This window comes from Paralichthys olivaceus, chromosome 5 (genome assembly GCF_024713975.1).
Source record: "Paralichthys olivaceus isolate ysfri-2021 chromosome 5, ASM2471397v2, whole genome shotgun sequence".
NCBI classification, from domain to species: Eukaryota; Metazoa; Chordata; class Actinopteri; order Pleuronectiformes; family Paralichthyidae; genus Paralichthys; species Paralichthys olivaceus.
Window position 1 is genome coordinate 19700986 of NC_091097.1, and position 70074 is coordinate 19771059.

Sequence of the window (70074 nt, forward strand, 5' to 3'; positions counted from 1 at the left end):
GTGTGTGTGTGTGTGTGTGTGTGTGTGTGTGTGTGTGTGATTATCAGAGCTCTGCATTAAATAAAACACCTCCTCTGTGTTGCGATGGCGTTCCCTGCAGCCCTGGAGCGGAGCAGGCGGCGTGACTTTCAACAAACTGTGGTTTGGTGCAGATCAAACGTTCAACTCGTTTTTGAATTCATCACTGCAGCAAACCCACCCTCATTAGTCAATGGCACTCAGCAAGTTGTAGCGTCTAATTCTGCGGGGGCCGCCCAAACTTATCACCCTTCATTTCAACATGGTGGGCTGCCCCGACGCTGGAACCCTCTCAAGCTTTTCCAGACATCTGACAACAGCCACATTTATTTATTGACTTCATTTCGCTTGCGGGGCGGCTTTTACTGCTCCCCCGAGTGATACAGAGTTAATGTAGAACTTCTCATTGCTCGTGAGTGTTTTTTCACTCCTCCTTCTCCTCCTCCTCCTCCTCCTCCTCCTCTCCCTCCTTTTTTAAACTGTTCTTAAGTGTTTAAACACTCGGGTAATGATGTGCTGTTGTGGAAGCGAAAAACCATGTGGGATAAAAAAGGAAAACATCCATGTGGGCTTCCCCCCCGAAGAGAGAGCGAACCACCGAGGATGGGATGAGAGTGTGAAGGGGCCTGTTAATCAAAATGAAAGAGCACCTCTCAGGGCCCTGGTGTTGACGAGGCCACAGAGGAGCTGTGGGAACATGGTCCTCTGGGTGCAGAGACCCAGACGCCCTCCAGCGCACAGCGAGCAGCGACTGTCTGCAGGCCCCGAAACTGAAGTCACCCTCAGGTCAGAATAACTGAAAACATTATGAGAGTTTTATTTTAGTTTTGATTTCAGTTATTCCCATCGTGTGCTACATTCGACCACAGCTGTATCAGATACTGAATAACTGCGGCGCGATCGGAGGGAAGAGCCAAAGTCTGCATAACTATTAGTTGTTCATTAGGTTGGAAACCAAAGTGGAGCCGAGCACGGAAGCTTGAGGAACTCCACTAGTTTGAACGGAAGCTGAGAAACTCTGCGTTTTAGTTTTAAAACTCCGGGGCTGCATATTAGTCTGGACGAGTGTTTGACGTATAGACGCTCATTTCGGTCGTGACGTAGTCTTCGCTGGTTCGTCAGGCTCTTATCACATGACGGAAGAAAAAACAGCTTTAGCCTCAAATAACAAAACGTGGATAATTCATTTTAAGCGTTACCGACCTTGCTGCAGTTAAATTCTGCATTTTACAGTAAATACAATGTTTACATGTGGAGGAGACGAGACGATCCCATCGGTTTGATATACGAAGGTTTGTTAGAATGGACGGGGATTAAAACTGATTCAAAAGCAATACGGACAGAGCTCGTTTTGTTTGGCAAATGAAAAGTGTGGATGCGGCCTGAGTCTGGGAGATAATTGTTAAACCAGCTTTCTCTTTATTTTGACTCGAGGAATATGTTTTTTTTTTCTTGTCAGAGTCAGCTGAGAGTTTTTATCTCGGAGAAACTAAAGTCAGATGAAATATGAGCCACATGATTCTGGCCTGAACACTCTGATTAGAAGTGTTTCACGCTAACGGCTCAATCGAAAATCATATTAACTTGGAAAAGCAGAGGAGACATAATCGCAGTAATTTCATTAAAACAGCCACAATTATTAGTGGCTGAGTCTCACGTTACCCAACAGTTATTATTACATCACAGCCCTCTGCCTTTTGAGGCTCATCATGTTTTGCTGTTTTTCCTTTTCAACTGATTGAATGGAGGCCACCCTGCTCCCTCTCTGTTCTCCCTACTGTTGCTGCTGCTGCTGCCTCTCACAGAACGCCTTCAACTCAGCAGCTTTTTCAAATTTGGGGCTTGCGACACTCAGCCAAAAGCCGCAAATTACCCCCCTCTAGCAGCAGCGAATTAGGAACAATTTTGTGTTAGCTATAAAAAAAAAGAGCGAGAGAGAGAGAGGGAGAAGTGAGGGGAAAATATAGCTTACACCAGGGACCACCAACAGAGGCAACATGGGGATGAACGGCTCGTTGGCCGACAGTTTGGGTGGCAGGGCGGTGCTAGAAAGCAGCCTCGGCGTTCCTCAGAGCAATCAATCCTATCATATCACATCTACATAGTACGGCACAACATCCATTACCAAACACAAAGGCCTGAATTAGTGGATTTATGTTGCTGTTGCAGGATGTTTGCAGGCCCATGAATTGGCTTTACAGTTCCCTGAGCACACAGACCTGCAGGAGCGATAACAGAAACCACGGCCTGTCCTCTGACACCGGCGGCCTCAGTCGTGTTCACTCTGGTGACACCGGAGAGGAAACAATTTTCCTTCGTATGAGGTGACAATTCACCGTCTGGAATTTTCATCCTCTCTTTTTCCAAGAGGGTGGGATTTTTGATTTCCCCCCACGATGCGGTTGGTCCTTAACTCCGGGCACTAATGTAAAAAGGGGTCTTTTTCTTGTTTCTTACAAAGCGTGAGGTTTGGCATGCCCACTTATTCTGCTCCCATTGAGCCAATCCATGTTTTTCCCATTCTGGCACCCTCTCTCTACTCCCTTCTAAAATCCATTTCCAAGTTGTAATGTGCCACTGCAGACGTTATTGAGGGGAGAAAACCAAATGTAATGGGGGAGAGAGGTGGAGAGGGAGAGTGCAGACAGACAGAGAGAGAGAGAGAGAGAGAGAGAGACAAGGAGGGTGAGTAAATGGAGAGAGAGAGAGAGAGGCAGCGAGGGAGGTTTCCAACTATTAACTGGCTGCTTTTCAAACATCCTCCGCTTCATGGCGATGCCTGGTGTGGAAGGCGGACCACTTTGTCTTCCTCAGAGATCAGTGGGAGCGGGCGGCCCACGGCCAGGCTGGGGTTACTGCTCTCATTAGGCCGCGCATCGACCGCCGGGGCCTCGGACGCTACAAGAGCTGGGGTGACCCCTCGCTGACACATCTCGGCCCAGATGTTAATTATACTTCCTGCTCCCCTTATGATTAAATGACAGCGTTTAAAGTCTTTGTTTGTGCGGCTAATGGCTCTCATTTAGTGCAATAAGTGTTTTAGGGGCTGCTGTGGGTGACATCACGCTGCCGCCGCCTTTCATGTCGGCCCTGCAAAGGGTGAGCACCTCTCTTGGTGTTCGGAGACCTTGTACCTGCAGCGGATACCGCACACGCTGACGCACACGCACGCAGACATGTGGGGATATGCAGAAACCTGGCGGGGGGAACGGTGCGGCGATGCCAAGCACCATGGACAGCGTGAGGGCATGAGGTCGCCAGCTGGGGAACAGTACCGGCACCAGGGAGGTTGAAAATAGAGTGAAACAAGGGGGGGGGGTGTCAAGACCAAGTGTTTGCCAGTTACTTACAGATTGGCTGCTTCACAAGCTTTTTGGAGAAACAGATGTGGAATGGAGGAGGATCTATCTGCAGTAAAACCTTAAATGCAACTGTGGATTTTAAGAGGCCTAATGGAGCAGTGCACTCTCTGCAGACCGTCCGAGGGCGAGGACGGAATACGTAAGAAGTCGTCGGGACAAAATGTTTAAGTTCAGCAAAGTCATTTAAAGTATTTATAGACGTCTCGGTCATTTCTGGGTTCATTAGATCATCCGCTGTTTGTTTTCAGTCGCTGGTGTTTGCTTTTTTTTCTTCTTCTTTCTACCTTTTTATTTCTCAGTCCTTCATCCTCTCCTAAACATTTCCCCCTTCATCTTGATTTTATTGTCCCCCCCCCCCCCCCAGCTGCAGATCTCTCTATTTTCTCCCACCCCACTCTGAGCGCGTGGCTGAGGTGTGAGATCATTCTCCTTCTGGGTGGCTTTCCTGCTATATGTCACTGTCATCTGTTGGCACTGGGGCTAGAGGGGGGGTCCCTTTTCCAAAAACACACCGCACTCCGCCTCACCACCCTGAGCATAATAAATTCTTGGGCACGAGACTGGAGAGGGGTGCACCAACGGAGCAGTGTGTTTTACTGGGCTTGGCAGGGCAACACATAGACCGGTGAGAGAGGGAAGGCAGGGGTGTGTGTGTGTGTGTGTGTGTGTATATATGTGTGTGTGTGGGTTACTGCTGCAAGGAGGGTGGAAGATTTATAATTGAATAACTCCCTGAAGCAGGGCAGAGGGGATTGGCCCTGCCAGGAAAAGCAAACGCCAAAGAACGAGTGAGGCCTGTGGAAGTCAGCCATTAAAGTGAGAGGAGAGAAAAGCTCAGCTGTGATCTGCCTCAGCAGAAAGGTGCGAGATTTACAAATGATAACTGAAAAACCACAACTCCTATTCTGCCTTTCCATTCCACAAACTCCGATTCTACCAGTTGCTTTGTTTATAATGTTATTTTTTTAATTTCTCATCCGAAAATATGATTATTTTGACGCAGCGTTAAACATAAGAAACTGTCACAGATTCATTTTCAGTCGTTTAAATCCACGTGGATGAGACCTCCACTACTGTTTGCTGGGTAAACATGTTATTAAATCAGATACAACAGTTCACAACTCTACTATGTTTTAGTTTGGGTGTTAAATTACAATAATATAAGATATAACTAACACTGACTTGAAGTTTTGAACTAAATGAAACGTTAAAACTTGAGCGAGGGCAGAAATTCACCCGGGACAAAGGATTATAATGACGTGAAAACTCAAAATAGATATATTGTACTGTTATATTATACTTATTAATACTGATAAAAACATTATCACTAACACTGGATCAACAAGGAAACAATAACGTGTTGCTTCGGTGCTCAATTATAACCCAGTGATTTTTGCTTGACACACTCTGGGTTGAAGATAAGATGTAGAACACTGACACTGAGTCAGATCCTGAATTGGTGAACTTTCTGATCTTTGTGAATTTTTACGCTTGCTCCAAATTAGAAAAGAAAAAAAGAAAAAAACCCATCATGCTGCAAGACAGGAAAAATATTTGAGGGGAATTTAGTCCAAATGATGCATTTCAAATTCTTCTGGAAAAAACACACATGGCCTCATTGATTTTTCTTTTCCTAAACTGAACTTGCAGGGGTTACATCCCAGAATGCACCGCTCTGCGGGCCTTTGGAAGCAGGAGCAGTGGAGTTGGAGTTTATCTTGCCTGTTTGGTTTGGCCTTTGTGAGTGGAGAGTGAAAGCATGGCAGAGCGGCACTGTCAGGCATGAATGCAGATCTGACTCAACCGTCTCGCTCTTCCCAGAGAGACGACGTCCACATCAGAGCTGCGATAAGTCGGAGCTGATCATCCACGTGGAAGTGAAATGCTGCAACATGGCGTGCACCACTGACAGGTTGTCACATAAACCTACATTCATGACTTCCACTCCGGCCATGAATCTTCTTAATACGACACCGAGTAAAGTTCTCTGGTGACAAATTCAATTTGAAACACAATGCCCTTGTTTCAGATTCTGAGTGACTTTGCAGATTACATTAAATTTTACAGTTTGAGACGTCTCAAAAATGAAAAAAGGGCCATAAAGTAAGGAAGGAAAAAAAAAGAAAAAGTTAAAAAACAGGAAAATCTTGCTGCTGATCATTAAAAAGAGGCTTTGCCTTTTTAATACCGGCGAAGATTTAATAAACCGTGTCACACTCAATGACGCACAAAGGGGGAAAAAAGGGAAAAAGTCAAAAGAGTTTCGGCGGCGCAACTGGCAACTTTTACCTCCTTCAGGATGGAAAACTGATGTGCAGTCATAGCCCCACACACACACACACACACACACACACACACACACACACACACACACACACACACACACACACACACACACAGAGTCTGGAGTGTCTGACTTGCTTATTTTATCAGGTGCACCAGCTTCCCAACACCCCCCTCCAAAGAAAAGACAGCCCCCCCCCCCCCCCCTCGGCTGCTGATCAGCTGCTGCAACTGCTTCACTTTCTCTTCTCTTAGTTTCTCGCTGAGAAAACAGGCTCATTATAATGAAAGATTACAATGACGAAAGATTCAGTCACACTTTGCTTTACCTCTGAATATGTTGAGGCGGAGATCTCACTGACTAAACAACATATTCAAAGGGAAAAAGACAGAGAAGAAACAAGAGGAAAAGCAAAAGCCTGAGGAATAAATACAGAACATTTAATTTTAAGCAGATGAATCATCTCACACAAGAAGAGTGGGAGGTGAATTAAGGTGAGATTAAAAACTTTAAACGCAGGGAAAGATGAAAATGAGTCGAGCTTTAGATTTTTGGGAGTTGTTGCATGTTGCAGGTGCACGAGGAGAACAACTGGAGCTCAGTAAAAACAGAGGTTCCAGTGTATTTCAGGGATCTGAGTGTGTTTGATGCAGGAGGTTAAAAGGCAGCAGTGAGGAGAAGCACCGCAGCTCAACACCACGCTGGGATTGTGTGCAGAAGGTGCATCAATGACTTGCAGACACAAGACCTGAACTTCTTGTTATCTTGTTAAATCAGATGAGTTCTAATAGCAGAAATACTGTGGTGTGTGTGATATGAATCTCATTTCAACCACAGCTCGTGCCGCACTGTTTAAGATCCGCAGTGCAAATATTAGACATTTGGCTACGGGGAAATAAAAAAAAAAGGGAGAAAACCTCAAAACAGATTGGATTAAATCTAACCATCAAAAAAAAAAGGGGCCAGTTTGTGAAGATGTCTCTGAATGGAGCAAAACAAAGAAAAGAGGAGGCTGAGTGAGAGAAGGAGAGAATGAGAGGGAGCTCTTCTTTCTCTCTCTCTCTTTCAGGAGTGGGCAACTTCACAGCTCAGCATCAGGTAACAATCTTTTTATTTGTTTCAGTGTCTCCCTGTGCCAAAGTCTCTGAAGCACTGAGCGTGTGGTGGGATCCATCAGCTCCGTCCAACAGCTCCAGCGTGGTAATCCATCTAAACCAGACTCAGAATAGAATTAAATAAATACTTCCATGCTCGGAAACCTAGAATTATTTTACTACTGTCATCCTCGGTGCAGAGCAGGCGCTGCTTTCGCTTAAGTGAAGAAGAAAGGAAAAATAAATCAGTTAATGTGAATTAGTGACATGGAGGCCCGTGGGTGGAGGAGCTTCATCTCACCACGTCTGTTAGTTTCAGTTTGTTATAGATTATGATGATGATGAGTTAATCATGTTGACTTTGATTCCACCAGCTCAGTTTTCACCTTTTATAGAGACAAGAAAGAAAAAAAAACCTGTAAGAGGTCAAACTGTGAAAAGTCACTGAACAGGAAGAAGTCAACTTTTATGATGGTGAAAATTAACTGATGGATTATTATTTTAGAAGAAGAATAAACTAAATTCTAATTAAATCAACCACAATGAGAATAAAATATATTTTGAAAGTTATCATTTCTCACGTAAGATTTTATTAAAATTATGAATTCATCTATTTATTTTAGGAACATATTTAATGTGCTCAAATTAAATGATGAAGACATATTTTCATCTTCCTCATAATAAACGATCAGACAGCAACACACACACACACACACACACACACACACACACACACACACACACACACACACACACACACACACACACACACACACACACTGGCCTGTGCTCTTATCTTTGGTGTGAAGATCATCAGCTGCTGATTAACACTCCACTTCCTCCTGTTTGATTATAACTGCACGACAACTGTATAATATAAAATCATTATACAACATTAAAATAATGTTATTGTAATAATTTAAAAGTTAATCCTGAAGTTTCCAAACTGACTTTGACGCTGACGCACCAGGATTTTATCCAACGTGGTGCAAAAGGTCACTTTACTAATTTAATATTTTACAATATAAATATTGTTTTACAAGCTGCACTGCAGTTTTATTTTATTTTTTTATCATCACATTATAATAAATAACTCCCTGTGATTTATAATTACGCAACTGATCTGTGATTGATTGTGTGAGGCCTCATGGACCTGCAGCTCATTTAAACGGAAGGTTTATATATTTGCATTAATACATTTTCTTTAACTGCCAATGCAACACTTGAATAACTTTTCAATAAAAAATAGTTACTTTAAATATTCGAGAATCGTTTGTTTGAATATCAGAATCACGAGTTTGATCCAAGTGTTAATTCAGCTCAGCAAGAAAACACGAGAGGAATAAAACACATCTTCAAACCTGAAAGTGAGTAAATAATTAAACATGAGCGCGCGGATCTGCACAAAATACAACTGAACGCAAAGTTTAAATATTCACTTTTTTTATTTCCAGAAAAAAAACGTAAAGGAAACTCGTCATTTAAATATTTTTTTGTTTTTGTTTTTAAAAGAAGAAGATAATTAAAGATCAAATAAAAAAAACGGGTTTATCCAAAAAAGAGGAAGAATTAAGGGAAGAGTTGTTTTTTTTTTTTTATCTACAACATTCTTTAAAAACAGATCATCCATCTTCATCGCTGCAGAAACTCGGAGCTTCTTAAATTGTCTGTTTTACCTGAGGAAACACGAGCGGCCTGAACGTGATCACTCATTATTACTGTTGATGTGTTTGACCAGGGCCACGGTGCCTGCGCGCTGAGTCTGTAGTTTCTGGTACTCCTGCTGTAAACTGAGGAAGTGTGGAGCCGCCGCCGGGTGGAACAGCGCCGGGGAGCCGTACGCAGCGCCGGAGGTCAGAGGGGAGGAGTAGGCAGGACACTGGGCCGGGGAGAAGGCTTCGATGCCCGGCTGCGACTGGAGGAACGCCTTGGCTGTGAGCGCGCTGCGGGAGAAGAAGCTGGACAGAGCCGGCAGGATGCTGCTGACAGGTGGGATGCTGGCGGCGGCGGCGGCGCACGTCGAGGGCGCGTGGTGATGGAGGTAGGGGTAGATCTCCAGGCTGGGCAGCTGCAGAGCCGCCGTGCCGAGGCCGTACGCGCCCGGGAAGCCGTGCAGTCCGCTGGGCTCCAGGTGCTGCTCCTTCAGCGGGTCGAAGCGAAAGTGCTGCCGCTTGAAGCGCTTCCTCCGCCGCAGGAAACTCCCGTTCTCGAACATGTCCGAGGAGTTAGGGTCCAGGGTCCAGTAGTTGCCCTTCCCGGGGTTCCCGGGCTCCCGGGGCATCTTTACAAAGCAGTCGTTAAGAGACAGATTGTGCCGGATCGAGTTCTGCCACGCGGGGAATTTCTCCCGGTAATAAACGAAGCGGTGGCTGATGAAGTCGCAGATCTCGCTGAGGGTGAGTCTCTTCTTCGGACTCTGCAGGATGGCCATGGTAATCAGAGCGATGTACGAGTATGGAGGCTTCACCGACGTGGGACCTTTGGTTTTAGCGGGAGCCCCACACACCGGAACGGGGCTGTACGTGTCCCGGTCTTTGCTCGGGCTGCTGGAGGAAGTCTCCGTGTCTTGCTCCTTCTCATCCAGAGGTTCCGGCTGCTCCTCTCCGTTATCTTTGAGTCCTTCCCCTACTACGTCGATAACAATATCCTCCATGACTTCCGAACCCAATGTCATAGTAGATTTCCGCGGGTGAAGCCGACACCACCTGCCAACAGGTGGGAGAGTGACAGCTCTTCTCCTGAACCGGGAAGGTTTTTACGCACGACTCATCTCCATTCACAAAAAAAAAGAAGCAACGGTGAAAATCCGAATTCACTCCTCCCCCTACTTCTCCGGGACCGGATTCTCCAAACCGCAACACATCGGTGCTGATTTCCTTTATTTTGGTGCCTCAAAGAGCGAAAGTGCAGTCGGCGAGTGATTGTGCGTAACGCGTAAAAGTGCGTTCGTTCTCCGAGGTGTCCAACATCATCTGTAACCTCCGCTGCTTTCCTGCGGGTCGGGTGGATGTGATGTCACGTCGAGGCACGAGGAAAAGAATCCTGACCAATGGAAACGACGCAAATGGTACCAAGGAGGCCGATATACCAGCCTCCGAGCGCACTCTCATCATCATCATCATCCGCGCATCAGTGCCAAGTGGACGCGGGCGATGGAAAACCAGCCACTAAAAACATCCGCATGAACAACGACCCAAAGCAGGAATTTTATCTGGAGAGGAATAAAACTATTTTCAGAGTCGTGATGAAATGTTCAGTTTGATCAACCTGAGTAAAAAAAAAAGAAGCTTCTGGTCAATATGATCCACGGCTTTTATGGAGCTTTAACTTTTAAGTAAGTTTTATTTTTAGAAGTCTCAAGAGTCAAACACACAAATAAAGTTCAGTGAAATATGTTTTCTTTGTTGAAAACTACTTTAAAGTGTATTTTAAAAGAAGAAGGGGACCAAAACAAAAAAAACTCTGCGTCAGGGAAAATAAAAGAGACTATTTGAGGACATCAGATCACCGTCACGAATTTTAACACCGAGGGGGGAAATCCCCAAACACTTCTCCACGTGAGGCAGGGACTTAAACCTTAATCCGCCCTGGAAGCCTCCTGCAGCCGCACTTTACGCACACACTTGACGCACAATTACACGTTTTCAGACGTTCAACAGAGGATAAAACTGCAATGACTGATTTTGTGCTGCTGCGAAAATAATAATTTGTCGCCTGCAGCTCTGCATCGCGGCGTCTTTGCGTAAACTGTGAAGAGGTTTCACTCACACCTCGGCTCCGCTTCAGACGCAGACTGAAAATAAACCCCCCCCATGTGTGAAATGGAGAAGGGATAATATTTAATCTGCATAACCTGAGATTTCTGAGGCTGAGACTTCTGCGCACTCTGTTTTCCATTTTGGGCTCAGACCTAAAAATCCGCAATAACCCCCTGAGATTATCTTCTTTAATAATGGGCAGCCGAGAGCAGGACGCTGATGTGGGGATGAAAGTAATAGATTTTCACTTGCGCAGACATAAAAGAGGAGAGAGGAGAGGAGGGCGCTCTTGGTATTGTTGGGAGGCCTCTGGTTGTTTGTGTTTAATGATGGAGCCCTTTGTTGGGGATTCCCACATTTCCTGCCTCTAATCGTATTGATACCCCGGGGCAGAAGTGGGACTGGGTCCGGACTGGGTGGGCTCCACGGTACCAGGCAAAGCTGCAGATGATTTCCCAAATTCATCACGCATGTCCTCAGATTGGAAACAGGCCCGTGTGCGCGTTGTGTGGTTCCAAAGAGGTCCGACGCGGAGCAGGGGGGCGTCAGATCACCGCGAGGAGCTGAAGGTAAATGTGGCGAGGGGTTCGACCGTGTGGTGCCACGTGCTGGAGTCATTTCTGGGGACGAACGATGACTGACGACGCGTTTTTTTTTTTTTTCCTTTTCTCCAGATAAATGAGATAGAAAAACCCTCCATGCGCGCACGAGCAGCTGGTACTGAATGTTTCCTGATGTTGCACATTTTGCAGATATGGCCTCCAATTTTTTTTTTATTCCTGGTAATTTTATAGGACCCCCCCCCCCCCCCCCCCCCCCTCTCTCTCCCGTGACAAAAAGAACCCACGAAGCATTAGGTTCAGTTTAAGGTGTTTTTCTTCTCGAGGCCCCCTTTTACGCGCACGTTTTACCAATAAATAAATCCACTATCTCACAAGAAGCACCATTGTTAGCGGCTCGTATTTGTTTTGTATCGCAGATGAATGAGTGGGAGGCCGAGCAGCAGCCACCAGGGGCTCGGTGTAATAACATCATCTGGCAGGAACTAAACAGGCCCCGGGGATCTCGCCGGATCATTGTGGATAAATGAACCTACATCCGCGCAGGTCAGACACCGGCGCTGGATGAAGCCGCAACTGGCTCCTTCAGTTAGAACTGTTTTCTTATCTCAGTGAAAACCTGAAGCCGCTCGCGTGATTCACAGGCTGATAATACGAAGAGTGTTTCTCATCGGGAGAGTTTGAAACTGCTTCAAAGAGCTGAGGTTGTTTTCACATCATGCTCCCTCCTCCTCCTCCTCCTCCTCCTCCTCCACCTCCTCCTCCCTCATCTTGATTCCCTTACAGTCTTGGCAGCGCACTGGACAATAATATAACGTGTAATTTAAGGTATCGTGAATCATAACTGCAAGAAACAAAAGTCAGACAAACGCAGAGGAGCCAGACGCACATGTGAGACACTCAGGGACGTAAAACACTGACATCACGTTTACGAGCTGATAAACTGAGCCTGTCACGTGCACGCGGATACAACCTGTTCACTGTGTGTGTGTGTGTGTGTGTGTGTGTGTGTGTGTGTGTGTGTGTGTGTGTGTGTGTGTGTGTGTGTGAGTCTTTTATGAGCAGTGACGGAAGCAGAAGATCTGAGGACCTGTCAATCACGGGAGAGTGGTAATCTGACCGTTTGGCGACATCTGGTGGTTGTCGGTGAGCGGTGCCGGGGCCCTGAATGAAGTGCAGATCACAACAAATAAAAAAAACACACATTAAATAAAGAAAACAACACAACAGGGAGCAATAAAACACAACAGCATATTAACAAGTGAATAAAGAGCACAATAAAGAACATGACGGCAAATAACAAAACACATTTTGTCAAACTCATCAACTCTCTGAAGGAGGATTTTATTGTGGAGCCGTTGTTTTAGAAGCTTATTGGTCAATAATCAGCCTGTAAACATTAAACTGAGGATTTCATTGTTTAAAAATCGAAAGTATTGTGTAATTATTCAAACTCCTCGATCAGGTTATAATCTGAATATTAGTGACGATGTAAACATAATCAAAAAGAATATAGATTTGATTCTAATGATCTTTTTGTTTATAAACTATCGATCGTAAACAAAACAATAAATAAGCAAACTAACATTGACCTGGTTAGATTTGTGTGAAAACTATTTATTTGGAATAAAGATGAATTCAACAGCAAATAAAAGAGAGAATTATAATTTTATCTGGTAAAACATGAAGTTAGCTCAACCTGTCAGAATGAAACAGCTCCTGAATGTGACAACACTCACCAACACATCTAACTGGATCAGTTGGTAAAAATTATTAACAGAGTATAAAAAGCTGATGTCAGACACAAACGTAGACCGGACTACGAGCTGTTCTTTCACTGAGCAGATATTTCCGAGCAGGTTGTTCTGTGCTTCTCCTGAAAGAACAAAACAAACGTCTGCTGAGAGAAAATTGTTGGGACGCACACACGAGAGGAAAGTTCGAATCAGAAGGAGTGAGGCCCTCGTCGGTTAAGATTTAAGTAATTCAGAGTTTAAACTATAACATGAACTATTCACACTGAACATTTTGCCTTTTTAATGTTTTTGAAAAATCAAATGAATATGTTGAACAATGAGCTGATCATTATTTTTTAATGTGAGAGTAAAAAACAATTAACACCAGGAAAATAATCTATCAGTTGATGTAACAGGAAACGATTTAAAACTTATAATTAGTAAAGTTTTCTGAACTTAGCTCGACTAAATATCTCAGGGACGTGGATAGCTCCTTCACTCGTCCAGCAGGTGGCGCTCCCACATTAAATATACCGTCCTGCTTTCCAAAGAAACTTTCAGTGACTTTTATTTCTTGCTTTTGAAACACTAGATTTCACGCAGACACATTTATCCGCCCTCGGTACTTCAAGGTCTCCAGTCCTGGAGACGTTGCTCCTCTCAGACATCATCCTGCTGTCAGACCATAGAGTGTTTGACATGTGAGACACAGAAACACAGAACACAGCGCTGAGCTCACTGAGGATTTTCCTGTGTGCTGAAAACTTTCTGCCCTGAGCCAAACGCCTTTGGAACGCACGGCACAGATTTCCAGCGTTACTTTATATTAGGACTGACAGCGGCGGTTTGTCTACAGTGTCGTGTTCACCCCTGGAGCTGCTGTCGGATGAGGCCCGAGGATGGAAGGAATGCACTTGAAGTGTTTTAGAGCCCAGTCAGGGGTCAGGGTGCTGGCTGCGGCAACCGGTGAGCTAATGAGCCAGAGAGAGTGACGAGAGGTCACGGAGGAGGCCTCGGTTTTCTCAGGTGACGGAGGTGGATGGAGGTGGATTCAATGACACGAGTTGTTGTTGGCGTAATAACAACTGGTCCTGTTAAAAGTTGTTTCCCTTCACTGTCACCCAGTGTCGGATAAATGAGGGTTTCTCTGTGATCTTGTGTATCTTGAACTCAAAATAGCAGAAAGGTTCAAATCCTGGTTTTGGAGAAAGAGGCCGAGAGGGACCAGTGTTTATGTGTGTGTGTAATTTAGATAAATGCATCTATAAAACCAGTCCTGCATGATTTATCCAGCAGCTTACATCCTGTGTTAGTGCGTAAATACATTTATAAGAACATTACAGAGGAATCTAAAATGAATTAATCTCAAAAGGAGGTTCATGCCTCGGTTGAGTTCACTGAAATCTAAAAGGTTTAAATGTGAGAGTAGATGGTTGACGTGCTGGCGACTGGTCCAGCGATTCTCCACCTGCTGCCTCCGATGGGATCGTGTATTAAAAAACGTGTGTGGTGCTGATGACATCATGTTCAGACGAGGATCTGAGAAAAGGAAAAGATCTGAGAGTCGTGGGCGATGCTGCTCCTGAAGCCGGCAGAGCTGCAGCCACACACTTTCTTTCATGAGGCTTCTGCCGAGTTTGGATGTAAGAAATGTCAGAGGTCTGAGGGAAGAGACCACCTGGTTTCAGTCAAAACTTCACTTCAAGATGGTTTTTCTTCAGCTGGAAATCCAAACGTCTCCACTCACGGAGCAGAATCTTCTCACAGCTGCAGAATCTTCCAAGTTTAAACTCTGAGTCTCACACACACACACACACAGAATCTTTCTCAAGGTGCCGGAACATTTGTCAGAACTGTTGCCGTGGCACAAAGAGGCCGCAGTAAATTATCCCCCGACGTCTGAAGCAAGTGGTTGGGTCACATGCTCCGACTCCGCCGCTCTCTCATGAGTGGAGAGGGGCCACACAGCAACTGGTCCCAGGACGCCCCCCCCCAGGGGTCACGACCTCTGGGGGCTGCAGTGTGTTTTTAGAGGTCAGGCTGCTACAGCGAGGGCCCGGTGTCCCTTCATCATCCAGCAGCAGCAGCACCCGACCGACACACACACACACACAAATGTGCACGAGGGGATTCTTTTTATTTTGTTTATATTATTTTATTGCCTCCGTCTTGTTTTCAGTTGAGTTGTTTCAGCAGGATGACGCAGAAACGACTTGACGGAAACTTGTTCAGGGACAAACCCGTTAAACGTCGGTGCAGATCTGAATCCAGGGGTCGGATCCACATATTTATGAGTTTGAAATAGAATTACAGATCTGTTACACATTACGTCTATTTTATTTCTGTTTCTAACTGCGAAGCTCTTGTTGTTTTTCTTGTTCATGGTCTGGTTCTAATATTCTGGTTATTTGGGATTTGTGTTAATGTTGTTTGAAGAATCTCAGACATATTATCATGATCTTCATGTATGGTCACACGTGTACTTTCTTTTATATTTTTAATTTATTTAGAAATTTAAAACAATTATTCAAAGATTTGACATTGTACTAATGTCTTTATATCTGCATGTGCAGTTTGCATGTTAACACACACACACACACACACACACACTCAGGCCTGCAGGACACTCGAGCTCACACCGGTCGTGCTCGGCCACCTGATCCCTGACGCCCTCAGCTGTGATTCTAAACACATTCCAGGGGTGATTCCCACCGGACAAGTTCAACGCTGACAGATACATTCCTGCACTGACACGGCATCCACTCACCCACCTGGTGCCTTTAAGCTGCCACATGCTCCGGGGGCCTCCACCGTCCCCGCTCTCCGCCGCCACCGCTTGACCTCTCTGACCTCGTCCGTCAGCAGAGGCACAGCCGCTGAAACACAGTCGCACAGCGGAATTGATTTAGACACATAATAGATTGGCTTCATTTGTGGTGGACGTTGTGCCCTCACCGCTGGTTTTTCCATTGCTAATATCTGGAGAATGTATTTTTGTTGGAACGATGGCTGTTTTCTCTGGAAGCGCGTGGAGCCGTGCAGGATGACAGACGGGTTCCAGTTTTTCATTCCTGCTCTGCGGCACAAACCCACATGTACAGCGCTGCACCAAACTCACCCTCTGCGGCAGGATGTGCAGACCATTTGGACAGAGTGAGACGTAAATCGTGCTCACTGCTCCAGGACCAGGTGTTCACTTCTCACAGAAGGGAAACGGCTCCTCAGTTACTTGTAAATGTCAGGGTCACAAAGTAATTCTGTACTTAAAGTCGTCAAAACTCAATTAACGTCACTACACACTTCAGATCACACAGACACACAGAGGGGACGTCTACACACGTCTACTCTGGAGTCTTAGACGAGCTAAAAGTTTGGAAATGCAGCTGGTTCCGTATTGAAAACTCCAAAGCTGTGTTTGAGTCTGGACGAGCAGAAACTGAGCTGTTAGGAAACGGTGACACTCACAACTGCTGCTGACGAAGTTGTGAGTGTCACCGGCATCATCCTCGGCCTCATGTGTAGAATACAACCTGCATGACTAATTACAAGCGGTTCTGACTCAGCTGCTCTTGCTAACGACTGTTGGGCAGCCAATTTCCGTATGTGCATGAACACAACATGTTCACGATGTGTCGTTGGTTGAGTTCCTCTGACTGGAAGTCACAGGTGGATCCACCCGTCATTCTGATGTCATGATCTCAAAAAGTGACAAAGGGCGGGCAGGTTCTGACAAGTTCTGACATGTTGGTTTGAGGAGGAACGGTTCATCGGAGAAAATGATTAATGATCAGAATATTGACGACTGCGTTAGTGCTGACGTGGGAAAAGTGCCGAACTTGGCGATGGTGAGGACCAAAGAAATGACGAAGCACACTTCCCAAAGGGCTCCAGTGTCCGAGCTTATCGTTGCTCATCCGCTCGACCGACTGGCCAAAGAAAACAGGAACAAAAGAGACGACTTCCTGTCCGATCTGCCTCCTGGCATCAGAGCTGATGATTAAATGATTCAATCTTTATCGCGATGACTTGACAGTTTCACAGTCGAGCACCAGGAGGGAAAGCGAGGGTGAAATATAACGAGCTGTGTGAGGCGTCGGTCTAAAAAGGAGAAGTGATGTTTCTTCTTATAACTCAATAAGGTAAATGTTCACAACTTTAAAACAAACGCAGACTCAGATTAAACCTGTGAACCAATGAAGGTGTATCGGAAAGGTTTATTTATAAATGTGTATTTAACGCACTTTAAAAAATCCTGTCTGCCACATAAGTCTGTGCGTCATTAGTTCCAGAGAAAGTGTCTTTTGAAAAATGCAGAATTTATAAAACAAAGACAAACAGCTCATCAGACTCATTTTCAGGAACAGATGAAAAGCACATTTTGTAGTATTTGGCAGTACTATCTTGAATAATATTAGTATTTCAGATTTTATGACCACAAACCTGCAACACTTTCAACATTCTCACCACTCGCAGTTGTACTTTGTCCTAAAATAAGATCACGAGCTGCGTGTTGAGTCAACACTCCTCTGACAGCTGTGTGATTAAAAGCCTCATGATATTTATCACACAGCTGCTGCACTAAAACACACAGTGTGTACACAACCGATATCACATCCGCACATGTGTGTTTTGTGAGTTATTTATGACGAGAGAGACACAATAATCTGAACAATTATTCAAAATAGTCAGAAATATTTCATGTATCTGAGTAAACGTTGATCAAAACAGATAATATAAATCCTGCGTCTGTGACGTTGGAGACTAAAACCATCAAAATGCTGAAATCCATCTTTTGATTCTTCTTTCTTTGTTCTGTTGTGTTGCAGGTGCTCTGCAGACCTTCATGTGTCTGCTTTGCCCTTCTAATCCCTTTACAGAGAGGATTGAGTGTCGCCCCCTGTGTTCCTCCCTTCACCCGGTACCACGTACGGAACACGTGTTCTCAGAACAATGAAGACATTGAGCGGAGCCATCATCCCCCTGCACCCCTGCTACCCGTAAATCTTCCCCGAGGTTCAGAGGAGAAAATTCCTGAGGATGCACTGGACCTCACTCTCGTCTGACCTGACCGTGTTGGACGCACACACACACACACACACACACAATCATTTGTCATCCTCAGGCGTATAAACTATTCTGTTTGTTTGTCAGATCACAGGATTTCTAATAAAATCCTTAGGTTTCCTAAAATGTCTCAAAACTTGTCATCACCTAAATCATCCGAATATCAGGACTCCAATAAGATTTTGACGAGTTGACAAGTCTCCTCTCATCAAACACAATATTTATTTCTAGAAGTAATAAATTAAAACTGTTACTGAGTAAATACAGAGTCTCACACACCAGGTTTGTTCTATTCAGAAATGTCCAGCATCAATAAAACCTCAACCTGACCACAATCCACATCTGACGTCCAACCTTCACCAGAAATGAAAATTGTGTTTTATTGTAACTATGATTTTTTTCACGATGATATCTTTGGAAATTTGATCCAAGAAAAAAACCAGATGTTTGACCAGATGTTTGACGATAAAGACGTCAGACGGGAGCTGAGACAAATGATGATGTCCACAGTGTGTGAAGCTGTCCACTTCGCTCAAATGGTCACGGAGGAAAAAGGGATTTCACAGAGCAAGTGGTGAAAGTCACAAATCAACCCAGACTACACACACACACACACACACACACACACACACACACACACACACACACACACACACACACACACACACACACACACACACACACACACACACACACACACACACACACACCTCTCTTGGCAACAAAGCTTCAATCACACGATGCAGAAATCCTCCACGAGCTGAACTGAATTCTTTCTTTTGTGCGTCCGAGCTTTGTGAAAAACCAGCGGCTCTTTGTTTCTGTCTTTTTAAGCAGAGTCATGTGAAAGGGAAGTTAAACGGGCTTCAAGTTCAAATAAACCAAATCTGCTTGAAGTCTATAAATCACCTGCAGTTTGTCGCTGCACAATATTTTCTCGTTTATAAATCCCGGTCGTCTCTTTTTCAAGGTCGACACTGTCGAGATAAATCATCCGAACAAAAGAAAATGAGTTGGAGTCTGAGTTAGCCTCAGTGTTCCCAACTCTTCCCGTTTTACAGGGAACAAACTGTAAGTGAATGAGCTGCACATGTTGTGTGTCATTGTGTGAGTCTGCACAGTACATGCTTCTTTTTGTCCATATGCGATGAGGCGGCTGTGATTAGAGGGTGGCACTGCACTGTTCCCTTCAGGCCACTTCGCCCTGTTATTTTCCCCTCATCAAGCCCGTGCTCTCAACAGGGAGGGTGGGTCCATGACCTCCCTCCCACGCACAACCACGGGAGAGGGAGGCGCCCGCTTCACACAACTCTCTCAAGTGACCACAGGAGGGTTCACAGGACCCCCCACCCCCCCCCCCCCCAGGCCTCCGCAGCCCCCAGCAGAACTCCAGAGAGCTCGTAAAGCTTATCACAGATCTGAACCCTCCACTCTCTGCTCCGCACAGTGAACACACTGCAGCTCAGTCTGGACTCATGCAGGTCGACGTGACACATGAGGCAGTCACGTCAAACTTTGAAGGATTTGTGAGTCGGATCTGCACCATAGCTCCGCTGCACCAAGACGTGCACGTCCCCAAAAAGGTTGCTATGCGTCGAGGTAAACAAACGTCCGGCCTCCTCACCTGAACGCTCCAGAGATGTTGTTTTCTACATGTTCTGCATGAAAGGCAAACTGGACTGACTTCATGTCTGAACTAACGTCGTGATACGTCTTGAGATCTTTCTTTGGCGACCTCGCTTCCGCTTGTTCCCACTTTTTTGTCTCTTCCTGCTTCCCACCCACAGAAACGCTGAAAGGAAGGCCCCACCACAGAGCCGCATTTAGCCCGGGTCGCTCTGTAAAGACTCAGGGAACCGTCTCACAGAGGGAGATAAAATAAAAAAAGAGGCCTTTGTGATGCACTCAGTTTAAGGTTTGGGTTCGTTAAGCTTTGAAAGGAGACAGAAGAATAAACTGCACAGTGGAGGGACTCAAGCTTCAACAGCAGCACAATGACGAGGCGTGAGTCTGGAGCTCTGCTGACTGCACTTGGCGGTCTGATGCCTCCTGCAGAACAAACGCTCCCCGACTACCAACGCTCTTTTGAATGGAACTAGAACTAGAACCACCGAGTCAGGACGGAACAAAACAGTCGACAGAGCTGACGAGGACATTATGAAGATTTAAACAGATACAGAACTTTATCATACCAAGAATCTAAGAGATGATATTAAAACACAAAACATATTCATCGCTTCTGTTCATCAATGTTCTCAAAGTGTAGCAGACACAGTGTTGATAAAGTTGCTTCCCAGTTCTGTACAAACAACATGTAGAAGAAATAAAACTCTCTTGTAGCATCATTGGAATAATAACAACCTTTTCCATCACTTCATCTTAAAACTACATATTTTAATAAAGGAGAAGGTTTTTCCACTTCAATCTAAATGTGTTCTAGGAAAGTATGACCCACTTTTTTATTTCTGTAAAGTGATAAAAACCGAGTCAGCTCCGGTTCCATCCAACATGGATTCAAACGTGGACCCCACAGGCCGACCGCACATTCCTGCCCCAGCAGTTCCCAGACTCCCTCTGCAGCAGAACTGTTAAACATCATAGAAAAGTCAAGTATGCGATCCAGAAAACTCCAACACTTGAAAAAATGATCTTCCCACTCGTCCGTCTGGGGGAGACAGCAAACGAGCTAATGAGGAAATGAGGATGACACATGAGAATGTTTATTCTTTCAAAGAGGCGTCCTGCTTGAAGCCTGACGTCTGGTAGATACAGTATCTGAGGCCGGCTCTGATGCAGACAAAGAAAAAAAACCAAAGACCATAAAAATGAAACGCACATAAGAGCAAAAACAATCAGGCTCCCACCTTCAAATCCAAACCACAGGGTGAAATGGCACACTCTGCGTCTGCTGCCTCTGAGACATGTGGCTGAAAGTTTGTATGTGACTGAGACAAAAACAGTAATCTGGGTCAAACCTCATCCCCCCGTGTCGCTCGGGCCTCCACGGTGTCTGCAAACAACTTTCAGACGTGCACTGAACTCCGCGGATGCTCCGTGTTTTCTCCGGAGGGGGTGCTCGTGTGAACAGGAATCACAGACTTTCTCCACCTGGAACTCAGAGAATGATATCAGCAGAAATCCAGGAGAATCCTGCAGCCAGCGGCTCATGACGCACCCCCGACGAGGTTGAACTTGAGGTATTTATGGGCAGTTTTTTTTTTTTTAAAGGAGGAAACATGAGGCCTGTTAACGTCAAGAGCAGAGACGACGGGAAACCAAACACAGTTACATCACTTCAACAGAGAAGAACTTCAGAGAGCCAGTGAGCACATTTCATGTTTTGACGCCATTCAGACCCGTGTTCTGTTTCTCGTCCCACATGTTGCCTCATTGTTCCTTCTTATAAAGACGTCCCCCCCCCCCCCACCGTAACCTCGGAGTGTTTAACTCAGTATTAATCAAGCTCAGCTTATTTAAAAAGAACATGAGGAGGAGGGGGGGGGTGCTCCTCCTGCCGTGTTATACAAGCCGTGATTAACTGTGACATAAGACAGAAGACGTGATAGCGGGGGGGGGGCAGAGGCTCTGTTCACGAGGAGAAACACGACTTGTTTGTAGTTGGATGACTTTATCTTATCAGGAATCTCCTGCTCTGTTCCAGTGTCTCCTTCAAGAGATGCAGAGAGCAGGTTTACAGTCTACAGTCCCACAGGTCTGCGCGCTCATTCCTCTTTGCTCTAATGGGATCTTAACACGGCGATTCCCCAATCTGAGGGGCCTCAGGGGCCCCGAGGAGAGATCGATGAGGTGCGCAGTTTGAAAGAGCAACGAGTGAAAGTGTTTGTTGTCGTTTCTTTGAACCGAGATATTTTGTCAAAACTTTTTAAAACTGCAGAGGTCAAGGCCTCAAAGAGGAAACGACTTAAATAAACTTCAGTGTGAAAGGTGTCGTTAATAATAAGTAACACATAGTAATGGTTATAGAACGATGACAGCATTAGTGTCTGAGCCTCCGTTTCACTCTGTCACTCTGGGTAACGAATATCCTGGGAACATGATGCACAAAGGAAACACGTCTACAGTGAAACCGAAACCGAAAGAGGTGAACGCTTGGTTTTCCCTGGTAGATATTCGTAACACCCTCCAGGTAATGGAAACTATTGAGCGTCTGAGGTTCGATCATACAAACACACACATCTGTGGCCGAAACATCAGCCTGAAGAAAGTAGATCAGTGAAATAGCTTCTGACGTCACTGAGCTGAGACCCACAGGCACCGCAGGCACAGGGTGTGTGGATCAAGCACTGAATGATGAAGCAAAAGTAATAATATATTTCCTTTAGCAGGAGGTTTTACATAACGAGACTTAGTTATATCTTTAAATCTAAATTAGTTAATCAGAATATTCTTGGTCAGACAATAATCAGGTCAATATCAGAATATCAATGTCCATGAAAACATTTTTTTTGGACCAGGCTACGAGAGACCAATCGGAGCCGTGATGAGGGATTCCTCGGGGCTCGAACTCCGGAGGTGAACAAGGACACGTTTCATAATTTTCTTGATAAAGCCGAGCGGCCAGAGCGACGGTCCAGGGGACAAAGGAAAGTCAGCCAGGGCCAGTGAAAGTACAGTCTGTACAAGAGGAGAGTTGCGGCCTCTTGTTCCGTCTCCATGGTGCTGCGGTGTTTTCACCGGACTTGGCCCCGCGCCTACACAAACACCCCCGACTGTGACTCCCCATGACCCACTCAACCCTTCCACTAACCCCCAGATGTCACACAGGGCCGCAGCTGCATCCCAGAATCCGAGAGGAAAGAGAGGGCGAAGGCCGAGGAGGGCACATCTTCCACGTTTAGATAAATGAGAGGATCTTCAGAATTATTATTTTGCCTTTGACTGCAGTGTTTCTGCCTTATCGCCCTTTTTTTTCCCTCAATCTCCTGGAGTTTGTATCTGCAGCTGGGAGGTCGGCTTCCCTCTGGGACAATGTGAGGATATGAGTGTTTGATGAAAGCTTCTGATAAGGAGCTCTATGTGCGTTGTGTGTGCGGGGGGGGGGGATGTGTGTTGGGCACAAGGGCAGCCAATCTTTCTTTTACTCTCAAGACCGCTGCCACCGTCTTTAAGGCCTTGGAATCTCATTCACACTGTGCGTGTGGAGGACATCTTTCTTCTGTTCAGTCAGAATCAGTGAATCATCTATTATCCATGTATCCAGACTAGTTTTAATTATTTTATTGCTTGAGCGTCACAAGATGAGATAAAATAAAATACAATCCTTTATCGGTCCCACTACGACGGGATAGTAAGAATAGAAACACAAATAAAATTAATAAATGAGTAAAAATAGAATATAATAATAATATAATAAACAATTTAAATATAGACAGTAACAGGATCGCACATAAGATATTGAATGCGTAGATGTTCATGTCACCAGTCATGAATGTGCACACATTTTTCAAGGACGAGTCCCGTGAGTCAAAGCTGAACCAGGAAGTCGTTGTGTACAATGAGAAGGTGAGTTTACAGTTTGTCTATGTTTCCTCTGTTGCTCCACAGGATGGATTAGGTCTCTGTTATGTTTTGGGCTTTCAGCGATTACAGGGATGAACACTGTTTTACCAGAAACACACTGATGATGCGGCTTGAAACACGTCACAGTCCCAGCAGGATCCTGCGTGACCCTCCGAGGAGTCACGGCTAAAAAAAAAAAAAAAAAAATCCCCAGATCTGTAGTTTTCCTTTAAACTGCTGCTGATCAGTTCAGTTAACCAGAGCCTGGTGGATCCTGGTCTGCCACACTGACCTTCAGGGTCAGAGGTAACAACGAGAGACAGAAATAGCTCAGGCTGCACAGCTGAACGTGAGAGAATAAACCGTATCCTGTTTTTGTTGAGCTTGTTTTCTTTGTGCCTCTCTCTCACATTGCGAACGACGCCCCTCCCTCACCGTGGTGACGAGGATCCCGCTCGTCCAACGGGACTCAGAGTGGACCGGACTGCGTCATACAAATGAGCAGATGTCTTTCCCAGTCACAGCACAGTCTGTTGTTTGGACACAAAGTGAAAATAAAGCCGTACACTGGCAGTTAGAGGGAGTTTTTCCCCTGTGAGGACGGCTCTTTCTCCTGGTTGACCTCAGCCCACAGAGGTTTGCAAACTCACTGCATGTGTGGTTTTCTACACCCAAACGCCATGAATCCAAAGTCGGGCGCATCGCTGCCACGACTGTTATTCAATCTGCAGGGACGACCCGCTTCCCGTGCAATCGCAGGAAGGGAAGAGGACTCATCCGTGGTCAGCGAGGCCATGTGTTTCCTGAACCCACTTTCAATAATTAGCCAAACAAGTATCCTCCTGCAGGCATTTATCTGCTCCCCGAGCCCACATCAAGGCCTCGGACTGTCCTCCGAACAATGGGCTCAGGAATCCCTCTCTCCGCTCTACAAGTCATTTAGATAGCTGTATCTCTCTGTCTAGACACACAAGACACGTCGCTGGTATCACTCGTTGAAACAATGCAGTGTTAATTGCTATTAGAGTGACTCTGGGCAACACAACAAACGCCGAGCAGAGACGGGGGAACTCTAACACTGTCTAAGAGAATTTGCAGATTGAACCTCTGATTACTGGTGTTTGCACGCAGATCAGATCCCACGCATGTTTGTCGGAGGTAGAGCATTTACAACAAACACAATTCTTGAGGCCAGGTTCTGTCATAAGGGGATTTTTTTTTTGGGGGGGTGATACTTGTATCAGCATCAGAATCTGGCGGTTCAAGAGACACCCACGACATTCCAGACCTTCACAGTCAGAGCGAAACTAGTAAGTAATGACTTCCTGGGAAAAATGCATCGCAAGAACTGTTACCACTTCCCTTCATTTCCCGTCTCATCTTTCATGTTGGACTCTGGAGAATCCCAGAGGACAATGTGCAAAGTCTCAGGCCGATCAGCGGTTTTTTTTCTGTCACGATCGGTCGAACACTTTGGCGCGAGGAGAAGAGAGGGAGGCAGGAAAAGGAGTGGAGAGGTTTCAAAGTGGGCCCTCTGTGAGGAGTGGTTACTTTCCAGTCGTGTTGTGCAGGGTGGGTAATTCTAATGTCCTGTGCTTTACTATAATCTTTTGCAAAGTGAGAACCCTCATGTGGTTAACCACCCATTACGTCCACTGCTGCTGCTCTTGACACAAACCAGCTGATAGAACAGGGAAGGAAAAGTGTGGAATTTAGGCAAAAGTTCACATTTTCCTCATTTGGATTTGTTTTTTTTATAACATTTAGTAAAATGTAAAAATGTTGTGCTGCAGTGGAACGATGTGCAAAGATACGGTGAAGTTTGAAGTTCTTTGCATTCACCCACTAATCCCACAAACGTCTGCATGTGTGTGGAACGGATATCCCAAGAAACCGTTTTCATCTTATCGACCTTCGCTCTTGGAATGCGACTTCATTGCAGATGAACCGGGCAGGATGAACGCAGAGTTTTCTAACTTCACTCTGAGCTCAGCACGCAAACGATGAGAGGAAGGTATGATTCTGAAGAACTGCGGAGCATCAACACAGGTTCAGAATGTGCACCGCACTAGTTGGCATTACAAGAGGAAATTCCCTGCAGCGAAAAACAAAAACTTCAACCGCCCAGCAGGCCTCCACTGGAATTCTATATTTACTGTCATGCCTCCTACACAATAAATGTTACGCCTATCAACGAGAAAATGTAGATTTCCATCAGTCACTCACATGCTATATATAGTCGTGGAGAGCAGCCACATTTCCTTTGTGATGCAACGTGTTGTCCACATGCGAAAACAGTGAAGTCATGGGAAACAAAACACACCCACCTCAGACAGCAGCGGAGCGATGGCAGAGCGGTCCCTCTGGAGACGTCTCGGGCGGCCTCCGCTGGAAAATGGAAACAGACGAGACAAGGTGTTTACTGATTCTTTAATTTCTATTACATGTGCATCGAAGCATCATCAAGGAATTAAAGAAAAGTGTCCTCTGATTAGAGACGTGATCGATTAGTGACTCTGCATCGACTTTGACTGTTCACATCTCAGGTTCTTTCACATGAGCACAGTCATTATTTCCAGCTGAGATCTCTGGAGCAGCAGGACTGAAGTGGTTCTGATGGAATAACAGCGTAATATGATATCTGTGTTTATCACATGAAGCACACACACACACACACATACAACCAAGATAAAAGGAGGAACTGTCAACTGGTGAATCTGTATTTGAGCATCACAGACACACGAAAAGACTGTTTTTACTTTTTATCATCGTTCGATCTGTTTTGTTTCTAGAGAAACCGGAGGAGCCGCATGGTGAAATGTAACCCTGACACTTTTCCACTGGTCAAAAAAACCCACTAACATCCACAAACATCTGGATTCTGTCTGCGATGGGAACGGATTCGATCATCGACGTGACAAGAGCGTCTCATTGGCGACTTCGATCACGATGCAAAAGAAAGAAAAGCAAACTGGAAGAGAGTGAAAACAAGAGCAGTGATGCAGTCCCTGTTCCCGAAGACAAAACAGCTGAACTGGGAACATTCAGTCCATTTACCGCTGAACTGCAGGAAACTGGTTTTCATGCGAAAAAGCTCTGAACATGATGGACAGAGAGGAAGTACACAAAAAAACAGGAAACCTTGACGTGATTGAGTGTTTAGTGACCCGAACACATCAAGATTCACAGGTCAGGACGGATTTGATATCATCTCATCTGACGTGAGACATAAAACCATCCGGAGGGAAAAGTGGTTGTTTTGCACTTTTTGAAAAGTTCTCACAGCTCAAAGTTCCACGAGTTCTTCTTCTCTGAACTCGCTCTCACGGATTACGTAGGGAAACTTCCAAACTCTCAAACACCAGTAACTCAAAAATGAAAGCTGCATTTTATTAGACCATGTCTTTGTCTGCTGTTCCCCCGAGCGATGCAGGAAAAAGATGTTCACACATTTTCAGAAGCACGAGTGAGGAGTGAGAAGTGAGAAGTCAAGTGCAGGACGAAGTGTGAGGTTTTATCAAACACCTGCTCCACCCAGAAACTCCGGGCTCAGCATTTAGCAGAAAGCATCACGTCATGCACACACAACACAGACTGTCGTAACGTGTGTACGACAAAATGAGGAGAAATCAACACAAACAGAACAGACGCTGCACTAGTTTTAAAGTTCTATGAAGAATGAGTTGAGTTTTGTCGACCTGCTCCGTTGACATGATGACTAATGTCTTTTTTTTTTTCCTGTTCTGCTCTGTGTGAACCATTCAGGGACCGGAATCTTAATTTAGTGCTACGAGGGAAGTGAGGTCGTTGTATCTGACCCGGAGTCTGACACAGATCTCCTTCTCAGCGGAACCGAAACATTATTGCAGCAGAAGAGGCGTCATCTTCGGGCCTGTTCTGCTCCGCACCGGTGAGCGTGGCCTGGCCAGACGCAGCTGCACAGTGCAAATATTTCACCCGTCATCAAAATACTGTCCTCGTCTTTATGACTGGCACAAAGACGAGCTGGAAAAAAAACAAAACAAATCCTCTCTTTGTCTCTTGTCAGTGGCCCGGTTCGCTTTGCTCTCAGCCTTTTCATTTCACAGGTGTGGCTCCGTCAGACAGTCCAATATTTGTCACTGGGCTGTTTGTGACTCAGCTACAATTAGTCCGTCTGGGGCATGTGTGTGTGTGTGTGTGTGCAATTAGTTGTTGTTCAGAACATGGGAAAGAAATGGAATATGTAATCATATGTGGTGTTCCTGCTGAAGGTGTGAAAGCGCTCTAATTTTTCTGTGAGAAAGTGATTCAATATGTGGAAACCAGCCAACTTTCTTTTTTCTTCTTTCTGTTAAACCTGTGGTGCATCGACATTCTCAGCATTTCCTGCCATTTCCAACAAACCACAAGGCGACCACCCTCACACTCTTTGCCACAGCTTCCTCAGGAAATACTTACAGACTGAAATCTGAAAAACTGCCCAACATGCGACACAGGTCTGAGACCAGAAGGTTCCCGGCTTCCTCATGGCATCACATCACATTACCTCGTTTTGATTTCCTGGAGAAATTACTCCGACTTCACCCATGGTTATAATAAAAAAGCCATAAAGTTTACAGTTAATGGCTAAAGGGAACAAACAAGTCTTTAACCAGAATATAAACTCAGTGAAGTTTATTAGGGTTACTTGATTAATTAGTGTACTTGATGTAGGATTACAGCAACTCTGAACTACGTACACATGTAACCTGAGTTTAACTTTCAGGTTTATATTTAGATCAGAACTTGTGCTGTGAACAGACGGAAGATATTTAAAGATTTATAAATGAATTCAGCTCCTGCCTCACCTACACTCACTCAGTGATTTATGGATTTAACGACTCCTTCAACAAGCCGCAGCGTACAACATTAATTACCAAGCTGCTGACCGCATTCACCGAGTGACATCTTGTCTTGCGAAGTTAATGGATCAGATACCTATATAGCTGGAGGGAGAAGAGGAGATCAGGGGAACAGATACGGGAGAATCCTGACTTGCTCAGATAGAGAGGGAGAGTTTTCTCCAGGAGACGCAACATGTGCCGTGCAGACGCCCTCGGAAGAGTTAAATCCTAACAACACACACATGGCGGCCGGGCCTCTGACTGACTGAGATAGCTGGAGGCAGGATCATCTCGTTAAAACCGCTGGTATCCAAACAAGAGCTAAAAACCCACTCATGCCCAATCATCTCCCTCACGAGCTCTCCAATAAAACCTGAAACAAAACCTTCCCATCCCACCTCAGAACCGCACTCGACTTGCAACGCTGCAATGGTCCGTTTGTAGTGATTAGGCCTCAGATCCGGCTCTGAACCTGGTGCGGGAACAATGGATAAACATGTGACTCAGAGCGAGGACAGTGGGGAAGCGATCGGGGGGATAATTGGTTTGAATTGATACAAGACGAGGACGGTGGAGCTGTTTCCAACGGAGATCAGACCAAAGACGGTTTGGATCTCAAAGGCTAATCATGGTCATAGTAACAGCAACCATGTGTTTAAATAAATTACCTTCTGCGGTGATGACACAGCTCTCCTTTCACTTTATACATCTCATCATAATAAACAGAGAAGCGGCAGGAGACTGTCGGTTTCCAAGCAATATCAAAAAACACACACGATCGCTCGGAGCCGCGAGTCTTTCCTTGTGAAAGTGTCCAGATGAGACGGATTTGTGTCTCGTCTCTGGGAACAGAGAGTGGCTGGCATCCTTGAGAGAGGGTTCTCAGCCCGGAGGGTCAGACGTGAGGCCGGAGAGAATAAACACATTGTTTCCTGGTCCAGGTTTTTTTACAGTGGAATACTTCACATAACTCCACAGCTCACTGTAACACAGCTGGGACTCAGACCAGCGGGGGGGGGGGGGGGGGGGGGGGGGCGACCACATGGGGCCAGAGGAACCCGTCATTGATACCGGCCGGAGTCACAGAGACAACCATCAATCACAGCAGCAAGGAACCCACAACTGTCTCTTTCTTATCAGAAGACACATTCACATGGACACAGATGATTCAATTTGAAGACTTTTGAGACAAATGTCTGATTTAGACACGTTAACAGTATTTCCTGATTGATGTATTGTGTATTATTATGATTCGGCGGAACACAAATAGAATTGAATTGAATTGAATTAGACCTTGTGTCTCATCAACACGTCCACTCGCTCGCTCTGAATTTTCTGGACACTTTCCTGCTGGATTCTAAAATGGACTTGGACATTTCACTTCTGCGACTGACTCTGACTTTCACGTTCTCACCTCCAGCCCCTCGGGACACTGTCAGCAGATCAGAGCACGTCTTTATAAATATTATCAGATCTGCACCGTTGACATCACATCGCGTGTATCTAAGTCAAACACATCATGAGCATTGTGTTATGTTTCCTTTTCCTACAAATTACTGAGAAATGACATGAGATCACATGTGTGTGTGTGTGTGTGTGTGTGTGTGTGTGTGATGTAACTTGTGTGCAGTGAAGATAAAAGTGTAAAAGTACATCTGTGTGTTGAACTAACTCACTCCGAGGTTTGACTCGAGCGTGCAGCCTGCAGACGAGTTCAAAAACCTGAGTTTCACACAGGGTGTGTCTAGGTGTGTGTGTGTGTGTGTGTGTGTGTACAGTATGTGTGATAATCACACACTCTGAATAACGTGTGCGTGCTCACACACAATAACAAAGTAACTGTGTGTGCACGCAAGCTTCATAATTACGTGCGACTGTGTGTGCGCGCCTGCCGAGCTGGTTTTAATAGGTTCCAGAGGTTGAACTGTGTCAGCCAATAAAAACACAAGAACCCACAAAATGTTGTGCAATCCACTTCCTGCAGCAAAAGGTTTATGGGCACAACGAGTGCCAGAGAGAGAGAGATGACCTGTTCTGTGAGTAACGTGCACGGGCATATTGCGAATATACACACACACACACACACCTCGCTCCAGCCACAGGGTCTGGAAAGAGAGTCAGAGCAACAGAACACACACAACGAAGGCCACATGCAGACTGTTATGATTTTGTTTTAAAAATGCGTTCACTCTACTCCGGAGAGAAACGAAGACGTTTGGAAACGCTGCTGTTCCCGTTTTAGTTCGAAAACTGTGGGACAAGGTTTTACTCTGTCGGGACCAACGCAGATGAAACAAAGACGTAGACGCTCGCAGCCGGTTGTTGATTTGGTCTTTTCACAAAGAAGCCTCCACTGATCCGTCAGGCTCCTATGACACGACGCCCTCCTGGGAAAAGAACACAACTGGCTTTAGCTGCAGCTCCGAGTGTCGAACACAACATGGATGAATAATCACACGTGTTATTGACCCTGTTGCGCAGTCACATTCTGTATTTTCCAATAATAAGTAAGTGTTTACATCTGGAGGAGACGAGCTATTATTTGGGCAATTTGCAACAATTCCCGTGACGACTGGGACGTTTCATTCCCAAGTTACGTGACTGGTTTTCAGATGTGTTCAGGACGGTTGTGGATTAAAACGCTGGTGTGGACAGAGACCATGGTTCAATCTAAAGACTGCAGCCGTGCGGATGTAGAATAAAAAAACTATCCCTGATGTAAAACCCTTTAAACCAGAGAGAGCTCATCTACTACCCTGTAATTTCCGAACAATCAGCCTTATCTTCTGCTCACTCCAGTGATTCCTCTGATGGAACACGCTCCACACGCTTGAAGTGAAAGTCTGACGCCCACAGACGTTTAAAATCCATCCCCAGTGCCTCCCTTTCTCTCAGGCTTTTTTTATGACAGACTCACATGAAACCAGAGAGGGAATAACAATACTTTTGGTGTCAGTTAAGTACAGGATCAGTGAAACGTACCCGGGCCTGGCCTCTGATGGTCTGGGTGAGCCAAAGAGCCTGGTTTCCCCTGCATGGGCTCACACCGCACTCACAGAGCATCGCTCGTAATGAAGGGTTTCTGCTCGGCTTTTTTTGGAGCCGCTACAGGAACAATGTACAGATTACATCTACTCCAGAAAACGTGTCCCAGTATAAAGCAGAGCGACACGGAGGAGGGGAGACGTTCGGACGTCATAGTGTCTGCGCGGATCCAGGAAGTTTGTTTGTTTTCGTGACATCACAGAATGTCTTTTGGTTTTATTTAGTCAGAATAAATACGTTCCACAGGTTTACCGTGTCCTAATAAAACTGTTTATCTGCACTGTAATTTAAAGATGTACATCATAATCCTCCTCACAAGTTTTAGCTGCAGCAGCAAGTAAAACAAATATAATCTCAATTATTGAGGTTCATATTATCTGTGTTCATCCACGGGGTTGAACTGTGAAGAATCTCAGCTATGTTGTATAAAAAGCCGCAGGAATTAATTCCACAGAATCCAGCGAGAAGCCAGATTGAATACAAACACATGGAAAGACGCTGTGACTCTCATATAAACGAGCCGGTGGTCTGAGCCAGGAGCAGCAAATCCATCCTGCATCACTCCAGGATGAGGGAAGATCAGCTGACCGCTCGCTGACCTCCGCTCGCCCTCGGTTGCCGTTGCCCAAACTTTCGGTTCAAGTACAAGTCGGAATAAACAAACCAGTGATGACTGATCAAAACTGGAGGATTTAAGATTGTTTGCAACACTGTTCATCCAGACGTTTTAATGCACCGCGATCATTATTTCAATCTGTAGACGAATACAACCTGAGAAAACAAGGAAAAATAAAAAAAGCATTGTTTTAAGAGGTCACGAGCCAAAAGATTCGGGAAGCCATTGTATTCGAGAAAAGATAATGAACGTAATCAGTCTAGGCAGAACAATCGACCCAACACAGTCACACATTTCTCTTCATCAGCCTCCTCTCACAGAAAAATCCTTCTTGACTGGAAGTTTACCTCCTGACTCAGCTTTTTACTTCCTAATTTTTATTAGGAACTAAAAAGCTCCTACAACAGAAATGTGTGTCGTGTTGAGGTAGTTATCGAACAATGGAGTGTTGTCATGTGGTATTTTTTTCACCATCATGCTAAGCACCATAAAAATGCCTTCTACCTCATTTACCGTGGCAGTGATAGACTTCATTTATTATCCTTCGGTTTGGCTTCTATGTGACGTTTCCTGAAAAGATATTGGTTTAGCTATTGTGTTGCTAATCTGCTGCAAACCTGTTTGCAGCCCTGGTTTCCTTCATATACAAATATCCAGGTTATTAACCACGGACTCAAACCCTGGTGGAAGTAACTCGTCACTCTCTCCTGGGAAAAGCTGCGAATGAAACCCAGTGAATGAGGGTTTTGGTGTCTCACTGAACATCTACAGACACACACAGGACCTCTTGAGCACCCAAAACAGTTCCCTGAAAGCGATGTTGGATTTTCCCCGACATCGTCATCGTATAAAAGAAGTATGCAGCGTGCCCCCGCTCCCCCTCTTCCCAGAATCTGACCCCTGGCGGAGCGCTGGTGGGCTGTTGGCGCGTCTGTAATTGAAGAAGTTTGAATAAATCTCACAGAGGCCGGGTACTAATTCTCATGACTCACCCCCACCACGCAGCCCGTCATGCATCCCACCCCCGCCCACTCCCGCTGCTCTCCCCCCCCCCCCCCCCCCCCCCCCCTTTCCCGTCTCCCATGTGGGAATGCTCTCTCTCGCTCTTTTCTTCCACTCTGTCCTCCAAGATGAACTCATCCCAAACCACAGCTTCACGAACAAAACCAGCTTTCATAAAACTGCCCATTCACATCTCGACCTCACTCAGAGCAAAACGTGGAAAAAAATATACATATGTATTCAGTCATGAGCGACCGCTGCACGAGAGCCAGAGAATAGTAAACGACAAACCTGGTGAAGGATCTCTCAAAACTTAGGACTGAATGTTTTCAGATGATTGTACATTTGTGGCTTTTCCAGTTTAGATAAAGATTAATTTAAAACCAACAAAACTGGAGTCGGAAAGTTTCTCCTCTCACAAAGACGCCCTATTAGGGGAGAAAGCTTCTTTATCACACCCGACCCTGTGCCTCTTCTGGGGGCTTATCAGAGAATGCGGGGCAGGGAGAGGGTTAGGGGGTGGAGGGTTAAATGTTAAAATGTGGGAATGAGGGAAAAACCATGAAGGGAAACAAAGCCTTCCATGGTTTGTAGAGGAAAACAGGAGCATGGTTGAAAGGAATAGTTAAAGATTTTACCCACTGACTCATTTTTTTTGCTGAGCGCGAGATGAGGGGATTGATTCCGCTCTCGTGTCACGTACATTAAATGCTGTTGGCGGAGCCAAGCACGGAGACTGGAAACACCGGGAAACAGCCTGGCTCTGGGTGAGGGGTCATAAAACACACCTCTAGATTTATGGAAAGGTTGCTGTGGACTTGGCTGAGGCCAGTCGTGTTTTTTTTGGGGGGGGGTCTCCACAGACAACCTCATCTTTAACTTCGTTGGAAAGCGTTAAGATTAGAAAGTCTGTACCACTTGTAAAGCTGCTTTTCAGACACGCACTGAACTCTGGAGATTCTCCGCACTTTCTCCGGAAGGACGTGCAGAAGCAGAGCGACGCACGTGACGTTTCCCACACACGACGGACACAAAGTTCAAACTGGAGAAGACAGATATCTCAGGAGACGTTGACGCCAATGTGCTTTTGGTGATAAGGGTCGTCACCGATGTGGACGCTCCGTAAACAAAACAAAAACTTAATTACAGACTTCATACGTCATCTCCGGCCTCCTGCCGCTCCTCTACCCAGGCTCCGCCCCTCGCCTGAATGTTCCCAACATTTTCCTGTTGTTGGGAACGAGTCGGCCTCGAACAATCTCCTGCTGCTTATGAGAAACTCCAGTTTTCTGGACGTTTTCCCAGAGTTCACGTCTCCAGTGAGCTTCACGTGTGTTCGCAGATTGTATTTCTAACTTCAGGCGGCGCCTTCTCTTTATCATGAGCTTATCTAAACGGCTGCTGGCTTCATATTTACTTAATTAAAGGGTGATCATAATCTCCTCGTGAAAAAAAAAAAAAAAAAAAAGAGAGAATGTGTATTTCCAAGAATTTTAAACTTTAGAAAAGAGAAGCTGCTGGAGGCCTTTTGAAAAAAGAAACACAAATACAAAGACACTTCATCCCACTGAATGTGACCACAGCTAATTCAAACAGGAGAACCAGTGGCTTTATGACTAATGGGTCAAACACTCGGTGTCAACTCCGCTCACTGAGCTCTCTTCCTTTAATAATAAATACCATGTTGATTTCCTCTCTTTCCGGGCCAAAGAATCTTGGCGCTCGGACGTAAAACGCAGCTCGGCCGAGTTGTGGGATTCAGTTTGAGCGATGCCACGGTGGATTTTAATAAACACAGCTGTAAAGTGAGCTGAGACAAATTCATGAATAAGCAGAAAATGACCAGACAATCATTTCGGTGCCGTTTTGGAAAGAGCCCGAGCCGCAGCGTGCCAGCTCGTGAGGGTGAGAACCGGTGGAGGTTTACGTAGGAAATGAGGATGTTTGTGTTTGCATATAGACACAACTCACATTCACATATACTGGGTGGACGTCTGATTAAGTTTGTCCTGAGTGGCAGCTTCTTCCTGTGTTTATTTGTACCAGAAAATCCCCTCCGACTTTAGCAGCTTCGACCAACAAATCTCCATCCGCCTCAAGACTAAAACATCTACTTGGGAATAGATTTTGGAAAAAAAAAAAAAAAAAAAAACTACTTCAGAAAATAAATGATGGTATTTTTACTGCTCTCTGGCTCCGACACAAAAGAAAAACCTCCGAGTGTGTGTTTAGCTTGTAAAACATGAGGCCTGGATCCGAGCTGAACACTATTAGAGGGACAGCTCTGTTGAAAGGGTCGACACATTCCACACGACCGCTGCATAAAGCAAAGTATGTAAATGTCACTTTTTACTGCCGTCAGAGGCCGGTTTGAAAGATTTGCATCTGATTGCATGACAGATTCAAATTCAAATTCAGATTCAAATGTGTTTATATATCACTGGATCACAACAAAGATTTGTCTCAGGGTCTCAAGTCCAAGATCTTAAAAAAAAAAGACAAGATCCAACTTGTTCCACACCGAGCAAATGAAGAATGAGCAAACGGTCCGTGCCGTGGCCACGCTCGGGTTTTGTGACATGCAATATGCAACAAACAGGTACGGCGGCCTGGACGCAAAGAGAGCAGCTCCACAACATTTACACATGTTCTTCTCATTTCCGCTGAACTAGAAGCTGAGAGCGAGGTTGCTGCCCTGCACAGCTGCATGAGAAACACTGAGGCAGAGAAGCTGGACTTTGACAAAGGGGAGTTATTTCTGGGATTCCCATAAATCTGTGGCAGCCGCTGTCGCACTGGACGCTACGTTAGTTTTTTATGCAGTACAAGGTTTTCTCTGTTTTCTTGCTGAGCGCTGTCGTAGCAAACAGGGCAAACGAATGACCGAACTTAACGGTTATTGTCAAGAGAGACGTCTCCTGTGCTTAATAAAGCTGCTTCCAGACATGCGCCGAGCTCTGGAGGTAATGTATGTGAGAGTGTGACTCTTCGAGTGAGAGGCTCCGGACATTCTCTGGAGTTTCTCTCCCCGGTAAAATCTCCGGAGAATGTCCGGAACCTCTTAAAATTGTGGTGTGAAGTGAAAATTCACGTCAAGATCGGACCCCTGCTACATACTGAACCACTACACGCTACATACAACGCACACACGTGATGGTGTTGATCTCTAATATGTGACCAGTGTGAGTCAGAAGCGGTTTGGAGGTTTGGAAGCCGGATTTTCAAAATAAAAGCCGTAGACTGCAGCAGCTAGGAGAGCACGGAGGGGGAGGTTGGACATTCACAATAAAAGCACGTCAAAATAAATACAGATTGAATAAATACAGATTAGCAGCCACCAACACAAATAAATCCTGAAGCCAGAAATCACTTTCTCCAGAAATGTAATACAAACATACGAGATGTCAGTGGTTGGATTTCACTTCTGATCGAGGAAGAAAATAAACATTGTAGTTCTCCAAAGGCGAATTATTCATTTGACACAAAGACAATCGACTCGGCTCGGAGGCGTGTGACTCTACACTCTGCACACAGAGTCCAAAAACAACTGGTCGTCTGAGTAGAAAAGGTGAGAATACAGTTCTAGTGTGTGGAGGCCGCGTGTGATTTTTAACTGTTAGCAAAAGGTGAGAATGAAGGATTGAGGTGTGATGTCAGCAGCGTGTGGGGGCCTCGACTAACACCCCAGAATGCAACAGGTTTCAGGCAACATTCACACTACTAGTTTTTTTTTTTTTTGAAAACACAAACTCTGCCAGAAAGAAACCGAGAGGTTTGGAAACGATGAGGTAAACACTCACGCTCTGGCTGATTGGGTCGTTCTTCTGTCGTAGCCTTCGTTGATTGGTCGGGCTCCCGTCACATGACGTCCGTCTGGAGGAAAACAAACGGTGGTCGGTGTAGAACACGACACAGATAATCAAATACAAGCGTTTCTGACCCCGTCGTCTTTGCTAACACCCGGAGGAGACGCATGTCCAGTGGAGAGGTCACATGACGTGTGTTCTCAGGCGTGTTAGAATGAAACGTCACTGTCATACTGAAACATAAACATGGATGAAGCCTGAGTGTGATGAAATGATTTGAAAGAGAGGTGTTTGGACGTTTATATGGATTTATATTCCCAAACATTATCATCACACCTCATCCGTCACTGACAAACAGCCGCCAGACGAAAACAAGGACAACACAAACAAGAGTCGATCTACAGGCGGCTAACGGCAGCAGCAGAGCCACTGACTTCCTTTCTGTCGCCACATTAACGTCACAGGAAAATAAAATAAAAAATCACCCTGAGCCAGAGGGGAGTGTTGGACTGAACATACACAGAGACCCACCCTCCCCCCCTCCCCCGATTGGGTGGGTCCAGACTGGTCTCGGTGTTGCTCGCGGCCTGAGGGGGAAGGAGCAGTGACGGAGCAGATCCTTACAGGGGCAGGGGGGGGGGGGGAGAAGAGTCCTGCTGTCATGTCTTTGTGTGTTAACTAATCAGAGGCTGCACACTGAGAACTTGTCACTGTGTCACTGCGGGGGGGGGACAGAGAGAAGAGCAGTCCGACCTGGGGTGTCGCTTGGGTGGGCGTCAGGGAGGAGAGGGAGGACGGAGCGCGGTGAGTCAGGGGACGCTGGAGCTGAGACGCCAACTGGAAATCACTTAGTGAAACAGGACAAAGGGAGAAACACTGACCCCAGAGCAGCAGGTGTGGAGAGAGGAGCTAAAATAAGACCAAATCTGTTGACGTTAGGAGAAAGAAATAAACTTCAAACGTTCAACCTGCAGGACGCGAGACACCGAGACCTCACAAGAACCAGTGTCTCCATAAAACAACTGCAGGCCATTAGAACAAGGTGTGGAAATGAGTAAGACGTGCAACCAAAAGCTAAATTCAAATTCTTTCGCCTGTGTCGACTCAGTTTTCCTTCATACGTGTGTGGCAATTTCTGACCGATGACTTCATCTGTGTTTTTCTCAAGGATATCCCTCTCCTCTCGAGGCACAATGAGGCAGCTTCCTGTTTAGAGAAGGCCGCGTCCAGGCTTCGCTCACTCGCCCTCGCCTTCACGTCATTTCCCCGTTTGTTCTGCCCCAGAAACGTCACCTGGACGGCTCGAGATGATCCCTGTCGTGGTGAAAGTCGTCATTGTTTCAGGAGAAAAGCACGGACAAGTTTCTACTTGAGTAAAAGAAACTGAACTGAATAAAAGGAAAGTTTGTGTCATTTATCGGTAACAGGTAACAGGAAACAACTTTAACCGTGGGGCCTTACGGGTAAAGGTTTAATCTTCCCACCATATTTTTAAAGCCAGATTTTGTTTTCAGATAGCGTGTTGTCAGATAGAAATCTTGATTTACAAGTTTTAACTCGCCAAGGAGATTGTTTCCAGCAGCGTTTGTTTGATTGTTAGTTTTTAGGATTATGCAAAAACAGCTGGACGAACTATTGCGAAACATGACCGACGGATGAGGCAGGAACATATTTAAAGTTTGGTGTAGTTTTTTCTCTCTTTCCTTGATTTCTCAGAGAATAATTCATGGATCTAGATTTTAAAAAAACAACTTAAAAATCTGCATCTGTTGATTAACCAACAAAATGTCTCAGAGAATAATCGGTAAAAGTTATTGGGAGGTTTAAATGATGAGACTCTTGCTGTGATCTGGATCTCTCCCTCCAGTTCTGTTTGCTAATGAGATCGTGTATTAGAGTGAGATGTCGTTAAACTCATTAACATGAGTTATAACATTAGTTATCCTAACTTCTTTAACACCTTTCACCACCCGCATACAAAACAAATCCAGGACGAAGAGGAGAAGCATCATCATCGTCAAAGTTTCCCTTTGAAATGTGACCTTTTGTTACCGTACATGTTGTAATTCTTACTAATTGAAAAACTCCTCCGAGAAAACATAGTTGAATAAATTCTGTCTGCAAAAAAAAAAAAAAGAAAAAGAAAAGTTTTTTTTGCTGTTTTCATGTTGGAGCTTTAAGATAATTACAGATGAGGTCTATAGGAGTGAAGCTATTTTCTGAAATGTGGGGCTTCTAGTTCTGTGCGACAGGCCCGACCACACCAAACACTCACAAATTACTATTTTTCCACTGGCAAATTAACTTGTGGCTTTTAGTTTTGAGCTCAGTTCTGCTGGTGTGAGGTTTTCTCTCATATTAACATGGTTGGGAAAGAGAGATTCCACATAATCATGACAAACCTGATCAACAGCATGGAGCTGCCATGATCAGCTGCTGTGTTCAGCCTTCACTGCCATATTTAAGAAACACGAAGCAATGGAGGATCGAGCGCCTGAGGGGAAAACTGATAAGGTGACGATCTCACTTTCTTCCTCAGAAACAAAACATAATCTCAATCTCGATCTGTCATGGAGCTGCAGTTCCTCCTGAGGCCAGATCTCGGGTGGTGAAGGAGGGAGGGAGGGAGGGAGGGAGGTAGGGGGGGCACAGTGTTTGAAGGGTCATGCAGGAGAAGGAGGGAGAAAATCGTTGAAGGGCACAATCATTAAAGACCAACCCTCTGCGTGTCGAGTCCTGCCCTGCTCCACTCGCACACCACACTGTCGCTGCGGTGCGCACTGATCCACGGAGCCCGCGTCCTCCTCTCTCCTCCTCCGCTGCTGCGAAGTCTCACTGGATATTTACAAAGTTTTACAGGTGCGTGCTGAAGTTCTTTCCTAACGTGTTGGTCCGGTAATATCCGGACAGGGTCGTGAAGTGTGGCGGTGCCGCTCGCAGATTCAGTTAAAGGGATTTCACAGAGAGCCAGTGGCGATTGTTTTACGCACGAGCACGGATGGATAATTGTGATGTTTTACTTCATAGTCACACATTTACTGAAACGTTTCACGGTTTCCTGTGAGTAATTCAAAAATGGACTTAAATATAAAGAAAGTATTCGGTAAGGTCTGTCGCTTATGAAATGGAATTACCGGTTTGGATGCGCAATGCGTATTTACGCATAATTACGCATGAATGATAATTAATAAGCTGCGGGTTGATTTCTTGTTTATTTGTAAAAAAAAAGAAAAAAAAAGGGTGTTTGAGTCTTAAGTGGGAGGAAAACACTAAAGTCTAAAGATTGATGAAAAAGTTCGATTTAAACTTTGGCTCAGATTTTAAACTTTCTTCGTTTTACACTTGATGTTTGAACATTCTGGCTTAAATGTTGAACATTTGTCCTCGTGCAAGAAAAGTTCTGGGAGTCGCCATTTCCCTTATCAGAGGGTTCCCCCCCTCATTATTCAAATTGATAAGATCGCAATTATGTGTTAATTATCTCTTTACTCTCCGGCTGTTGGAGACCGTTGCTACTTCTTTTCAATTCTCCCCTGACGTGTTTATTTCCTGCCACTAACTTTCTTCTCCTCTGGTTTTACGCAGACTGGCTCTCATCGCCTCCTAGTGCTTCTGCCCCGGCATCGAAAAAAGTGTTTTTTTTTTTTTTTTTTTTAAGGAGGACAATTTTAAAACCACAGGAAATCCTATTTTACAGCTTCAAAAGGAACTTTTCTGTGTGAGTCTGTTTTGAAACTTTCACATCAAAAGAAAGAAGAAATAATGCACAACCTGAGGACTGGATGACAAACTATCTGTGGATCTGATTTGAGAAACAGGAAGAGAAGGAAAAAAAAAAAAAGCACTGACTTGTGGGAAATACTTAATATGACAGAGTCCTCCCATGCTGCCTACGCTGCTGTGGCCCCGTCTGCGATCACAGCGTCCCCCTCCTCAGGATACCTGATGACGATGTTTCACGCGTACCAGAGCAACAAGGTCATCTTGGACCACTACAACTACACGGGCAAGCTGAAGGAGAACAAGTACAAGGACGGACTCAAACCAGAGGCCATCGTGTTCCTGCTGGTCTGCTTGCTCATCGTTGTAGAAAATGCTGTGGTGCTAATCGCCATCTGGAAGAACAAGAAATTCCATGTGCCCATGTACTACTTACTGGGCAACTTGACCCTCTCCGACCTGCTCGCAGGTTTCACCTACATGGTGAACCTCATAACATCAGGGGCCAAAACGCTACAGATGACCCCCGTGCTGTGGTTCCTGAGGGAGGGGGGTGTGTTCATCATGTTGGCCGCCTCGGTCATCAGCCTGCTGGCCATCGCCATCGAGCGCCACGTCACCATGGTGAGGATGAAGCCGTACCAGGGGGACAAGCAGGGGCGCATGTTTGCTCTGATTGGAGCGAGCTGGGTGTTGTCCGTGTTCCTGGGGGTCCTGCCCGTCCTGGGCTGGAACTGTATGGGACAGCTGGACCAGTGCTCCACGGTCCTGCCGCTCTACGCCAAAAGCTACATCCTCTTCTGCATCACCGTCTTCAGCGCCATCCTCATGTCCATCGTGGTGCTCTACGTCCGCATCTTCCGCATTGTCAAGTCCAACACTCAGCGCCTGGCTTCGGTTCCCCAGCGCAAAGGCCTCTACCGCAAGTCCCAGAAGTACATGGCGCTGCTGAAGACGGTCACCATCGTCCTGGGAGTCTTCATCGCATGTTGGCTGCCCCTCTTCATCTTCCTGCTGCTCGACTTCTGCTGTCCGGCCAAAAGCTGCGACGTGCTCTTCAAGGCCGACTACTTCCTGGGCATCGCCATGTTCAACTCCCTCCTCAACCCCATCATCTACACGCTGACCAGCAAGGACATGAGGAAGGCCATCATCAGGCTGCTCTGCCGACCCTGCCTCCTGACAAAAGACGGACAAGTGAAGAAGATCGGGATTCCTTTCCTGGAGTGCAGCACCAGTAAGACCGACGCGGCCTCTCACAGGCTGGAGGGGCTGGAGACGACGGTGTCCTCCGGTAACTTGACACCCTCAACGATCAAAGCCATCTATCCCAGGATGAGCAAGACATGACACACGGCTTCGCCCTGAGAGCAAACAGTCAGACTAAAAACTGGGCCACTCACGTGCTCCGGTGGAGCAGACCTGAGAAGGGCTGAAGCGTTATGTTGCACTGCGTCACAGTTTCGGTTATTTTTGGTCTTCACGAGGAACATAAGCTAGACGTGTGTGATAAATGTCCACATTGGGAGAAAGAGTAACTTTAAAAAAAAAAACATTTTCTTTGCATGTTCTCTGTTATTGTATGATCATGAAAAACATTAATCTCGTGAAAAACTAGTATTAAATTTGTCTCTTTGGACAAAACAGGGCCAGTATTTGTCAGAGGAAGTTCCATCTGGCAAAAATGTCATTTCACTTTATGAAGTTAAAGAACCGTGTGTGGATAAATGCAGCCCACCACGCTGAACATCTGATAGACGAGGGCCGGAGCCATTTATCCTTATCTCTGCTCCCTGTGCAGCGTATAATCACACGTGGTTACAAACACGGAGCATCCACACCCAAACTCTGCAGCCATGTAATTTCTACCATGTGAGCGTTGGTCAGCGCGGATGCTGGGGAGAGGTCCTCCCCCACCGACATCAGAGGCTCCGTGGGCTGGAGACGCTCTGAAGACGTCATATTGGCGAGCTGGCTCTGGGTGGTTTGCAGCTCTGGAGGTCCCCTGACATGTGTAGCGACACATGATGAATGAGTAAAAGCAATAAAGGCCGACAGTGGAGGTTTGCTGACGCCTTTTTGGTTTAACAAACTGCAATATCACAGTTACATGCTCGAGTCTCCAGAGCTTTGTAGTTGGGATAAACTTCACCTCACCACGAAGTGATGTGATTCACCTATTTTTAGGACGAGACATGAGGATAAATATAATCTCGTCTTTCAGATCAGTGGGAGACTGATTTCATGACTGTATATAAATGTAAAGAAATAAAATATATTTTCACTGAGTTTTTTTTTTTTTTTTTTAAAACACACTTTGTAAATATCTGTACCTTTGTTTGAGCTGCATTAATGTAAAAAAAAAGAAAAAAAGAATCATTTTAAGTTATGTCTGTTTTATATGTGCACTGAATAAACATATGTGAATTATGTTTAACTCGAGGTTTGTTTCATGTCTCGCTGGACGACTCTCCTTACAGAAAAATAAAAAATATTAATGTAAACATCATAAACAGCAGAAGAAACCTCAATGTCAATAACAGGAAAAACATTAAGTCCTTGTTCTTCACACATTAAGATAAAGTGACTACATTTCATTTGGTATATTGACTTATTACATTTTTTAGAACATATTAAAGATATTAAAAAAAAGTCCAAACAAGCCTCAGTTGCAAAGGAAACAGAGCCGTAAGGCGCTTGATTCTAAATAACAAACCCGCCGCCTCAGTGTAAACCACCTGTTAAACCACTAGACATTGACGCGTTGAGGAACCGACGAATTTGCAGGAAAAAAAAAACCCGATGCCTCGATGCTGTTTATCGTAAGGAAACCACTCGTGGGTGTGCGGTTCTTACAAGTTATGGTACGTGTGACTATGAGCCTCTCTGACACAGTCATCCCGCCCACCGTGCACCGAGCTGCAGAGGTGCAGCCGTGGCTTCTGAAGAGGGCGCAAAAGTTTCACACCTCAGTAGAGAGGGGGGCAAATCATAACAGATCCAATCAAGTGCTTTGCATTGCAGACAAAGTTTGTGGACATTATCTAGATATGAAGTCGTATCAGAGAATCGCTGTCTCATTACTGATATAAGGTTTCATGCTCACTTCTATTATGCCTCCGTAGAGAGGGTCCCCTCGATGTAAATATAAAGTATTTTAATATAAAGGGTCTTTTCTGGGGGTGAAGAAAACTACAATTCATATAATTTAGATTAAATGAACCAGTGAAAACATCATGAGGATTATTCTACATTAAGTTTCTGCCAATAGTTCCCGTTCACCTAAATCCTACACACTGGACCTTGAAGTCACAGTGAGGAGGTTGAACACATGATCGATCCACCTCAGATTTATAAAACGTGTTTTAAAACCACAACCTTCTCTCAGGAGCAATAATCAGTCTTTAAACGTAAGATAAATAATAACGTGACATTTACTGATAATTCGCTGAATCAATAAACTGCCGGAATAAAAACAGAATAAATAATAAACCAAAAGTAAATGTTTAAATAGTTTGTTATAAAGGAGATGGATAAAAAGATGAAGTATAAGTGAGGAACATTCAGGTAAAAATATATTAGTTATAATAGTAAACCTCTGCCTGTAGTAGTAAAATTGTAAAGGTCACTGAGTGAAGAAAGATATTGTAAATCAGTCCATGAGTTATCTGTTCCACTTCTACTTTGAGGGTCTCGTGGGGCTGAAGCCAATCTCAGATGATTATTAAAGCTAATATTACTATTAGTATTATTGCAAAGACATCAACTGTAATATAATTAGTCGAGATCATTTAAAATGTAGTAATAAGAAGACATCTGGTACACGACTGGTGATGATGATGAAGTGAAGAAAAGGTTCTGAAGACTAAAGCCTCTAAAACCCTCACAGAGCTTTCATCTCTCTGCCTTCAGCTCGAGTCATGTGAGTTTGTGTTGCTCTGAGGAAACCATGTTGGCATTTAAACATATTTACATGATCGCACTTCAGCCCTGAATAGCTCTGCAGCGCCACCTAGTGACCGACCTGCACTCGGCCTTGTCTGACAGCAGGTTTCAACAATTTAACTTCAAGACTTTTAAAGACTATAACGAATGAATGGATAGATAGATATCAATAGAAACTACTGAACCATTGGTCTGAAAGATTTAATCTTTTAGAACAATATACATGTTATACTGACAATAAGAATTCAACAAACACACAAACACATAGTGTACACAACGTGCCTGACCACACCACCATCCTCCGTCTACCATTTAGTGCTGACAAAGCCCCACAACCGGTCGCTTACGTTACTCCGAGACTGCGCTGACGTGTCAATGTTGATGGGGGTTGCCAGGTCTGCGCCATAGTGCACTGCAAGAAGAGACAACGCACAAAGTGAAGCCCCATTGTTGGACACAACACACAAGATACTGTGAATACATGCACAACCACACAGAGTAAGACCATACCTCCTTTTAACGTGTTGGGTGGGGCATCATATTCCCACTTGATCTTGGTTATTAGGTAGTACACCTGAGCCACATACCTGCAGCAGATGGTATGTAGAAAATACATCAAACAATACTTTAACGGATATCGAGGTAGCTTCAGGTGCAAAGCTGATTCGCCCGTTACTACGAGACGCTTCAAACTGAAATAAAAACTAAAGCCTCTGTTTTTTTATTAGAAGATGATCCACACAGTTAAACATTCCACACGGTTATGAATAAACAATTCCCGATTCTGCCTCCTTCAATTTCTGTTCGCAGTATCTCAAACGAAAAGACGGAAAGGACACAAGTACTCACACTGCTGAAGGGATAACCTCGGTGGTGTCTTCGTCCACTTCGCTCTGAAGAGACTCAAGCTGGTGTTCAGTGTTTCTCACGCTCTCCAGCTCTCCCTTCAGAAACCTGGAGGCGGGTTAAGGACGCTAACACAGAAAACAGCGAATGCAGCCAGACAGAATTTATAAATCACACTTTAAAAGAGACTCTTAACATTCCAAACACAAAAAAAAAAGATACTGCAATTCCGAGTCAGTGATCTGGCTCTTGGCGATGCACTGCCTCAGCTGTTCCTCCAGACTGTCCAGCTCCCTGTCTCTCTGCTGCTTCTCCTCCTCCATGTCCAGCAGCCTCTGACTCACACTCTCCTCGATCTGAGCCTCTTCTGTGGGTGAAGGAAAGCGATGAGACGGATGTCAACGTCGTAAAGCGAGACAGACAAATCTGGAGGTGAACAATATAATGTGGTGCAACAGATGCTGCGCTGCACTGTGACAACAATGACAGCTCAACAGAACCAAGAGTGTCTGAACACTCGCCTTTTAGAATCTGCGTCACAATCCTCTTCGTGTCCACGTGCTGGTCAAACAGGGACTGATGTCCAGCTTTCAGCCGCTTCAGTCTGTCAGCCTGGCTGGAGCTGATGTACTCCAACAACGTCTCCCCCATCTCCTCCAGGTCTTGAAACTTCTGAGCCTTCGCCATCGTGGGGGACGCCGGGAGCCAACGAAGACGCTGAAGGGAAAATATCACATCAGTAAAAACACACAAGTGCTGATACTTCGATGAGATAACTATAAATATACGAACCGGATCCATTCAGTGTTAAACCTCCTCACACAACACACACTCATGATATTGAAGTACATTAATAAAGTGGTAGCAGTAGAGTAGAGTACTTAATACTCAAAGTATTTAAAAACAGAGAGATAACAGAAGACAAAGTAAAAAGAATAAAACAGACCTGGTACATAAATCAGCTGATTAAAAACTGTTTTCACGAACATGGTTGTTTACTGAACTAGAGAAGTATTAGAGGTTTTACTTCATTACTCGTTATTCTGAATTGTACCTTTCTGCATGACGAGTACTTCTACTTCAGTTGTATTTTGTTAATGCTCGTACTTTAATACTCACTTCTGCTGTTGGCGTCGCTGTGTTTCCTCACGTCGTTCACGGAAACAACACGAAGCTGCTGCGGTGAAATCAAACGAGTCGCGTGTTAAACTTGAAACTTCACGATCTTCGCTCCGCAAACATTCGAACAAAGTTCACGTGAGAATCAAACGTTTTGTTGACAAAGTGAAAAACAGCACGACCGGTTACCGAGCAGCCACTTCCGGGATTCAAACGTCAGACCGGTGCGCGCCTATTTTTTGCTCTGTCTCTTCTTCTTTGGTGAATTCACAGCAGCCTCCGGCGTTACACCGCCCCCTGCTGTTATGTACGGGAAGTGACCTAATAATAGTCTGTGGATCTAATGTGATCTATGATAATAATAATTATATTAATATTAATAATAATAATAATGATTGTGTTTGTATGGAATTTATCTAAACGAAGTTACAAAGTGCTTCACAGGAAAAATAAAACAATCCATGTCCAGAAGAATGAATGATGATAAAAAGGTTTTCAAGTCGGTGGAATGTTTTCGGCCACGGAGCAGTTTAACCATCAGACTGGTCGTTGCAGTGACAATAATAACTTCAGCTGTACCTTGGTGTCGTCGAGTGTTTCAGCCCATTAATCACAATAACGTGAGAGAAGCTAAAAGTAAATTTGATGTAACCTGACGTTTTCTGTGTTTAAATAAATTCACTTTCTTTTTTTTCCTCTTCGTCCTCAACTCGTTAAACGGGGGTGAGAACATGACATGTTCTTTAACAGGCTGGAGCTGGTATGTTTGATATTCGTTTATTTTTTTTAATGTTTTCTTTTGCTTGTCTTATTGTGCTTTGTTTTCTCTCTCTCGTGCTGTCGTATTGTTCTGAGTGCCTCAAACTGTTTGACTGTTCATTATTTACAAGAGCTATCGTTTTGTTAACGTCAGTTTCACTAAAAATTTGAGAAAACTACTAATTTAATAAATATGCAACATATTTTATTAGTGTTGTCAGTTGGCACACAAGGTTAAATTATTAATTTAAAGTGAACAACTGAATAATAAATAAGAGAATTAATGTATTTGTGTAATTATCTTTAAATGTAAATTGGACCAAACCAAAAGAAAGTAAATATCTTATATTGTAAAACCACAAAATAAAGTGTGAGGCAGAACACACACTACAGGGATCAATCATCACTCCACTCTAAACCACACAATGGGAGTGTGACCTTATTTTATTGCTTTCATCCATCAGGTTCAAACCACGAGCACAAGCATGTTTTGATATTACCAATACACACCAGGTCTAAATCACACTTCACCTGCAAGATAACCACAGATGATGAAATATAAACGTTCACACTATGAAAGCAACTGGCTGAACTCACCACTGGTCCCAGAATGTGCAGGAATTTTCAACAGTAAATGTTGCAGGTAAAAATATGTGTTGAAATCTAAAGGTCCATGTGAGGTGATCACACAAGTGACGTGAACCAAAATGTATTTATCTCTTTAATCATAAAAACGAGTGTGTCAGCAGGAGCCGTTATCACTCTTTGTTCTTCTGCTTCTCTCTCTTCTCCCTTTCTTTCCGTCTTTGTCTGCCGAGCTGTCTGAAGTGCAGTCTCTTGGGGTTCAGACCGTAAGCCTTCAGTCTCTGTCGACTGAACTCCCGGCCGCCGATCGTCACCCTGCAGCGCCCGGATATGAGGCGTCCACCCGGGCGCTTGTGCTTCTTCTTGGACCAGTTTGGCTTCTCGGTCGTGTTTTTCACCTCGTCGACTTGATCTGCAGCAGCAGCCTGTGGTTCCTCTTCCTGTTTCGTCTTTTTCTTGGGGATCAGGAACTCTTCCTCCTCCTCCTCTTCTCCTTCCATGCTGTCGCCCTCTCCAAGAGCCTGAGCAAGTGTCTCGTCAGCTGAGTCCACGGCGGAGCCTGCCTCACCGTCCTCAGCTGATGTACTTTGCTTCTCAGCGTTCTTCAGACGATCTCTCCTCTTCTTCCCGACCTTAGTTTTAGCGTCTGCCGACTCCTCATCTTCCCTGTAGGTTAAATTCACACAATTATTACAGAGCAGGTGAATTTATTATTGGTTAGTTGGTTTAATTGTGTTTTACTCACTCAGCATAAACGGAGCTCAGGATTTCTTTCCTCTTCTTTTCATTCTGGGCCTTGATTTTATAGTTTTTCAAATCACTTGCCTCCTCTCGGTCAGTCCTGACAGAGGAAGGAAAGGATTCACGTGCGGTAAATGACATGAGAACAGAAACAAGTTGTAAAACCTTCTAGGACGTTGGCAGTACCTGAACATGCAGGTCTTCTTCAGAGAGCACCATCGGTTCAGCTCCGTGTCGTTTGCATGTAAAATCTGAAGAAAGAACCACGTTTATTAAAAGTACGGATCATTTACGTCTCTCTGAAACACATTTGGTCAGAATGTTTAGAGACTGTTCTTGTGGCTTTATCTCATCAGCGTGTGTCCTGCTCAGAGAGAAGATTAAAAGTGAGATCATTCCCTGGTCAGAGCTTTTCCCCGGAGGGAAGCAATACCAGTTCATTCACCTCAAGACTCATCACTGCAGCATTCACCAACATCCATTCTCTCCACATTCTACACAAAACACCCGACTGCTCGCAAATCCCTTGAAAATGCTGCTGCTGCTCTCACCTCCTCTGTGGAGAGACCGAAGTCGTTGGCGAGGACCTGTCTGTAGCGAAACCTGCAGGGGAGGTCGTCTATAATGTCCTCATAGTCCAGCTTGTAGTACTCATCCAGGTACTGCTCAAAGCTCTTCTCCTCTGAAATACAAGCAGCCGTAAGTGAGGTAACAACCACAGCACGCATTCTACCTGGCAGGAGACACGGGACACTTACGAGGATCAAACACAGGCTTGTTTTGGGTGATGACCTCGGCAAAGTGAGACTTCTTCCTCTTTTTGCCCATCTGTGGCATATCCTCTTTCTTCATCTTCTTCCTCTCCTTTTTCTTCTTCTTCTTGGAGGCAGTCTGCTGACTCGGGTCGAAGTCTGCGTCCATCTATTGCGACAGGATGAACTCTGAGTGAGTGATCGTGGCAGCGGAGCGGAGGATGAAAAAAAAAAAAAAAAAGCTTTTCAGAAAGACTCACAATGAAGTCATCATCGTCGCAGTGTGGCCCAGAGGCAGCATGTTGCTGCCCATCTTCCTCTTCACCGTAGACGTCTTCTTGTCCCTCTCCTGTCCACGTGTCCCAGTTCCAGTGCTCTGAACACACAAGACGCCACAGTTCACCTCGACACGTTCATACAACTCGAACATTTACCACAACAGATTGTTTGCAAATGTTTAAATCTCCAGCTCCCCCTCGAACGGAACCCGAGTCCTCATTCAAAGCTCGACAATGCTGCACAAACCAGTGTGAAGAAAACACAAGGCCTACCTTCATCATCGTCATCATCAAACTGAGGCTTTTCTTCTTCTTCTCCTCCGTAATATTCATCTCCGAAGAATTTCTGCGAGGAAAAGGAGAAAGGTTTGGGAGCGCTCTCTTGATGAGGAGCAGTGTGGTGATCGGCAGCAGTCAGGCTTTAACACCGTGACCTCGAAAATTAGGAAGCAGCTGCTCGTGCACTCAGCCAACGACACAGTGCACCTGTGTGAGCTAGGTAGCACACACCTGTGTTTAATTACTCCCATGATGCATCTGTGTCACCTCAGAGGGAGGTTATCTGAGCGGAGGATCAAAACAAACACATTAGACACTTTTACATTAATATTCTGATGAAAACATCTAAAACAAATTACATCATCTTACGGAGTTTTCAACGTTTTGCGACATCGACACACAACAGTTCCCGACTGCTTGACGACACATGTTGACGTAGACGAGAGTCAGGACGAGGGGCTGCTAATGCCCGAGTGTGTGCGTACACCCACCTGCATGAGCTGGTCGTGTTGCTGTGGGTTGAAGTCTCCCTCCAGGTCGACCTGACTGAAGGCCAGCTGCTCGTTGCCCGTCAGCTCCTGAAGCTTCTTCAGCTTCTCCACTATCTCGTTGCGCTTCAAGTTCTTCAGCTGCTTCAGCTGCTGCTGCTTCTGCTCCTTTTCCTGAAATAGTTGAGAGACAGAGGTTAGCGATAACCGAGGGCGGCTGAGAAGCAGAAAAGGTTTATATATAGAGATCAAGAGCTTGATTAGATGTGAAACCTTTTGCTTTCTTTCTTTCACTTCCTCCCTTTTGCGTTTTCTCCGGTCGTCTTTGGAACGCACGGACGTGGCGATGGTGCGGGGGTAGGTCTTGATCTGCGTGGCGTCAGGCTCTTCGAAGCGGAAGTTGTAGCTTCTCTCAAAGTCTTCCTGCCGCTGCAAGAACGTCTCCCCTTCCTCCTCAGAATCATCCAGATCATCCTGGACCACCTCGTCGTAAGTTGGGATCCTGAACGTACCAGGAGGATTTAAACACACACCTTCAAGTCACAGGCCGAGAAAGCAAACGCAGATCCACGCGGAGACGTACCGATCATCCCCGTCCTCCCCATCCTCCAGGTAGCCCTTGTTAAGCATGTAGTCTCTCAGGAAGCACTCCTTCTCATCCAGCTCCGGGTCATTCCAGTAGTCCCTCAGGTATTTCTGTCCCAACACAAACCAGCGATAAAATGTTTATTTGTTCCAACAGGAAGTTCTTTCGCTCTCTCGTCTACACGCAGACACTCACCATGTCCTTCACCTCCTCAGGACCGTCCAACTCAGCCTGACCTTTCAGCCATTCCACGTAGTCGGCCTCTTCTTCATCCTACAAACAGACACGAACACGTTTAACCTGAGCTGTGATGCTTTTGTATTATTTTCAAGAGGAGCAGCCAGTTCCAGCGTCTGACCTTCTCCTCCTGTGTTTTGATCCTCCTCGTCAGCAGCTGGGATCTTTCGTCCCCCTCGACGGCCTCGTCCTCCTCATCACTGTCCTGGATGAACTTCCGGAAGCTGGCGAGAGGTGTAAGTTTCTGTAAATAGCCCGTGAGCGATACTGCAGCACACTTTCTAGATGGTCTGAGCCTCACCTTTCCTTCAGGTGCTTCTGTTCTTGGATGTAGCTCGGAGAGGCTGCTCTCTGTCGAGGAAAAAACATTTTGAACTATCTGACGCGCGCAAAGATCGAGAGGCAGCGAAATGACCAAATGAAAAACGTATAGGTTTGTCTACCTCTCTTCTCATGGCGGCCTCCTCGTCGTCGCTGTCGTCATCGTCTTCATATTTTCTGTAAAATAACAATAAGATGTTTTTTCAAGACGCAAAATTTCCAAATCTCCTGAATATCAACACAGATCAGAAAGATTTCATGCGATTAAAAAGTTGCTGGAACTCCTGAAGATCGGACAGATTTTATATATCGGACCCGTCTGGTTGTGCTCCTGACGAACGCTGTAAATGATGGAGCTCGCTCACCCTTCTCTTTCCAGTATGACTTTCCGTTCGTAGTCCTTCAGATACATGGGCTTCGCTGCTCTCTGTGAAGTCGAGGGCTTCTCGTCACTGGTGGACGCTCCTGAAACCGAGAGATTGTTTCTCATCATCTCTTCACCAGAAATAAAAAAAAACGTCCCACACACCGTGAAGGCAACGCCACCGACTGTCCGTTACCTTCGGAGTAGAACGTGGCATCTTTCTCGTAGATCTTCGGATCTTTCTTCTTCAGCAGTGACAACGTTCTGTAAAAGTCTCTTTCGACTGCGGGGTCGAGCTCCTGAGAGAAGGGGGGGGGAGGGGCAGATAACAGTCAGACAACATCAGTGAGAAAGTTTTGTCCACAAACAGACGGAGGAAGAATCGATGCCGACCACTTCACTGTCATCAGAGCTGGACTCAGACGTCTCAGAGTCACTGTCGTCCCCTCGGTCTCCGTATCTGTCCTTCACTGCAGGACACAGAAAGATGACGTCAACAAGTTACACACCGTTCTCTTTTCTTTCTCTCTTCATTCTTTGCTGAATTTGTTTTCATTTCTTTTTCCTTTGTTTCCTTCTTTTTGTGCCAAACACTGATCGTCTGACGGAAACCGACTGTGCAGCCTCTTAAGTTAATACTTCAGGTTTGAGTAAATGATAAATAATGAAAGTCGTGTTTGCAGCGTGGAGCGTATCTAAGGTTTGACAGTTAAAAACAATAATACTGCTTCCTGTGTGCAGCCCAAGCTTGTGTTTAATTTCCTTTTCATATTTGGAGGCTTGACAGAAATCAACAGGGGATTTATGAGATAAGATAAAATAAGATGATCCTTTACTGGTCCCACAGTGCGGAGATTTGACTGATTTTAAAAATGTGAATTTAGAAGGGGATGTAACAAAATATAGAGTATAAATTATAAAAGGCTGAAAAGGAGCGACAGCTGCTGTGACTATTTATTGTCATAAGAATAATGATCTCATCTCATCTTTAAAATGTCAACACAATAATAAATGAACATGTGAACATGTGAGGAGCTGTGATCGGTTTGTTTTCAAATCTAAATGAATAAATAAGATGACATTAGCGCACAATGGCTGAGCAGAGCTGTGATCGCTCACTTCTAATGTGAATTCAACGTCATGTGTTTGTTATTGTGTCTTTAACTTTGAGCTACTTCACGAGAATGAAGTGAAACTCTATCTCCTGACTCCGTTTGTTTAGATCTAACACCAGATCGTCACGTTCTTCACCGGGTTTTATTAAAAACTACAGATTTAAACAACTGAAGCTAACGACGCTTCCCCCCCACGTTGCTAAGGTTAGCTTCCCCGTTAGCATCGACACACTTACGCCGCTGTAATTCTTCTCTCTGTCGGTATTTCTCGTATTTCTGCGCAAACTGCGAGTTGATTTTCAGCTCAGACTTCCCCGACATGTCGGAACCCGGAGGAGAGAAACACGCGAAGCAACGAAAACGAGGCTAGAGACGAGGAGACATCTCAGGAACACACGTGGGAGGAGGAACACACGTGGCTTCCGGTGAGCGCGCTGCACACGACGACCTGTAGGGGGCGCGATGACGACAGTTTCATTTCCTCCAGAGAAATAAAGATTTAGATTTTTTATTTTAAGAAGTAATAACAGTAAATAAATAAAGATGTTATTTGTGTTATAATAAATATTTACAAATGACATATACAAATATAGAAGAAGAATAGAATAGTATATATTTATAAACTATATAATACTGTGTAAATATAAGGCTGATATATATAAGATAAAGTTATTTAAATAAAATATATAAACACAATGTGATGTAGAGGATTCACAGAGAACAACTGTTTGTCTACAGGCGTCTATCAACATGAAGACGTTGCTTTTAAAAGTAATAACAGCAAATAAATAAAGATTTTATTTCTCATTGTATAATCACGTTGTGCCTATGATAAATATTTACAAAGAAAATACACAAATATAGAAAATAAGCTATACTGCACTATAGTATAATATGGTATATGTTTATAAACTGTATAATACTGTGTACGTATAAGGATGATATGTATAAAATAGTTATTTAAATAAAATATAAACACAATGCGACGTAGAGGAGGATTCACAGAGAACAACTGTTTGTCACCTGTGTTATATTGACTTCACGTTTACATTCAGGACATTTCAGTAAAAGGACTTTAATATAATACCAGGTTAATTCTGACACTGATCGAGGGTCAGTGAGTTGATCGGTGAACCACCTCCTCTGGTAAACAACATATTCCACTGAAGCTGAATGTCACCAGGGATCGGAACAGTGAGTGTTTGCACAATCATGTCTAGTGATGAGGATGTTTACTGTGAGGAATTTCTTGTGTCCCATCGGAGCAGTTTTTCCAGAAAAAAACCTGACATGACTCAGCATCAATGTGGGTCAAAAACATGGAGCATGTCCGCTGGAGTAGAACGATAATCATCTCAGCAGGTAAACACAAACCCTCGACCTGATTCTGGGACGTCAGTGAGGTGGCGCAGACGTATGACACCGAATATTGATCACAGACGCACAACTCACACAAGTGGCACAGAATGAAAAACAGTAAGGTTCAACGTGGTTGTAGTGAGAATTTCTTTTTAAGGGAAATATTAAAGACACCAGTTCTGAGTATCAAGTGTATAAATCAGTAATTACTCATATCTGAGAGGCTAAAACCAACGAAAACCTACTGACTTGATCTTAGCTGCTCGTCAGGAACACAACAAGAATAATAATGATGATGAGAATTATAATTTAAAAGAAAGACACACTTAAAAATCTCTCTCTGGATGCAAGCAGTATATATTTTCGTGCTATGATCCTTTGGGAGAAACAAATAAAAACCATCATCACGGTTTCAGTTCTTAACTTTGTTGCATGTTGTTTCCCATCTCTCTCTGAAACCTAAAGACAAATAAAAGAATCTTATTCTCTCTGAACAAGTTGGATAAAATGTGATCAGAGGAATCGTTGGTCAAGCTGCAGAGGCGTGTTTGCTTCTCTCACTCTCTCTCTCCAGCAAAACAAGGCCTGAGCAAAGGTCAGAGATTATCCAGGGACGGAGCATCCAGCTGGGTGTATTTGTTTATGTAGGCCACTTCCACCCAGAGAGAGAACATGTCTCAATATCTGGTGACATTCACTGGAACCTGCACAGAAATGTAAACGTGTTCGAGTGTTTGTGATGAACCTGAGATAAAAAAAACATTAAATGTAGAAGTAGAAAACCGTCGGTGACCTCAGCTGTGTTTATTCCATTCACAAGTCAAACCTGGAAAGATCCTGACGGTCACGCTTGACCTTCTGCGTTTAAATGAACGATCAATGACGTCAAAAGATTCGGGTTAAACCTTTCTTCGAAAAAAAGACTTTTTCTGTCGGATGAGCAAACAAAAACATATCGTATCCAGTTCTTGATTTGGCAACAAGTGCTGAGAGTCCCAGGATGAGTTGTGTTAATGTTTGTCTACAGTTTATGTTTCACTGGAGAGTATGGATTGAAAGTCAGCATCAACTGGTTTGTTTCTTATCTGCGTGTTGTGAGTCTGTGGATGCGTCACTGCTCTTTTCCGTGACTTGCATCAGCTCATCACTTCCACTCAAAACCTTGAGCTTTGCACACGAGGAGTCCAGAGATGCAGATGTTTGGGGTCACACAGATGTTTGCTTCCACAGTTCTCTTCTGCGGTAGCTGCTGCTGTCAAGTCGTCCTAAAGCGCAAAATAAATGCATCACAAACGCATCACGAACGTGTCCACAGACCGCTCGTCCTGCTTGTGCAAACACAAATCAGTTCAATAAACTGCTCTGTTGGCTCAGAAAGACCTCGACCATGTTTGTGAAGTTGAAACTGCTCCTTGAAAATCACATTAATGGTGAAAAAGTAAATCACCAAAGGATTCATGCGTCCAGACTTTGTTCCACGTCATCAAATCTTTTGATTTCAAGAGGGGAAAGTTAAAAATGAACTGGAGAGACTTTCCCACAAGTAGTGATGTTATTTTTCCGACACATGATCTCACAGCGTTGGAGGATTCTAAGAAACCGTGTCTCTTCTTCACTGTGACGTCTGGACTTTCCAGGAAAGTCTCGCATTCCACAAAAAGAAAAAAAAAAAAAAAAAACTACACAAAAACACCAGCAGGCCCCCCAAGAGAAAGAGGGAGGGGAGCACAGGGAAGAAATAAAGGCCTCCCTCCGTGTTCTCCGCCATGTGTGCATACCAGAGCCATTAAACAGTCAAACGTTCACATTTTTCAAAACTTCTCCTCTGCCACGTACCTCAAGTTCGGTTCGGCAACAACACGGGGATGGAAAGTAAAGTGGAGAAGATCGTACAGTGTAAAAGATTTTACACCAGGAGAGAAAACAGGAGGAAGTGACTACATCAAGGAGAAATAGAAAAGTTCATGTTGTGGACGACCGTCGTACAGGAAGTGATTCCCAAACACAGACAGTAAAAATAACTCAACTCCAATGGATAAACAATTGAAATAAACTAAAACTGGTTTATGAACAGTTGAAACCGTTTGATAGAGATAATATATAAAATAGTTTTGAGTATCCATTGCTTTTTAGTTTGTGGAAATTTATCAAATAAACCGCTGAAAGAAACTGGTGGATAAACAACTGAAGCTATCGGATAAATCTAATATAAACTGCTGAAAATGTTCAACGAACTTAAACAGATGATTCAATAAAAAATAGCTAAGAATTAATAAATTGTTAAAATTGCAAAAACTAATGTTACAACTGATGTTACTACTAAAACAGATAAACACAATATGGAGCCGCAAGATGAATAAAGAAGTTAAGAGATGAAGTTGTTTGTATTCATATTCATGTTTTGTTTATATATATTTAATATTTTCTACTGGATCCCATGAAGGGAGAAGTGAAAAAGGTGAAATGGCTTCTAATGCATCCATGAACATTCAGGCACAAAAAAAAACAACTCGGAGAAAAGTGATTCTATAATAAATAGAAGCATTTATTTATGTACAGCTGATGTTGAAAGTTCACAACGAAGACTAAACCGCTGACATTCTTACCAAAAACATATCGCACGAGAGATATTTACATTTATGAACATGATATTTACACAGTTGATCTGCTCGTCGGTCAGTGGATTTGATTTTTGTGAATTATTTCTCCGAGGGCCCCCCGGGCCCACATCACAACGACATCTTTGTTGGGTGCACGTTAACGCTGCCACTTCCCTCGCACAGTCCTTTGTAAACAGGCAGACACATTGATTGTACGCACATCCACAACAAATAAAGAAATTTAAAAAGGCACACGTTTATCAAAAAAAACATATAAATCAGCTCAAAAAAATAGAAAAAGCCACGATGGGGCCCCTGGCTCTGTTTCCGTCAGGAATGCTGGAATAAGGCAAACGGAGGTTCTGGTTTTTTTTTTTAAGGCAGGATGTAAATATACACACACGTGGCCTGGTGCAGGGCACGAGGCGAGGCCCCGGCGGTCACACGTGACTGCATCAAAAGCTCCTCCGACTTTGAGGAATGCTCTGGTCCTCCTGAGAGGGAGAGGGAATTTAAAGACGTCTCTCCTGTGGATAGACGGTCGACCACAAATCATTAGAACGGAGCAGGAGCAGTGTGAAATCACAGACAGCTGCTAACGGTCAGTAAATTAAAGTGAGGGTACAGTATTCAAGGTGTGGAGGTTTCTGTGAGGTTACCTACAGCAGTGACTTCAATAACAATAACATGAACAATGTCTTGGGATTAAAAACCAGTTTCCAGTCAAACAATAAAAGTTTGAGACGTTATATTAGAAGATTGTGCATAAAGGCCATTATCAGGCGACCCGGCTCTGTCCTAATATTAAAATACAAATCAAAAAAATCTGCCTTTCACCAACTCGAAAGCTTAATTATGAACAATTTCATCATTTAATCTGTACAACAGTAAAAATGACTTGGTTCTGCAGGTTCTGTGTCCAGACTCCTCAGATGCATGTTGGCGGCTTTTCAAACTTGCGGACAGAGCCACGTTTGCAGTTTCCTCGTGCTAAACCGAGCTGAACGCTGCAGGTGGAGGTGCCTTCATTCTGAGCCGAGGAAGCGAATCCGCACAATTCACCCCAAGTGTTCGACTGATGCTTTAAACTATAAATAGTTCAAGATGTGATAAAGTTTCATCGGCGGCGGAATACAAAAATAATAATATGTGATATTTACAAACACTCATCTGTGAAATCTATGTAACATGAGTTAGAGGGTTGTGTCCGGTTGGGTTCAGTCAAACTGACGCAGTGATGTGGCTGCAACGATCACAGTTCTCCAGGTGACTCATCACAGTTCGGATAAGAAAGTTTCTCCGCTGCGGAGCGCCGGTTCATCTGTGAGGATTTAGTGGTTCAAGCTTGTCTGGAACTGGCTTTGACTTCCATATAGTTGTGCTGAGTGAGGTAAAAAAAACAGAAATACACTAAAAAAGGGACGTCCAGGGTTAGCTTATCGTCGACGTCTTCTCTCCACGTCGCTCAGTTTTCCGTGAAGGCTGGATTGTCTGCCTCTTCGTCCAAACTCACAACTTGTCTCTGATGGGAGAGCAAATGAAAACAAAACATTTAAAAATCTGTGTTTTAACACCTTCGGGTTTTAGTCCGGTTAAAATCGCACTGTGGTTTGTTTTGCTCTGGATCGGCTGCACCCAAGAACCAAACCCCTGGAAAAAACCGTTTGTTGTGATCGTGATCTGACCTCGATCAAATCCAACCACCTGGTGATGTCTGCAAGTTTGAGCGACACGACTCCTGCGGACAGCGGAGCGAACGCACCGCAGCAGCCTGTGTAATAGTAGTGGGCGGCTCCGGGGTAAATTGCTAAGCGATGTTTCTGTCACAGAAATATGCATCGAGCGATTTGACCGAGAGTAAACTTTCTCACAGGTGTTGCAGTGATGTTTTGTTTTGCTGAGAAAAAACTCCAAGTTTAAAAAAACGAGTCATCTGATTCAGACCAGATTAAAACAAACCATGATTGAATTGTCGTCGACTTCTAAAACGGAAACTTTGGCTAAAATGCAGCGAGAACTTAAGCGACTCGTGTCAAACTCACCTTCGGGTAGGAGTAACCATCGGGGCTGTTGCTCCTCCAAATGTGCACCTGGTCCTCGGTGGTTTTCTGGTAGACGGGGTTGTCAAAGTGAATCGTGTTGGTGTTCTTCAGCCTGTAGTTCCTCCACAGCAGCACGCCGCCAACCGCCACGAGACAGACGATCGCTGCACGAGGGAAAGAAATCCAGAGAGAGGTGAGACGTGGGAGGTGATACTTCAAATATTTGGTATTTTTTCCATGAGGAAACTCATGGACTCACCCAGAGGGAGGACAATGTACAGAGCTATCGGAGTGGGGGAGGCCGTCTTGGGTACGGCTGTAGCAAAAACAGGTCGCACGTCTGAAGGAAAAGTAAACACAGTGAATGATGCGCCTGCTTCACGCCAGGACGGTGCAACGTGAAAACCAACAACCAAACACCACGATGGCTCTTACCTGGAGAGGTGGCCGGAGCCTCTGTGGTGGTCTGCAGGATCTTAGGCTTCACTGGCTGGGGTGTGGTGGTCCTCGGCTGGGGTGTGGTGGTCCTGACCAAAGGCTTGGTGGTGCTCGGTGCTGGCTTGGCTGCAGAGCTGGTGATTACGACAGGCACCGCGGTGGTGGTGTGGACCTGGGGTTTGGGCGTGGCTCTGGGTGTGGTTCTGGGCGTGGTTCTGGGCGTGGTCCGAGGTGGCGCTGGCGGCAGACGGGCAGGAACGGTAGGTGGAATCTGAGGCTGCGCAGGAGCTGCAGATGTAGGAACAGCTGGTGGAGAACAGAAGGTAAAGGGTGAGATCATGGCTTTGCTTCTTCGTCATCAATTTTCTTTTTTTAGCGACTTTACGCACCAGGCACACACGTCCTCATATCTCTGGCGAGCATCATGTTGTCCGGACAGACGCAGGTATATTTGGGCGGATGTCGTCCCACTTGAGGAGCGGCCAAGCACATGAACTCACAGCCGCCGTTGGAAACCTGGCACCAGTTCCTCCCTGTAACAAAAACACACATTTAAGATTTGAGTTCAACTCATTTAAACATTAGAAGGTCAATCAATGGATGTGAACCTAAAGTGGATCATGTGGTAAATGGTGGATATGGATGACACAGTTTTACAGTTTGAGCCAATACAAATTAATAATAAGATGAATATAATATAAACAATAATGTGTTGAATAAAAATAGTGTGTTTGTATCAGGTATGTGTGAAAAAGTAAGTTAATAAGCTAAACTTAAATTAGCTTTGGATGTCAACATAGACTGATAAAAAGAAACGGATATAATTCATCTAATGAGCAAAGATAAAAACACTTGTGTAGGATTTTTATCATGAGTGTGACTCACTGGCTCCGTGAGTCACTACCTCAGTCACCAAATCGAGATAATCTTTATCCATTGTGTGTGATACAGGTGTAGGAGCTCTCTTACCAGCAGGTTGTTTGAGGTTGTGGTAAAGAATAATGTCTTCCGGGGATGATAGGTGCTCCGCCACTGGTGCGATGTCCTCGCCCGTCAGTCTGTTTGCACTGAGGATGGCATTGTTACTGACGTCCGTCCAGAAAACTCTCTCCTGGAAACACAACACGACAGAGGTTGAATGATTGAAGGTGAAAGAGAAAAAGGCCCACATTTGTTTCGGGATATTTTGGCCACATCCATTTTGTCCGGGACACAGGGAGGCCAGAGGTGTTGCGTCATTGCCCACATCCTGTCTGCCATCTGGAGGTGGATTTATCAGATGGTAAATAATTACCTCAAACACAGTGAGTCCCAGTGGGTGAGCCAGCTTGTGTTCGTCAATGATGAGGGTGTGTCTGCCGCCGCCCTGCACGTCGATACTGGAGAGCGTGTGCAGCTTGGAGTCCACCCAGTAGAGCCGCTGGTTCAACAGGTCTGTGGGGGAAGCAGGCGGAGGGTCGACAGGTCACACCAGAGTGACCACGGACATTCACGTGCATAGATTTTTTAATAGAAGACTTGAAACCAGAGAAGCGTGAACGCTGGAGTTTACCCAGTGTGATGCCGTTGGGCCACTCGATGTTGTCAGTGACCAGAGCGGTGCGGTCTCCTCCATTGAGACCCCCCTTTTCAATCTTAGCCGGAGTTCCCCAGTCCGTCCAGTAGACGAAGCTGAGAGGCGTAAAAATGATCCGACACGATGAGTCTTTGGTTTGCGAGCACGTAAAGAAAATGTCTGTTTGTTAATGTTGTCAGACTCACTTGCTGTGGGGGTCAACCACTATAGCCCGGGGCTTCGACAACCCTCGACTGAACAGAGTTTTGCGACGGCTGCCGTCCGCGGTCACCACGGAGACGGTGCTGCGGATGCTGTCAGTCCAGTACAGGTTACCATGGATCCAGTCAAAGGCGATGCCTTCAGGAGCATCGATGCCGCTGCCGATGACCGTGCTGTGACGAGTGGAGTCTTCGGCCACGTCCATCTGGGCTCTGGTGAAAGTGACGACCAGCGTCAGACAGGAGCAACAGACGCAGGCTCTGATTTCAATTCTGATCGTCGTTTTTTTTAACTCACCTGTATATTTTCTTCTGGGAGATGTCCGACCAGTAGATCTCTTTGGTGGCGATGTTCATGTCCAGAGCGACGACATTCTTGAGACGGGGGATCACTCTGGCGTACTCACTTTTGTCCAGGGTCATCTTCCTGACCTCATGGCGGTTGGTAAAGAAAAGGTAGGCTATCGTTCCTACAAAATAAGAGTAGATGGGTCCGTTAATACAACTAACAAAAGTCTTCCAGAGTCTAATTCTGGATCTGATTTATCCGTTTCTACAAAGAAAGATGTGAAATTTTACAAAATGCACAACAGCTACTATGAGATTTCGGCCTGAAGACAAAGTGACAAGTCTCACTGGGACATAAGAGGGAGTTAAAGTGAAGATACAATAACATTGGACGAGGCTACACAACAACAAACTAGAAAGAACACTGTGAGCTCATATTTACCGATGGCCTTGCAGGCTTTGGTCGCTGGGTCGACTTGGTAACCCTCCTCGCAGTCGCATTTGTAACTGCCGATCTGGTTGATGCAGATCTGGCTGCAGGTGTCCGGGTTGGCACACTCATCAATATCTGATCCAACGAGGAGAAACAATGTGACATTTAGAAAAATGACTGCGCACACGGATATCTGACTGTTTCCGATGGTAACTGGATCGGAGGCCGTTACCTTCGCAGCGTTTTTGGTCCACCAGGCTGAATCCAGCAGGACACCGGCACTCGTAGCCAATTTTCAGGTCTTTGCAGATATGAGAGCAGCCGCCGTTGTTGAACAGGCACTCGTTAAAGCCTGCGGAGGGAAGGAGAAGAAAAGGTTTTTTTTTTCTCAGGATGTGTCATTCTTGAGCTGCACCCTCATTAAAAACACAGAGGTAGTGATTAACAGCAATGAACGAGGCGCCTCTGTACTCACCACATTCCCTCAGAGGCTCATCTGACCAATCCCTGCAATCACGGTTCTTGTCGCACACCTTCGATACGAGGATACACTCCCCGCTGCGGCACTTGAACCTGGTTGGGCCGTCACACTGGGTCGCTGTGCGGGAAGCATGAAAATGGAATATATGGGATCACCGATCACAGACACAGGCTTGAGATTTGACGTAGGAAAGTTGATACTGACCATTGACACAGCCGGTTTCATCGCTCCGGTCCCTGCAGTCGTATTGATGGTTGCACTGACGGCTCCCATGGATGCAAGTTCCATCACCGCATTCAAACTCATCAGGACGACAGGTCGGACGATCTGGAGGAAACCAAGGGGCAGAAACTAAGGATCGAAACCAATGACAGTGTGTGAACGACAGGCACAGAATGTTGTAACCGTACTCACCACAGTTGGCTTCATCCGATCGATCGAGGCAGTCGGCCCCTCCGTCACACTTCCAGCTGCCGTGGATGCACTCGCCACTGCCGCAGTGGAACTCCAGGGAGGTGCACTGATGAGCGCCAGGGGAGGCGGGACGATTCGTGCCGCAGTTCTGAGGCCACTCGTCTGAGCCGTCGGGGCAGTCGACGTCGCCGTCGCAGGCCCAAAGGCGTGGCAAGCAAATGCTGTTGTTGCACTGGAAGGCCGTGGCGCTGCAGGTGGTGGGTGGACAGGAGGCCTCGTCGCTGCCGTCGTCGCAGTCCGCCTCGTCGTCACACACGAAGGAGGAAGACACACACTGGCCGCTCCTGCACCGGAACTCTGTGTTTGTGCACCGCTTTGGGGCTGAGGAGGTAAATGTGACAGATCAGAGGAAAGAGCGACCTGGAAAACTTTAGAGCAGCAGAAGAAGAAGAAGAAGAAGAAGAGGAAGCAGCAAATGGTGAGTTAGTGGCGTTGACCGTCTGAGGTCGGTAAACTCACCACAGCTCTCCTCATCGGCTCCATTCTCACAGTCAGCTTTTCCATCGCAGCGCCAGGTGCTGGGTATACACTGGTTCAGACGGTCCTGGCAGCTGAATTCGGTCGGCCGGCATGTTTTAGCCACTGAAAGTGAAACACGCAGAAAAATGTCACTGGAACTATAAGAGAATATAATGAGAGCAAAGGATTGTGGGATTGGTATTAAACCCATTTCACTCACAACAGGTGGCAGGAAGTTCATCTGTGCCGTCACCGCAGTCGTCGGCGGCGTCGCACACCCATCTGACCGTGATGCATTTCCCATTCCCACACTGGAACTGGTTGGTTCCACACGTTGTCAGTGCATCTGTGACAGAAACATATCGACACACGGCTCAGTCTGAAGGCCCGAAGCAAGATTCATACACACAGACGTGGCTGCAAAGGAGTAATACATAAATCAGTGTTATAATTATAATTCACTTCCCCACTTGGGGGGAAACTACGTCTTATTGTGGTGAACACGCTGCCACAGGAGTTGGGGGGCTGGGAAGTGTGTACATGACACACACGTGATCAAACACACACACACATGCATGTTTCTGCTTGTTTGAATAGGGCAGATAAACTACAAGTCAAACACAGATCCTCGCCGCACCTACGCTAACAAGCTGCAGCTCTCATCGCCGGCAGGGAGCTGCTGATAGGACAAGAAGATAATCACATAGGAAGTCTCTTGATCCGCCGTCCAATGTCCCCGCCAGCATAAAATACTTGAGACAGTGTCGCTCTCGCTCGCCCAACCCCCATCTTTACTGGGCCCAGTGAGACCAGTGAACTGGAAGAAGCCATTAGACTGTACATCAACATGTTGAGTGGAGCAGCGTGTACGAGAGGCTACTGCGGGTCGTTCCTCCAGCTGGACACGTGGGTTCGAACCCTCGCAGGACCACCTGTTTCGGACAGGGGCCCGAGAGAGGAGAGGTGTTCCACCACAACACCACCGGGAGCATCCAGCATGTGTTACTACCACGAATTAAAAATGTAATCTGATGAAATATTCATACTTGGGGGGCCTGCACGTGAATGGGAGGAAAACAGATAAATCACACGTGATGTGCGTGATAAAGTTTTTACAGCACAGTAAATCATAACAGCTTCTGAGTAGAGTCAAACATCTGGTGCCGTCGGTCACGGCTGATGTTTCAGCAGCAGCGGCCTGAAGAAATAGTTCACGCCACTGTTGTAGTATTTTTTATGACTCGGTAATTACAAACAGTCACTGGGGCGAACATTAATAATTTCTTTATGACTCCATGTGAGAGGAGGTGCGTTATTGCCTTTGCCATAAAGATCAGATCACACACACGCCGAAGAAATGCAGGGGGAGAAAAAACTTGGAGGTGGATCTGAAACTCTCATGAATGCGGTGGATTGTTTTCACTTCATTGATCAGCTCGTATTCTCTGAAACTGATGACACAGAATCCAGGTTCACGCTGACTGTTTACTCAAAGGGCTTAAAGTTCAGACCTTGAGGGACGAACTGGACTAAATGGCCCCATGATTGATCAGGTGCAGATCAGAGCTGGAGAATAACAATCCTCTGGTTTAGTGGTTGATTCCCTGAGGATCTGTCTGCTGTGTTTTACTGGATGAGAAACAGATCGTGTGGCTGCTTCAGCTCTTCTACGTGGTTTACGATAAAAACACCTGTTTGTTGATCAGTATCTATTTTAACTGAATTCTTGTTTTGTTTTTTTGAATCATTTTCACTGAAGCGTTGCACTCTGTCTTTTAAAAGTACTTTTTTTTAACTGTCCTCTTTGTTTTTGCACACATTTCCTTCCACTGTATCTTTTACAGATTTGAAATTGAACTTGAAACTTTCATAAAATGAAACCATTACAACAGAGTCTAACACTTCAAGAAGTAAGGATTCCTCCTAATGACACTTCTCTGTGCAGTCACAGGTGAGAGACAACTATTTCACAACACGGGGGAACAATGACACGTGTGTCTCTGTGGCTGGTGAGGAAATAGGCGACAACCAGTTCCAACATGTTCGCCACGAACCAGTTCCCAGAACCAACAAACTGGTCAGACAGTTGCTTCCCATCCAACCCAGTGTGCAATCTAAAAGTAAAGGAATGCTGCTCTGGGACAATGTCAGTGTTTGTATTGGAGGATAAAGTTGGAGGGCGCGCACACTCCTTCCCACAGCGCAGGGGCGTCTGAGGTAAAAGAGACTGAAGCCTCCTGCAAACAGGCTGGGTGTTGCATCATGTGGGATATAAAACACACGCCTGTAAAACACACATTCACTCTCATGCTTTTTTTTTTTTTGGTTCAGTGATTGAAAAGCAAGTGGTGCCACATTTCCATTTTTCCAGCTTCAAAAACCGGCTTTTTACGCACAGCCTGTGTTCACTCTGCTGAAACCTGATTGGCTGTCGGACCTGCAGCGCCAGTAAACGAAAACCATAGAAGCACCATTTAAAAAAAACAAAAAAAACAGTGAGAATAAAATGATTACAATAATAAGCGCGATGGCTGAAAGTCGGTGCCATTAAAAAAAAAAAAAAAAAAGACGCATTACGCACGGGAGAGAATCGATGAGGTTCTGCTTTTTTCTTCCATAGAGAGGGGGGGGGGGGGAGAGAGAGAGAGAGAGAGAGAGAGAGAGAGAGAGGAGAGAAGCATAGAGGAGATCTGACCTACATTCTGGGGCTAACTGTGCCCTCCCCCCCCATCACCTTGCATCCGGTGCTGTCACAGAAGTGGGCAATTTAAACCAACACACACTGAATACATGGACAAAGATTCTAACCAGACACTGTAATTTAAAACAAGTGCAGAAACGTTTTTCCAACAAGCAAAATGAAGCTGAAGCAGCTCAGGGTTCCACAGAATGTGGCAGATTAATTATCACATAATTACTGAGATGAAAACACAACGAAATGGAACTTACGCGTTTGGAGCAGGGCGCAGAGGAGGAGCAGCAGGGGCGCGTAAAACGGCCGTGTCATGGTTTTCAGACGCACTGGAAGACGCATCTACTGATTCACCCTCTGTCAGGTCTCTGATGAGTGTGTGTGTGTCTGTGTGTGTCTGTGTGTGTTAAAGCACTACACTAATATCAATGCTGTGCTGTTTGACACCACACACATGCGGTAACAACGGCTCCTTGTGCTGCGCTGCGTCAGGGATGCTCCTGCAGGAGGCTCTGAGGAGGAGATGCTCTGTGATGTTTGACAACATCAGACCCATTTCAATGTGGTCCAGCGGTGGGTGGGACCGAGAGGGGCCCAGGAGGAGGGAGGCGGGCCCTGGAGTGGTGTGATTCCTGAGGCACACAGACTCAACAATTGGGAGGCGGAGCTCTGCGAAGATGGTTTTTACTATGAGTTTAACCCTTTCAGAGAGACGCGCACGTGCACACGCACTGTTTGGTAGTTTCATTCCCTGGAGGCAAACCCTGACCTGACCACCACCATACATACATTCATTCATTCATTCATTCATTCATTCATTCATACATACATGCATACATGCCTGGCAGGGGTGTAGCCAGGAATTCTGACAACCTGGATGTGATTATCTCAGGGGCCCCTGTGATGCAGCATTAGAGTTCACAAGATTAGACACCAACAGAATAAATTCTAAATATTCAAATACAAACATGAAATATTTCAACAATGAATATCGATACAACACAAGTGTTAATATCTTGAATATGTTAAAATGAAATGTGCAGGATGTGAAGAAATCATCTTCTTCATCATCATCATTTCATTTCACCACGCCTTTCTGAACACCTTGAGAAAGTTAAGTATAAATGTATATATTTACTACATCTATGAATCTGTGACTCAAATCTGCAGCTGAAAAAATGCAAAGATGACAGTAAATGTCCGTGACCCACTTTCAAAGCATTGTGTCCTCAGGACTCAGAGTGAAGAGCTACGAACCGGAGACGATGAGGAGTTCGGGAGTTCAGCACATTTTTGGCGACGGCACGAATGAACTTTATATCCATCCTGGAAATGTGTGGGCTCTGTTTGGCTGCTGATGTTTAATCATCACTTCACCTCTCTGGTGATGTGGCCCCTCGTCAGTTCAGCTCGGGTTGAATCAAAATACAATAAAAACCGACTGTTCCATTAAGTAAACACAAGTTCCCCACTCCGCTGGTTTTAGGCCAAACCTGTGTCCACAGATGTGGCCTCTGACCGTGTATGAGACCATCGGCAGCCGATCTGATCAACGTTCATTGTTTGAGCAACTGAAGCAGATCCGATCATTTGGTTTATGCAGAGCCGTAGTTGCACCAGTGAGTATAACAACCCTAATAAAATCTAAACCAAAGCCATTAGCGTTTATCTTCATATAACCACTTCTCCGGTTTGTCACCTCTCACACTGAAAACGAAACATGAAAAAAAAACCCTACACATGTTTAACCAGGTTCAAAGTCTCGGTTCCAGTGATTCTGTAAGATAGTTTACAACGAGATTTACATTGACAGAGGAGGAGATAACGCTCATCTGAAGAGATAAAGCTTAAAAACAACGACCTTGAACCGAGCCAGAGCGTAGAGCCTCAGGAACGTCACAGTTCAGATTAATCCAGATGTTTCTGTGAACGCACGTCGAAGGGAAATCATTTGAATGTTGACACAGGTTTAAAACAACAAGAGGCTGAAGCACATCAGAGGAGATGTATTGATAAGTAAATACATTGACCCTGCGACTATCACAGGAAGGTTTAGAGATTCGGATAACATGGAGCCCCCGGCCCCCCCCCCTTTGCATGGTCTTTATTGACCAGCTCCGTTTGACCATGTGCGCTCGGATAAACGTGCACAAACAATAGAAACGTCAAAGATGAGTGGAGTCTGGAGCTGAACGCAGCACGTGAGGGATTCACAGAGAAAACAACAACACTGGGTCTGTGTCTCCGCGGTCTGGACTGTGATTATAGAGTGTGTTACCCTGCTGCTGCACTTCACACTTCACACAAGCTGCGGATGAAAGTCAAGCAACGAGGCCGAGGTCGTCACGCTGCAGAGAACGTGGCTCAGATGTGACGCACAGATTGTTTACCTGCTAAAGAAATAATGTAGAAATACTCCACTACAAGTTAATGTGGCTTCTTTCAAAACTATGTTGAACAGTCGCTCCCTGTGTCTGACGTATGGTCGTATATTATTATTACCCCCGATGCTGCGGCGTCAATTTATTTTACTGTTGTTGCTGCTGGAATTTGAGTTGCTGTGGTTTTAACTACTTTACAAACCAGGCAGCTTAGTCCAGATGTTCACAGCTGGGCACATCTCAGGGGTCATGAAATGATTTGTGGGGGTACACAAAGGTAGTAATTGCAGTCTGTGATCTATAATCAGATACTGCAGTAATACAGTATTTAAGGTACTTGCTCTACTTCCATTGTTTGTCAGGCTACTTCAGAAGTAACTGTACTAAACTACTGCAAAGTATTTTTTAAACCTTTATTTATACTCGAGGAATAATTTAAGTTGTGTCACACCGACTGTACGACTGTACATCGAGCTGCGCTTGATAAGAACTGACTTTTCCGGCCTCTTGCTAAAACTGGGTGAGCGGCTACGAAACATGAGACGTGTGCTCGTCAGGGTTGACCTCTGACCTCTCGATGAGATGTACTGTGAGGCCTGCTCGCCCCTGCATCCTCCTCCTCGGCCTCTCGTCCACCCTGTTATGAATCGGTGACCGAGCAGACGGGTCGCGCTGCGGGGACGGAGAGCGGCATTAATAGAAACAAGGAGTTCAGATGAGGTTAAATTCCTGTCACTGTCTTTTATTCACGAGAGTGGAGAACACACCCCTCTACTACAACTTCTCTCTCTCTCCATATGCACAATCTCCCCCCCCCCCCCCCCCGCTTCAGCCTCTGTAAACAGTTTCTGGTTCTTCCAGTATGCTCGCCCGCCCGCACAATCCCTCTCTCAGTCGCTGCTTCGCCTGACAAAACAAACGGCAACTGTGTGTTGGCTGCAACTGCTTCACTCTGTCTCCGTCTTCCACAGAAGGTCAGATCAGGTTCTCCCAGATGCAGCTTTTGGCTCCTGTTCAACACATACAGCAAAGCCAGGCGGACGGGGGGGGGGGGGGATGGGCGGACAGGCCTCATTCTTTGGGGCGAGAGTGGGCGGGTATGGCTCAGAAACCATAAGAGAGAGAAATATTTCAGACGTTAGATATTTGAGTCATAATGCTGAGTGGGTTCACTCCTGCAAAATGCCACCCTGCCGGCTCGGGGACAGATTTCTGGACTGCTCGGCTCTAACTGTGTCTTGTGCACGTGCGGCTCAATAAATAACCCACTTCTCGGGTTTGTCATCACCTTGGCCCTGGAAAAGGAGATAAGGTGGACGCGGTGATGAAAGGGGACGAAACAATAAAAGGCCACGTGGGGGGGGAAAGGGTTGGAAGACGCCCTGAGCAGTTATCAAGTGAAGGCCGAGCGAAGGCCGGCCACTCAGATATGAGTGAGTAGTAGTACAGGAAAAGAAAGTGGGTGAAACTGTCGGGGGGGGGGCCCTGCAGATTCACAGCAGATTTGTTCCTCTCGTGTTTGTTTAGGTGTTGAGCCGGATGTGGCTGCGTCAGGAGTTACATTCATCTGTATTGCAGCCTTCGTTTCCCCCAGCATGCTTCACACCGACCATGAGGTGAAACATTATTAACTGACGGCCACACTCTTGCTCTCATCAGAGCGTCGATGCCTCTTGCAGCTGACTTCACTCTCCCATCTGCCTTTTGGCAAACTGCAGCAGAGACCTCACGTGAACATTTGTCTCCCCTCTCAGCCTCGGCCTCCCCCCTCACTCGCCTCCTTCCT

The 70074-nt window shown here is 45.3% G+C and overlaps 5 protein-coding genes, 1 long non-coding RNA gene and 1 other non-coding gene across 7 annotated transcripts; 1 reads left to right on the forward strand and 6 right to left on the reverse strand.

Moving 5' to 3' along the window:
• Window positions 1-8168: 8168 nt before the first annotated feature.
• On the reverse strand, window positions 8169-11014 carry foxd7 (forkhead box D7). Its single transcript, XM_020110020.2, has one exon. It carries the CDS (start codon window positions 9430-9432, stop codon window positions 8464-8466), a length of 969 nt encoding a protein of 322 aa, XP_019965579.2. The 5' UTR covers window positions 9433-11014; the 3' UTR covers window positions 8169-8463.
• Window positions 11015-11333: 319 nt separating this feature from the next.
• Window positions 11334-29271, reverse strand: LOC138407814 (uncharacterized). The gene is made up of 3 exons (XR_011241134.1): window positions 25724-29271; window positions 15584-15688; window positions 11334-12240 (listed from the first exon to the last, which is right to left on the reverse strand). It is a non-coding gene; the product is annotated as an uncharacterized lncRNA (long non-coding RNA).
• A 9998-nt stretch (window positions 29272-39269) lies between these two features.
• s1pr5a (sphingosine-1-phosphate receptor 5a) lies at window positions 39270-42887 on the forward strand. The gene is made up of 2 exons (XM_020108308.2): window positions 39270-39589; window positions 40316-42887. The coding sequence occupies exon 2, from the start codon at window positions 40598-40600 to the stop codon at window positions 41798-41800; it is 1203 nt and encodes a 400-aa protein (XP_019963867.1). The 5' UTR covers window positions 39270-39589; window positions 40316-40597; the 3' UTR covers window positions 41801-42887.
• Window positions 42888-44582: 1695 nt separating this feature from the next.
• spc24 (SPC24 component of NDC80 kinetochore complex) lies at window positions 44583-46601 on the reverse strand. Its single transcript, XM_020108310.2, has 6 exons — window positions 46361-46601; window positions 45763-45958; window positions 45464-45608; window positions 45245-45349; window positions 44906-44982; window positions 44583-44807 (listed from the first exon to the last, which is right to left on the reverse strand). The coding sequence occupies exons 2-6, from the start codon at window positions 45926-45928 to the stop codon at window positions 44701-44703; spliced, it is 600 nt and encodes a 199-aa protein (XP_019963869.2). The 5' UTR covers window positions 45929-45958; window positions 46361-46601; the 3' UTR covers window positions 44583-44700.
• Window positions 46602-47545: 944 nt separating this feature from the next.
• Window positions 47546-53310, reverse strand: kri1 (KRI1 homolog). Its single transcript, XM_020108311.2, has 18 exons — window positions 53102-53310; window positions 52144-52220; window positions 51947-52049; window positions 51752-51851; window positions 51509-51563; window positions 51367-51416; window positions 51187-51289; window positions 51024-51101; window positions 50826-50938; window positions 50516-50744; window positions 50246-50416; window positions 49749-49821; window positions 49458-49573; window positions 49204-49366; window positions 48997-49127; window positions 48632-48696; window positions 48450-48545; window positions 47546-48370 (listed from the first exon to the last, which is right to left on the reverse strand). Exons 1-18 carry the CDS (start codon window positions 53184-53186, stop codon window positions 47878-47880), a joined length of 2301 nt encoding a protein of 766 aa, XP_019963870.2. The 5' UTR covers window positions 53187-53310; the 3' UTR covers window positions 47546-47877.
• On the reverse strand, window positions 48810-48910 carry LOC138410014 (Z30 small nucleolar RNA). The gene has a single exon (XR_011242810.1). It is a non-coding gene; the product is annotated as a Z30 small nucleolar RNA (small nucleolar RNA).
• Window positions 53311-56748: 3438 nt separating the features above from the next.
• ldlra (low density lipoprotein receptor a) lies at window positions 56749-66439 on the reverse strand. Its single transcript, XM_069525189.1, has 18 exons — window positions 66165-66439; window positions 63436-63561; window positions 63216-63338; window positions 62697-63077; window positions 62487-62609; window positions 62277-62399; window positions 62034-62153; window positions 61811-61936; window positions 61379-61550; window positions 61066-61293; window positions 60857-60975; window positions 60599-60738; window positions 60274-60415; window positions 59694-59837; window positions 59302-59610; window positions 59126-59206; window positions 58867-59030; window positions 56749-58346 (listed from the first exon to the last, which is right to left on the reverse strand). Exons 1-18 carry the CDS (start codon window positions 66247-66249, stop codon window positions 58290-58292), a joined length of 2763 nt encoding a protein of 920 aa, XP_069381290.1. The 5' UTR covers window positions 66250-66439; the 3' UTR covers window positions 56749-58289.
• Between the last annotated feature and the right edge of the window lie 3635 nt (window positions 66440-70074).

Coding starts and splice junctions, on each gene's coding strand:
- ldlra (XM_069525189.1), bottom strand. CDS start 66,249: ATGCGTCTTCCAGTGCGTCTGAAAACCATGACACGGCCGTTTTACGCG. Junction 62,400..62,486: donor TGAAACCGGCTGTGTCAATG/GTCAGTATCAAC, acceptor CTTCCCGCACAG/CGACCCAGTGTGACGGCCCA. Junction 61,551..61,810: donor CAAAGCCTGCAAGGCCATCG/GTAAATATGAGC, acceptor CTTATTTTGTAG/GAACGATAGCCTACCTTTTC.
- foxd7 (XM_020110020.2), bottom strand. CDS start 9,432: ATGACATTGGGTTCGGAAGTCATGGAGGATATTGTTATCGACGTAGTA.
- kri1 (XM_020108311.2), bottom strand. CDS start 53,186: ATGTCGGGGAAGTCTGAGCTGAAAATCAACTCGCAGTTTGCGCAGAAA. Junction 51,417..51,508: donor AGGCCGCCATGAGAAGAGAG/GTAGACAAACCT, acceptor TTTCCTCGACAG/AGAGCAGCCTCTCCGAGCTA. Junction 48,697..48,996: donor TCGGTCTCTCCACAGAGGAG/GTGAGAGCAGCA, acceptor TTCTTTCTTCAG/ATTTTACATGCAAACGACAC.
- s1pr5a (XM_020108308.2), top strand. CDS start 40,598: ATGACAGAGTCCTCCCATGCTGCCTACGCTGCTGTGGCCCCGTCTGCG.
- spc24 (XM_020108310.2), bottom strand. CDS start 45,928: ATGGCGAAGGCTCAGAAGTTTCAAGACCTGGAGGAGATGGGGGAGACG. Junction 45,350..45,463: donor ATCACTGACTCGGAATTGCA/GTATCTTTTTTT, acceptor ACCCGCCTCCAG/GTTTCTGAAGGGAGAGCTGG. Junction 44,983..45,244: donor GAGGTTATCCCTTCAGCAGT/GTGAGTACTTGT, acceptor CATCTGCTGCAG/GTATGTGGCTCAGGTGTACT.